General features: G+C 48.9%; 4 protein-coding genes across 7 annotated transcripts in view; 3 read left to right on the forward strand and 1 right to left on the reverse strand.

Moving 5' to 3' along the window:
- Positions 1-3708: 3708 nt before the first annotated feature.
- LOC144940512 (calcium-binding and coiled-coil domain-containing protein 1-like) lies at positions 3709-26136 on the forward strand. Of its 4 annotated transcripts, none has more exons than XM_078866788.1 (16): positions 3709-3792; positions 7823-7910; positions 11480-11838; positions 13780-13885; positions 14953-15143; positions 15564-15722; positions 17098-17246; positions 17834-17924; positions 18063-18218; positions 18760-19014; positions 20000-20125; positions 20845-20940; positions 21906-22116; positions 23228-23436; positions 24544-24665; positions 25058-26136. In XM_078866788.1, exons 3-16 carry the CDS (start codon positions 11641-11643, stop codon positions 25146-25148), a joined length of 2160 nt encoding a protein of 719 aa, XP_078722914.1. In that variant the 5' UTR covers positions 3709-3792; positions 7823-7910; positions 11480-11640; the 3' UTR covers positions 25149-26136. The 4 variants fall into 4 exon arrangements, with proteins under 4 accessions (XP_078722914.1, XP_078722917.1, XP_078722915.1 ...); XM_078866789.1 differs by having other exon boundaries at positions 3787-3922; XM_078866791.1 differs by lacking the exon at positions 7823-7910 and having other exon boundaries at positions 3727-3792.
- LOC144940558 (uncharacterized) lies at positions 5145-6122 on the reverse strand (the record flags this gene model as incomplete). The annotated part of the gene is made up of 1 exon (XM_078866792.1): positions 5145-6122. A coding segment is annotated over one exon (957 nt), but the record flags the coding sequence as incomplete, so codon positions are not given.
- Positions 26137-27876: 1740 nt separating the features above from the next.
- On the forward strand, positions 27877-34500 carry LOC144940574 (ATP synthase F(0) complex subunit C3, mitochondrial-like). The gene is made up of 5 exons (XM_078866793.1): positions 27877-27958; positions 30185-30272; positions 30935-31009; positions 33138-33331; positions 34257-34500. The coding sequence occupies exons 2-5, from the start codon at positions 30234-30236 to the stop codon at positions 34369-34371; spliced, it is 423 nt and encodes a 140-aa protein (XP_078722919.1). The 5' UTR covers positions 27877-27958; positions 30185-30233; the 3' UTR covers positions 34372-34500.
- A 24557-nt stretch (positions 34501-59057) lies between these two features.
- Positions 59058-71404, forward strand: part of CHN1 (chimerin 1) — an 85666-nt gene continuing 73319 nt past the window's right edge. The window contains exon 1 of the mRNA XM_078866803.1: positions 59058-59424. Coding sequence (XP_078722929.1) covers positions 59397-59424 — 28 coding nt within the window. The 5' untranslated portion in view covers positions 59058-59396. The remainder of the gene's footprint in view (positions 59425-71404) is intronic.

Genomic DNA, 71404 nt, shown 5'->3' on the forward strand with positions numbered 1-71404 from the left:
CTGTCTGTTGCACACGTCACACACTTGCCATTACGTCAATAACTCCTTTAAACGATTTGCAAACCCACGAATGTAACGTGTATACATTTTTATTACAACTTTACTTGTGACTATGTGAATTAACGCATATTTTATCAGGATTTTTTTTTACAAAAATCAACATTCACGATAGAACGACACCTTCGATACGATTAGCGTGGCTAATATCGCAATATAAGGGCAATCCTATTATAAATTAAACGATGCGGTGGAAAGTTCCTTTATTATGGGTTTAACTGGGTGCCTCGTCAAATCTGTAAGCTGGATCGGGTGAAGATCGAGGTGTCTGCTGAATCTATCAGCGAGCGACATGGACCGTGAAGAGAGTTATGGGGCGCGGGATGGCCCGGGAGGGCCGGGGAGGGCCTGGGATGGCCCATGATGGCCCGGGAGGGCCCATGATGGCCCGGGAGGGTCTGGGAGGGCCCATGATGGCCCGGGAGGGCCTGGGAGGGCCCATGATGGCCCGCCACCCACAGCTCATCGCGTGACGGCGCAGCGCCACGGGTCGCGCGGTCACGACTCAGGGCCCCAACGCGCCCCCTCCTGACGACGAGACGGGGGTCACCCAGACTCAGCACCGCGACCAGAGTAGACAAAGAGACCAAGGGTTACCCCCAGAGGTCGCAAACGGGTTTTGATTCCTTACCCGTACCCGGCCGCACCAGGGTCGCAAACGGGTACCCGTACCCGGCCGTACCCTACCCGTACCCGGCCGGGTACGGGTAGGGTACGGGTATAGGGTACCCGATTGCGACCTCTGGGATGAAGCCGTGTTGCAGGCGCGGGTGGGTTGATTCTAGGAACTTGAATTGTGAGAAGAGACAAGACGTTGGGAAATGAGCGACAAACAGTGACTCACCAGTGACTCACGGTCTACCCGTACCCGGCTGCACCAGGGTCGCAAACGGGTACCCGTACCCGGCCGGGTACGGATAGCCGGGTATCGGGTAGGGTACGGGTATCGGGTACCCGGTTGCAACCTCTGGTTACCCCCGGCCCGCTTTAACCTTCGAACAGACTGCTGGGGGCAAGCGCTGTTAGCGAGCACCTATTAAGGCCGGGACGGCACACGAGGGGGTGGGTGGCCAGCACCATGCCCAGCCGCCTTTGTCTCCCCAGTGGCGATGTTTTGAACACCACACCAGGTACTCATTTTGAGGCTGAGTCGACCGAGGCGGAGGCCCATGACTGGTTCATGTAATCGTCACTGGTGTGGGCCGTGAGCGGGAATCGAACTCGGGTCGCACACACACACACACGTGTGAACACACGTGCCAATGTTCGTGGAGAGCGCTATCGACATGCCTGCTAGATGTAAACCGCTCACAGATAACCCGCGTGCCGTACTACATGTACAGCCCTTTGTCATCCACTGCTGGATGAGGGCCTCCCACACATTTGAGTGTCGTGGGCGTTATTTGACCATGCCGCAGTCGTATCCATTTGTTGAAAAACACCAATTGACAGTTACGGGGAGGGAGGTGAGTGGTAAATGTCGTGAATCTGTCTTTGGCACGGATGACCCGAGGCAATGTACACAGGGCGTCGCTCTCACACGGCTGCTGAGCACAGGCCCAAAACGCCAAGCGGCCAGCATCAACCAGCACGATTCAACATTTGTTGGTTTTGCGCGATCGCGAGTTTGCTTCGCCATCACCGTGGATGTATGTTGAACTTCTTTCGTACCGTACTTAGCCAACGGTGCTAATCGGAGGTGCGAGGGAAGGACAACTAAACACCAACACTTTTAAGAAATTAGTTTTCAGTCCAGATGATTTAAAAGTGCATTGCTCCAGTGGCTTCCTAATATCGGAGAGCGTTCCAGACGGCCACAAACTTACGCGATGCAGTGACCCGTCTTTATTCGATGGCTGGCGCGAGGATGACCGTAGTTTATCCAGGATGTTTCTGTTGCGCGTCGTCGCTTTAAGATGTTCTCCGTTCACATTTTGTTTGTTGCGGTTGCACCCGACTCAAGAGCCGCATGGCTCACAGGGCTATACCTAATAAATGAAAACTTGAAGTTGGCGTGATGGTTTATGTTCCTTGACGAGATCGGGGAGGTATTGTGGCTCATTTGTGGCAAGCACTTTTGTGTGTGTAATGAGTGCCAACTCAATGCATGCCAGTGCAGCTCAGCGAGCACTCGACAGACACGGTCGGATGTGGCCTGTGCGAGCCACGGGCCAGGGGCTCCTTGGGGGTTGTGCTTTTCATCCCGTCCACTGGGGGACACGCTGAGCACGACCGAAACTCAACTCCACGCGTTGAAAAGGGAGGAGGAGCGGCAGTGTTGCGAGTGGAGCGACACGAACCAATCAAAGGCAAGGCGTTGTCACCACGACCCAGAACCCAACGAGCCCAGAGGGGTCGCCAACCAAAACAACAAGAGTAATAATTTTTTAATTTGGTAAAAAAAAATTATATTTTAAGAGCCGCAATGCCAGGTGAATATGGAACGGTGGCTCCTTCATAAATAAGGTCACGAAGTAGTCTTTAAAGAGTCGCATGCGGCTCAGGAGCCGGCTGGTTGCTGACCCCTGGACTAGCCAATGAGATACTAGTGCAGTATTTGACAACCCTATGGATTTATGCGTAGGGTTGATAAAAAAAAACCGCATTGAGGTGGAACATATTGTTAGACAACACATACAAGTGGATAGATCCACAAACCCTATAAAAGCAACCTAGGTCAAGGTCACTCCTGCCATCGAGACTATCCTGGTCTCGAGTTTCTCACCTGTCCAGTCACCAAAATTGGAAAAGCAAAACAGATTTTAGTTTTTTTTATTAAAGCAAATGAAGCGAATATAAATCGGTGCAAAAACAACTGTCGCATGATACATCGAAAATATTACAGAGCAGAGATCAACGTCATAGGATACACTTCTAAGTCGGCTCGGGCATATTATTGATCTTGACTAATCATAGGACAATTAAAATGCATATGCGCTCTGAAGGATGATCGCCCGAAACGTCGCCTACCATATATATATTTCCATTTAAGGGCGTGCTATTGACGAATGTGTTGCGTCCGTTCTGATTTTTTTTTACTAGTGCACCACTGCCAACGCAGTACAATCACCAAATATTCAGTAAAAGAACGATGTTTATATTAATACAGTACGTGGTCTCAGTTCACTGCGCGGCCACATCCAGCCAGTAGTGCCTCTCGCTCCACACGCCGCTCCGAGGCCTTGCCACAGATGACGAGAGACGCACGTGCTCGCACTGTACCAGCACGTGGTTAGATACAGTGCGAGTGGGGCGTGTGAGGAGGGGGGGGGGGGCATGTAAGGGGAGGGGTGCGGTACGTAATGGGGGGGGGCGTAATGGGGGGGGCGCGTAATGGGGGGCACTAATGTGGGGGGCACTAAGGGGGGCACGTAAGTGGGGGGCACATAAGGAGGGCACTAAGGGGGGGGGCACTAGGGGGGGCATTAAGTGGGGGGCACTAGGGGGGGCATTAAGTGGGGGGCACGTAAGTGGGGGGCACGTAAGGGGGGCACGTAAGTGGGGGGCACGTAAAGGGGGCACTACGGGGGGGCACGTAAGTGGAGGGCACGTAAGGGAGAGCACTAAGAGTGGGGGCACTAAGGGGGGGGGGGGGCACGTAAGGCGGGAGAGGGCACGTAAGGGGGGGGGGAGGGGGGGAGAGTACCGTGCGTGGTGACGTCACCGGCGAGCGTCGCGTGCGCGGCGACGTCACGGCACAGTGAGGCGACATGGCGATGGCGCAGTAGTGGCGAGGTTGGTGCTGCTGGTGTTGGTGGTGCTGCTGCTGCTGCTGGTGGCGGCTTTGACACGACACCGACATCGCGACCACCGCTCACTCACCACCGACACCGTCACTGCCAACAGCGCTCGAGTCCGGGGGTCGGTGAGCCCGGGGCTGGGGCGAGTTGGGTCGCGAAGAGCCCAGGGATTGACCTCGGCCGAGGCGCCCCCCGTGTTTACTAATAGGGTGGGCGGGGCCGCCGGGAGGGGATCGTTGAGGAGGAGGATGATGATGAGGGTGGAGAAGAGGATGATGGTGATGAGAGTGGGGAAGAGGAGGATCATGATGAGGGTGGAGAAGAGGATGATGATGATGAGAGTGGAGAAGAGGATGATGATGATGAGAGTGGAGAAGACGATGATGATGGTGATGAGAGTGGGGAAGAGGATGATGATGATGAGGGTGGAGAAGGGGAGGATGATGATGAGGGTGGAGAAGAGGATGATGATGAGGGTGGAGAAGAGGATGATGATGATGAAGGTGGAGAAGAGGGTGATGATGAGGGTGGAGAAGAGGATGATGATGATGGTGGAGAAGAGGATGATGATGAGGGTGGAGAAGAGGATGATGATGATGAGGGAGAAGAGGATGATGATGATGAGGGTGGAGAAGAAGATGATGATGATGAGGGTGGAGAAGAGGATGATGATGATGAGGGTGGAGAAGGGGATGATGATGAGGGTGGAGAAGAGGATGATGATGGTGATGAGAGTGGGGAAGAGGATGATGATGATGAGGGTGGAGAAGGGGAGGATGATGATGAGGGTGGAGAAGAGGATGATGATGAGGGTGGAGAAGAGGATGATGATGATGAAGGTGGAGAAGAGGGTGATGATGATGAGGGTGGAGAAGAGGATGATGATGATGGTGGAGAAGAGGATGATGATGAGGGTGGAGAAGAGGATGATGATGATGAGGGAGAAGAGGATGATGATGATGAGGGTGGAGAAGAAGATGATGATGATGAGGGTGGAGAAGAGGATGATGATGATGAGGGTGGAGAAGGGGATGATGATGAGGGTGGAGAAGAGGATGATGATGATGAGGGTGGAGAAGAGGAGGATGATGATGAGGGTGGAGAAGAGGATGATGATGAGGGTGGAGAAGAGGATGATGATGATGAGGGTGGAGAAGAGGATGATGATGATGAGAGTGGAGAAGAGGATGATGAGGGTGGAGAAGAGGAGGAGGATGATGATGAGGGTGGAGAAGAGGATGATGATGAGGGTGGAGAAGAGGATGATGATGATGAGGGTGGAGAAGAGGATGATGATGAGGGTGGAGAAGAGGATGATGATGAGGGTGGAGAAGAGGATGATGGTGATGAGAGTGGGGAAGAGGAGGATCATGATGAGGGTGGAGAAGAGGATGATGATGATGAGAGTGGAGAAGAGGATGATGATGATGAGAGTGGAGAAGACGATGATGATGGTGATGAGAGTGGGGAAGAGGATGATGATGATGAGGGTGGAGAAGGGGAGGATGATGATGAGGGTGGAGAAGAGGATGATGATGAGGGTGGAGAAGAGGATGATGATGATGAAGGTGGAGAAGAGGGTGATGATGATGAGGGTGGAGAAGAGGATGATGATGATGGTGGAGAAGAGGATGATGATGAGGGTGGAGAAGAGGATGATGATGATGAGGGAGAAGAGGATGATGATGATGAGGGTGGAGAAGAAGATGATGATGATGAGGGTGGAGAAGAGGATGATGATGATGAGGGTGGAGAAGGGGATGATGATGAGGGTGGAGAAGAGGATGATGATGGTGATGAGAGTGGGGAAGAGGATGATGATGATGAGGGTGGAGAAGGGGAGGATGATGATGAGGGTGGAGAAGAGGATGATGATGAGGGTGGAGAAGAGGATGATGATGATGAAGGTGGAGAAGAGGGTGATGATGATGAGGGTGGAGAAGAGGATGATGATGATGGTGGAGAAGAGGATGATGATGAGGGTGGAGAAGAGGATGATGATGATGAGGGAGAAGAGGATGATGATGATGAGGGTGGAGAAGAAGATGATGATGATGAGGGTGGAGAAGAGGATGATGATGATGAGGGTGGAGAAGGGGATGATGATGAGGGTGGAGAAGAGGATGATGATGATGAGGGTGGAGAAGAGGAGGATGATGATGAGGGTGGAGAAGAGGATGATGATGAGGGTGGAGAAGAGGATGATGATGATGAGGGTGGAGAAGAGGATGATGATGATGAGAGTGGAGAAGAGGATGATGAGGGTGGAGAAGAGGAGGAGGATGATGATGAGGGTGGAGAAGAGGATGATGATGAGGGTGGAGAAGAGGATGATGATGATGAGGGTGGAGAAGAGGATGATGATGAGGGTGGAGAAGAGGATGATGATGAGGGTGGAGAAGAGGATGATGATGATGAGGGAGAAGAGGATGATGATGATGAGGGTGGAGAAGAAGATGATGATGATGAGGGTGGAGAAGAGGATGATGATGATGAGGGTGGAGAAGGGGATGATGATGAGGGTGGAGAAGAGGATGATGATGATGAGGGTGGAGAAGAGGAGGATGATGATGAGGGTGGAGAAGAGGATGATGATGAGGGTGGAGAAGAGGATGATGATGATGAGGGTGGAGAAGAGGATGATGATGATGAGAGTGGAGAAGAGGATGATGAGGGTGGAGAAGAGGAGGAGGATGATGATGAGGGTGGAGAAGAGGATGATGATGAGGGTGGAGAAGAGGATGATGATGATGAGGGTGGAGAAGAGGATGATGATGAGGGTGGAGAAGAGGATGATGATGATGAGGGTGGAGAAGGGGAGGATGATGATGAGGGTGGAGAAGAGGATGATGATGAGGGTGGAGAAGGGGATGATGATGATGAGGGTGGAGAAGAGGATGATGATGATGAGGGTGGAGAAGAGGGTGATGATGATGAGGGTGGAGAAGAGGATGATGATGATGAGGGTGGAGAAGAGGATGATGATGATGAGGGTGGAGAAGAGGATGATGATGATGGTGGAGAAGAGGATGATGATGAGGGTGGAGAAGAGGATGATGATGATGAGGGTGGAGAAGAGGATGATGATGATGAGGGTGGAGAAGAGGATGATGATGATGAGGGTGGAGAAGAAGATGATGATGATGAGGGTGGAGAAGAGGATGATGATGAGGGTGGAGAAGGGGATGATGATGATGAGGGTGGAGAAGAGGATGATGATGATGAGGGTGGAGAAGAGGATGATGATGATGAGGGTGGAGAAGGGGATGATGATGATGAGGGTGGAGAAGAGGATGATGATGATGAGGGTGGAGAAGGGGATGATGATGATGAGGGTGGAGAAGAGGATGATGATGATGAGGGTGGAGAAGGGGGTGATGATGATGAGGGTGGAGAAGAGGATGATGATGAGGGTGGAGAAGGGGATGATGATGATGAGGGTGGAGAAGATGATGATGATGAGGGTGGAGAAGAGGATGATGATGATGAGGGTGGAGAAGAGGATGATGATGATGAGGGTGGAGAAGAGGATGATGATGATGAGGGTGGAGAAGGGGATGATGAGAGGAGAAGAGGATGATGACGAAAGAGGAGGAGGAGATTGGAGAAGCAGCACAGGCCCTTGTGTGTCCAATCCACTGCTGGAGGAGGCCCACCTCCCTCACCACGCCGTGCGGTTCGTGGGGATTGTTTGACCATACTTCACCACGCTGGTCAGTGCGGGTTGGTGAAAGTTCAGGGAGCTTTGCCGCGGTAGCATTGATATCACCCACGACGTTGCCTCACGGCAGCCTCTAACACCTGTTATGCATGATGAGACCGTCTTGAGAGAGAGGGAGGAGGAGGAGGGAGAGGTGAGGGCAGTGGCCAAGAGGATGGTGGGGCGATGGTGGGGCGATGGGAGAAGTTTAAGACTGGGAAATGAACGAGGAAAGGAAGGAGTTTGTGGATGTCGGGTGAACACGAATGAGAATCTTTATCCTGGAGAAATCCGATAAAGCCCTAATTGTTGTTTCTTCTCACAGATGTCCAGTTAAGGGGCGGTTCAGAAAAAATGACAGCAGCAACAGAATAATACAAAGACAACGATAGGAGTTGGACAGGATAGGAGAGGTAAGAACACGAGGAGGAGGAGATGATGTGACAGCAGAAATGTGACCGTTGCCGAAATAACCTGAGCACAATGACCCTTGATTGTTCTGTTGCGATGTAATTGTTTTGAGCGAAACTAGGGCCCATTTGTTACGGGAAATGCCCTTTAATAATTATTGGGCAAATTCACTCGCATTGCAATCAAGTCTAGAGTTGCTGGACTCTGCTGATGAGACATGGAATGTCGAAACCGGCCCAGAGTTATGGTTGTGTTGAACCGATCATTTGTACTCGTGTGGTCTGTGAGTTGTGTAAAGAAAACATATCGTGTTACTTTAATGCATGTTGTGTAAATAGCAAGGTTGGCTACGTACGGTGCGAAAGAAGTGCAACATACTTCTTAAAATCTTTAAAAAGTAATAGTTTTAAAGGGAGGTTTATTGAAAGCAGAAATGAATATGCAAAGAAAAAATAAATGTTTGGGGGGGTCGATTTATGGGGGGGAGGGGGGGGCACAAGACATCTGTACCACGCTGTACATACTTATAGGAAGGGGGCTTTATCTTGTGATTACACACAAGGTTGTTTTATTCAATTGGCCACATTTCCGATGAGATGACGACAAGAGAGAAGATGGAAGGATTACAAGGACTTGTTATTCTGTTTAAAACAACAACACGATTAGAGCCGCAAGCAGAACACGGAGACCGGGGAGGGGGAGAGAGACGTTAGTAACACGCCGGAAGAGAACCACTGATGTGTCCAACACTCGGTGATTTTAATGAAAACACCGATGCTCAAAGAATAGAACGCAAACAACTTATTTTTTGCCCCCCCCCATCAACTTTTTACAGGAACACTTTAAAGCTTAAAAAGCATTGCTTTTGAAAAATACAATTATATAAAAAATACAATTATATAAAAAATACAATTATATAAAAAATACAATTATATAAAAAATAGAATTATTTAAAAAATACAATAATATAAAAAATATATTTAATTTAAATATATAATTCATCCTGGAGGAATCCAAAGAGCTCTAAAGCTCTTTTTCGCAGATGACCAGTAGCAGACTGGAGAAGGAGGCGGCTTCCGCTACCTTCCAGCAGCGCTCACTCATTTTTCAGAGGACCGCCACACAGTTTGACACCATCGGAGTTTGACAGCACAATCATGACGGGGGGGGGAGGGATGTTTTCAAATTTTTTGTATTGTTGGGGGTTGGGGGTGGGTGCGGGCCGCTAGGCATGGGGCCGCACTAAAGCTCACAAGGGCTCCGCCAGTATCCCGCGGGCCTTATAGTGAAGAGCACTCCCCTACACCAAACTTTACGTCGACTGTTCAGAATGCGGACTTTCAACCGATCAATAGCATATACTATAGACACACACACACGTGTTTTGGTTCCAAAAAAACATCGACGTGAAAACATACGCTTTGGTTCTTTCGCTAAAGTCACGTAGGTAGAAATAAAATAAAATACATCACGACGTTTCGATCGCAATACAAGCGACCGTCATCAGGCGGAACCGATACAACAGGACAACTGCTTATTTAGGAGATGTTTTTTTCTTCCCCATCCTAGCTGGAAGTGAGGACGGGTGTGTGGCGAGCTTGGGGAAGGTGTTTATTCCGTGGCCACAGATGCAGGGAACATACTTGGGTGGCTAAACCAGGATACCGTGTCAACCCATACGGTTTACCCCGTATTCTTGTACAGTGGAATTGAGTTTTCAGGTCCATACGGCGTACAGCCGTTTCAATACGGGCAACATTTGTTTTACGTGACTTTACCGAAAAAACCTAGGAATATGAAACATTTGTTTTGTATGATTTGTTTGTGTCTCTCCCTTGTGATGGGACTTTGAAGGATGAACGTTGAGATTTATAAGGGCATGGGGTGACCAATAAGGTCTGAATTGGTCTGTAATAAGGTAGGCACTGATAAGGGGGGTTGACAGGGATGAACCAGGGTTTCGCAAACGCCAAGCCTCGCGACCCATTCAAATAACAAATGAACTCATTTCACGCCGCGCGCGCCCAATTAACGCTGCGCTAATAGAGGCGATTTCAATTAAGATTGACCTGTGTGTGTGCACGCGCGCGCGACGTGCTGTGCGTGACTCGGCGGTAATTGTTTATCGCGTCACGTGGGACGTGTTGAACAATCATCGGGCGCGTGCGGCGTGGGTCGCGATGATTGGAGCCTGGGGAAACCCTGGCCTACAAACGCAAAAGATGAGTTTCTCGCTCCACCTAACTCTGCTTTGTTTCGAGTGAAATCCGCCTGGCTTAGGACTGTGCGCTGTGGTCTGTGACGGCTTCAGGGCTCCTTCCTGGCTGCCTCGGTGCCCGCTTGCCCCCCACCCCCCACCCCTTATGCTCCGTGCCAGTGCCCAGGGCAGCTCCGTGCTGTGCTTTACGGCCGGCATTGTGGCTGGGAGCGTGCAGTGCCATTCCGTGAAACGCATGGTTACTTTGCTGTTATTGAGCCTGTAAGTTCAGCCGGACTTGCCCGTTACTTACATTAACGGCATTTGGCAACAAGCAAACTCGAACTATTGCACTTCAGCTCTTTATCATCCTCACATTAAGAAGCACGCTGTGCGCTTTAGACATTTTATTATTTCGTGTGCCCTACCTTGCTGGTAAACAATCTTCTTGCACGTCCGTTTCAGAATTGTAAATCGCGATGAGTTCCCCTGTGCTATTATACTCGGGTGGCTTTCATGCTGGCGAGGATTCTGTGTTTATGTGAGACTGTGAGAGAGAGAAGATAATTTCCTGGTTCCAGCTTTTTTTACAGGGAGCTAGTTGACGTGAGCAACAAAGGAAACTTTATTTGAGAAGAAAGCTTCTGCTGCAGCCAAGAAGCAATTACATTCTGGCCTCTGCCACAGCCCGATAAGCGACTGGGATTACTCAGCTCAGCGATCTTAGTGCCAGTAAACAAGTGTTCCTTAGGTGTGCGGCGAGACTCGCATCAACTGCCCCCATGGTCATCGCTTCATTGCGTAGTTTTTTCTGAGCAATGCAAATGAGGGCTTACTGATATTAATCATCTAGATTGGAAACTCATTTGAATAGAACTGCTTTTTGTGTTAGCACGGTTGGCTATGTATGGTGTGAAAGAGGTTAGACATGCAAACATGCACTCGAAACCAGGTAAAACCTGTTGGTGATTTACAATCCCTTGATAAAGTTAAGTATAGTTAAATTTTGATTTAAAGCTTTCGTGACTGCAGGGATTCATCTTCTTGGTTCTTTCGGTAAAGTCACGTAGTTCTTTCGGTAAAGTCACGTAGTTCTTTCGGTAAAGTCACGTAGTTCTTTCGGTAAAGTCACGTAGTGACTTTACCGAAAGAACCAAGAAGATTAAGTATAGTTCATAAGTACGATTATAAATATTAAGGAAAAAATGCAATTTAAAAATGACTTGGGAGAATTTTGTCAAAACAATGTTCATCACAGATTCAAGTGAATTTGAATATAAAATATGAAGGTTGAATTTAACCATCCGGCTGTTTGGGTGGATAACGTTTGGCAAGTGCTCGAGATTTGACCGCTCTTCGTGCGCGACTGCTCAGGTACTTCCAGCGCCGTCATCATCGTTCCTCCCCACGTGATCCCGGGTCGCGCCACCTCCCCGTGTCGTCGTCGTCGTCACCGCCGCCTGGGCCGCCATCGTCTTGCGAACTAACGCCGGCGCCCGAGAGATAGCGTGAGGGCGGCCAACACCATCTCCGCCATGGAGCAGCCGCAGGAGCCTCCCACAGGGAGTGGCAGTGGCGGCGGTGAGGAGGAGGACAGCGGCGCTCGCCACCTCTCCCTCGCCGTGTTCCGCAACGTTCCGCCTGCCTACATCCCCGAAGTGGCCATCGAGTGCCACTACTCGCTGGCGCCAGAGCTGCACCCACATGCCAAGGACTGGGTCGGCATCTTCAAGGTCTGAACGCCGTCGCCGGCCCTGGAGTTGTGGGGATAGGAGGTGGCGGGGGGGGGGGTAGGGGGGAACGTGTACAATCCACTGCTGGATGAAGACCTCCCCCACATCGTGGGAGTGGGGGTCATTGTGTTTCTTGGACCACAATTCACTGTGGTGGTCAGTGCAGGTTAAGGCAAGCAGCCCATGACAGCCTCTTTATGCTTGGTTGTTACTCAGCCCTGCTTGGCTTCTGAGATTTGACGAGGTCAGGCGCATTCTGGGTGATATCTTCACCATAAGTGATCAGGGGAAAAGACAGGCACTGGAGTGAAAAGCGTCTCAGCAAGTCCCGTTCGGTTTTGGAGCCCATGGCACATGGTAAAGGGTGGTGCGTGAGCGCATGCAACGCAACCACGTACAGGAGCAATGCGACGGACAATGAGGCTAGGACTACAGATTGGCTGCGGAACTATTTTTTGCAGCAGCAGGATCTGTACGACAGTGCAGTGCGCAGGTTTGCGGCAGCGCGGCTCCGTCACCGTCCCTGGGTGAAAGCGGCGTCTCTGCTGATTGATGCGAGGCTGTTAAGGGTAACGGCGTGTTACTGCGTGGCTGCTCGGCACAGAGCTACGGCACGCTCGGCTTGATGTAGGGGGGCCCTAAACGCGACACACAATGGATGCGCCAGCAGACAAGACGCTGGGTCTATACTAACAGCACTGTTAAGGATTCCTTTTTTTAAATATAAAGGAATATGAGTGTGTGTATTCATCTGATTATGGCAACGTGAAGAGCATTTGTGTTTAAAACTGGAGAAATTTGACGAGGCTTTAGCCGCGCCCAACATTTGTTTTAAACTCGCGATATTCCGATCGCTATCCATGGTGGAATTGCCGTGGGTGTGGTTAGGCTGTAACGAGCGAGTTAACGGCAGCCATAATGACTTGCGGCTTGAATTAAAATGATCCGACTGTGCCCAACGGTTGGATTTATTATTTGTTTTGCAGCACAATGAGACGCTTTAAAAAATAACGGATGTCCGTCGTTTAACTCTATCTAACTAGCTGCCTTTCTGCAATTTCGCTTCAAAAGGATTTTCAGGCTATTGTTGCCAAAATTATACGCACAAATTACGTACCCAATCGCAGTCGTGGAGCTGTTGACACAAACCTGGCTGAATTAACTTTAATGATACTTTGGTCTCCATTTATGCTTCTTGGGGACTTTGCTGTCAGACACTCTAGACAAGAAAGGAAATTGTCATTGTGTGTTCACGTGCGCGTGTTGTTGTGTGTTTACCTATGCGTGTATTGTTCGGTAATTTAGTGGTGTAGGGTAATTGTGGTTCCGTGGTTGCGATGTGTTGGGTTATGCAGTTGTGGTGTTTGTAGTGGTAATTGTAGTTCTGCTTTAACCTGCGTGTATGTGTGGTGCTCGGTAATTGAGTCGCAGTTTAGTGTGGTGTTGGGTAATTATGTTGCTTGTGTTCTCATGTGTGTGTGTGTGGTATTGGCTAATTGAGTGGTGGTTGCATGTGTAATGTAGGGTAATTGTGGTAATATGTCCATGTTTGTGGAGTAGGCTAATTGTTGTTGTGTGCTCACGTGTGCGATGGTGGCGCTGTTGGGGAGCGATAGTGTAGCGGTTAGCGCACTGCGCTACGAATCCAGCGACCTGAGTTCTGTTCCCGCTCACGGCTAACACAAGTGACGATTATTTCAACCATTCCTGGGCCTCCCTTAGGTCGATTCACCCTCACATGACTACCCTGTGTGCTGTGTAAACATCGTCACTGAGGAGACAAAGGCGGCGGGGCGTGGTGTTAGCCACCCACCCCCTCACGTGCCGCACCGGCCTTTGTAGGTGCTACTCGGTAACGGCACTTGCTCCTACAGTCTGTTAATGCTATACGGGGGATCTCTGTCTTTGGTGGTGCTGCTGCTGCTGTTGTGCGTGGTACAGGAGGGCTGGCGCCGCCCCAGGGACTACGTCACCTTTCTCTGGTCTCCGCTGCCGGAGGAGCGCGGCGAGCAGGGCAAGCCTGCGGAGTGCAGCGTGCAGTTCCAGGGTCAGCAGCCGTCGCTGCCGCTAAACCTCCCACACCGAAAATACTACGCCACGGTGGCTAGGAGATGTTAACTACCTCGCCTGGTATACAGGAGGTCGTGGGTTTGATCCACAACCCTGACGCCTGTTGTATATTTGGAGTTGGCATGTTCTCCCCGTGGCCGCATGGATTTTTCTCCGGATCCTCCAGTTTTTCCATCCACATTTAAAAAAATGCGTTTAGAGTATTTGGCGGCTATAAATTTCCACGTGATGAGCCACTTTCTTGCGCTATCATTTGTGGCCAGGTTGCTTCTGAAAAAGAGCTACATAGCTCAGTGGGCCTTACCTGGTAAAATAAAATAGTTTAGTTTTTAGTTTAGTTTTACTACAGCACAATACAGCACCTGTCATACAACCCCTCTAGTGCAGCACCATACATCATCATCAGCCATGATCAATCCACTGCTGGGGGTGAAAGCCTTCCCAAGCCACCGCTATCCCTCGTCGTCCAACAAAAGCTATCTGGCTCCTGCACTGGAGCGGCCTTCATCGCTCCGTGTACGCCATGGACATTGTCTTGAGCGTGTTCCCTTCCGTGGATGCGACTCCCATCAATAGTCTCGATCACCGGCAGTCACCGCGTGTAGCCGTGACGCACCCTGCCCAAGCCGACAGCACCCTTAACAGTACCCATAATACAGGATGTTGACACAGCACGTCGCATTTCACTAGCGCTCACGCGTAATTTGAGTAATGTACTGCATCAGTAGCCAAGCGGACTTCCTTTCGAGGAGAAAATTGAATTTACATTTGCCGCTTAAAAAATTTGTAAATCCTGTTCAGAACATGAACAGGTGATTTTTTTTTTTGCTGTAAATGTGACAAATGACAGTGCACATTTGCATGTTAGAGAACGGCCCACGGAAGTGGATATCACAGAGCTACCTCCGAGATCTCTCCTCCACACAGTACGGGGGGGGCAGCAGCACATCAAGACCACCGTGTTGGTTGCGACTCCTCATTGTGTCGGAACGCCGTGCCTCTCCCGCTCTCTCTCCCCTCGACCCTGTCCCCGCCGCGATGCAGCGTACTACCTCCCGCGCGAAGATGCACACAGCTACTGCTTCTGCTACGTGAGCCACGAGGGCCGCGTGTGCGGCGTGAGCACGCCCTTCCGCTTCCGCCGGCCCCGCCACAGCGGCCCCGACGAGCTGCTCGCCATGGAGGAGGACGCTCTGGACGTGCTCGTGGTCACCACGCGCTCCGAGCTGCTCCAGGTCAGCACCGATGACGCTCGCCGCTGATCCCGCGCAGCACCGTCGACTCGCGCACGTCGCAGCATTGGCGAGCGTTGCGAGGATTCCAATGCTAAACGTCATCTGTGTGATCCGCACGCAGATTTCCGGATTTATGTATAACTTTGAACTTCTCAGCTTGAGCAGTGGTTAATTCAAGCAAGTTTATTTGCATGCCGGGCCTAGGATAAGTATCATCATGAGTTCACTCCATCGTGCAGCGAGCGGATCATTCGATCTTCTGACAGTACTTAAGGGTTCACCGCAGTTGTCTTCTCTCACGCAACAGCAGAAGGGGGCATTTCTTTATAACCTGTTAAAATGTTCATTGCTCGCAAAGCCCAAAGTTCCTTTTTCACAGCTACGGAATGTGCCAATGGGAATGGTGACGTGCGCGAGCAGAAGCGGCTACTGGAGCTGCAGGAGGAGGGCGCGGAGCTGCGGCAGTTGCAGCTGGCGCTGGAGGAGGAGCGGGGAGAGCTGCAGGAGAAGTTGGTGACGCTGGAGGCGACGCTGCGTGACGAGAAGGATGAGAGGGATGCGCTGGGTCAGCAGCTGGCGGTCAGTGTCCCGGCACGGCCGTGAGATGGCTGTTCTGCAAAACGGGTCCCCCAACCTGTAATTTAATATTTTCCCCCTCGTACGCTTGGTGGATTTTCTTCAGGTATTTCGGTTCCCTTTGGCACACAGAGTCCTACTTCAGAAGGAGTTGACCAAAATAAACACGTCTTGAGTCTCAGTGGCTCCTTCCATATAAATGACAGTATTCTTAGTATTGCTCCCACGGGCCCTTTAACTGTGGCACTGACGGCCTTTGCGCTCCATGACCCTTAATGCACCAGCAGTCCATTATTCCTGTGATTGTATCTGGGAGACAGTGTTACGTCTCTTAGTTGCTCTCAAGACGTCGGTTTCCTTTGGATTGATAGAACCGTTTAACTTGCAATCAGTTTGATTGATGGGCTCACCGCCTATATACATCCTTTAAACTTCTCACGGGCACTTACTGCCAGACCGTAATGTGTGAACAAAGCTGCAGACATTACAAGAGGTGCATTGGTTAACCGGGCGATGGTAGCGCACACCTGTTAATCCAGCACTGTTGGGGTTGGTGAATCGCACAAATGTTGCAAATCGCCCTCCCCAGGGGCATCGAGGTGCCATACCCTGGCATGCCAGGAGAACGCGGTACAACTAAGTGCGGCCTAATGTAATCTGTCCCTTCTGTATGGGATAGAGTGTTGCCTCCTCACGTGTGTGGGTTTTCTCCGGGTGCTCCGGTTTCCTCGCACATGTATAAACACTCATTACTTGGCTGAAAACTTATCTATATGGAGTATCGCAGAGCTTGGGCAATTGTTGGCACCGGATCACTGCCTAGCTGCCTACCAACTTGTCTGTGGTTCCTCAGTGATTAAGATTTGTTTGAATGGCACCGTATGAAACTAAACATTTTCATTGAGCAGCTATGCCTGGCTAGTGGTAGTGGCATGGGGGACGTGCAAGGGATGTGGTCCTGGGCTGTTAAATCTCGTGCGCACCATGCGTGACGCGTGCATTGGAAAGTTCTCGCGCACGCACACACGCGGTCAGTGCACATGCACCCAGGGCCCTGACGCTCCACTGTCCACTCTGCTTTCCACTCCTTACACGCGCACACATATATACAAAACTCTCATACAGAGATGCCCACTATTCCTCGACGCTAGACTCTCCAGTGGGCACCTAGTGGCAAGTCTCACCTATTCCCAATGCTGAAATTTGACACCCTGCTGTAGCAGGGGTTTGTGCATTGATGTAACCATGCTGAGCAGTCTTGGCGTGTGCACTGCTCTGGCCGTGCGTACTGATCTCACACTGATCTTACCGTGCTGAGTAGTGTTGGCGTGTGCACTGCTCTGGCCGTCCGTACTGACCACGTTGTGTGCCCGGGCAGGCCCTGCGTGTGCGCGAGGCGGAGCTGGGAGCGGAGTGTGAGCAAGGTCGCCACAGCCAGGAGGAGGCCCTTGCACGCTTGCACCTCCTGGAAAGTGACATCGCCGCCCTGAGCAGCAAGCTCCTCGCCAAAGAGACCCACATCGACCGGTACCGCTCACCCACCATGGCGCCGTCTTCGTGACGACGATTAACCCACAAGCCCACGTGGCAGCGGCACCGTAACCCCGTGCAGGGAGTGTCATCACCGTCACGGCTGTGGTGATTCCGTCGTATTTACTTGGCGACATTTTCTGGTGGTGCGATCGGCGTCATGCCACGAGACGGAGAATCCATGCGGAACTCTCAAAGAACCAGCGCAAACCTTTCAGCGAAGCGCTTGCAGAAGCGGATAACCACAAAGCTACCTCTAAAATTCCTTCAGGAGACCTCTGATCCAATAGTAGGGGGTAGCACATTGCCTCCTGCCCTCCTAGAGAGAGTAATCATCATTGCATGATGGTGAAACTGGTGTTTATTTTTAATTTAGTCAAATTTAAGTGCAGAACAAATTTGAGTGTGATGGGTTTTTTTTGTGAACGCTCATTGGTGACCAGGCTCAGGCTAGCAACTCTTTGTATGTATGTATGTTGAACTTATTTCGCACCCTACATAGCCAACTGATTTTTTGTCTTTGAAAAAAATTTCAACAGGCGTCGCAATGGCTTTAGTATGTGGCTTCCTCTCTTTTGCTTCAGCTTTAAAGATCAACTGAGAAAGCTGGGCGTGGAAAACGAGCATCTGCGCAGCCAGATGAAGAAAGTGCTTGAGGAAAAGGAGCTGTACAAGGTAACACGTGGCATCTCCTCAACCCACGCGTCTTTGCGATCCATCTTGTCCACGGCGTGCGTACCGTTCTATCGAGACGACCGTGACTGCGTCGAGGATGTTGATCATCTGAACGGCGACCACGTCTCTAACCCCCAGGAGCACCTGCGCGGCCGTGAGGTGGAGGAGAAGGAGCTGCTGGAGGAGCTGGGCGCGCTGCGGGAGCGCCTGTCCGTCCGTGAGGCCGAGTCTGCCAGCTGCCGCCAGGAGGTGGCCTCCTGTCGCGAGCAGCTGGCGCAGGCGGCACGCGACCAGGTGAGCCTCCCACACATGCAGCGCCCGCACGGCCCAGCACAGACAGGGGAGGTGTAGGTTAATCCTCGTTAGCAATCATCATCGCCACCGCCGTACCACAGCGGCGGTGACCTCTACAATAGGCCCACAGTCCAGTTGGTCGCCCTTTTTAAATTTCAGGGAGCAGAATGCCTTGTTCGTGAACGCTGTTGATGAAGATGTACTCCGCAGATGTGTTTAAAACACAATCATGTTTAATCATCCGGATGAGTGGTATCATGGTTAGAGCACAGGACTCGTTTCTTGGCCTGAAGTAGACTGCAGATTTATCCCTCCAGGTCACTAAAATCAGGAACCAATTTGTGGGAAGGAAAGAGTCTGAAATTTGGAATTTCAACCACTGGCTCATGCCCACTCAGAGAGACGAGCAGACTTCGGATTTTGGCTGTGAGATGTAGGTGCACACAGTTACGGTTTAGCTGCCTGCTAAGTGGTCAGACAGCTAGAGAGGGCTCACATGCGGTGGCGGCGGTGGTGGTGGCGGTGATTGTGTGTGTCCCAGGAGGAGCTGGCGCGCGTCCGTGAGGAGCTGCGGGTGGCACTAGACCAGCTGGGCTCGGGCGAGCAGCGCCTGGTGCTGCTAAGCGAGGAGCTGGCTCGCGCCGCCTCGGCACGGGACAGCGCCATCGCCGAGCTCTACCGCCAGCGCCTGGACGGCGACAGCGTGCGCGGGCAGCTGGTGGCGGCGGAGCGCGCGGCGCACGAGAGCCGCGAGGCGTGGGAGGTGGAGCGCGACACCCTCGTGCACCAGGCGCAGGCGAGGCCCTCTTCCGCGGTCGGTCGCGTTGTTGAGCCGGGCAAAGGAGCACTGCGGGGGCGCAAATGGGGCCCAGTGTTCCTGTGACACCGAGGAACCGAAAATGATATGAAAAAAGATTTTTGTTTCTTCATCTCTTGCCCAAATTTTATCCGGATTGTGCTATTATTTTATAACGCGGATGAATATTCCATTCCGTTCACTCGCGGAACACCGCGGAACACAGAGCTACCTCTGAGATCACTTAAAGTGACCTCTAGTCGACACTGTAAGGGGGCAGCATATTCCCCTCACTGCCACACGCACGAGTCCATTGTGCTCAACAGTCAAAACTCATATTTAATTTTGAATTCTCAGAGCTGGAATTTTGCCAAATTAAGGGAAAAACCCAGTTTAATGTGATGGTTTTATGAGCAATTATAGTTGGATATCAACTCGGCACAGCTGATAGTACGGTTTAACCGATAGGTGGCTGCCTGGATTAAAACTCAGGATATTTGGTGCTGGCTATGAGCTCTGACCTCAGAATTCCCCCGGCCACCTTGACTGACCGCACGGACGAAGAGTTGGGCAAACACTGGTCTGTGTTGCAGCAGTCGATTGAACTCATAGTTTTGACACACTTCTATATCAACTGCTTGTATGATCTCTAATGAAATTAGACTTGCCATATGAGTGTGGTTAATGCAAAAGCTCCTCACTTGGCTAATCACCTTCCCTGGACTTTGCCAGTTATTGTGAGTTAAAGATACGAGTGGGCGATTGACTTGCCGGCTTCATGGGATATCTGTGTGTAATCTATTTTTTCTATAATATTTGTTTTGTTTTAAATCCAACTAATGCACTCCTGTATTCTCTGTAAGCCAAGATCCATGTTGTTGTCTCGTCTTTAAGCCTGTGTGATTATAATATACGGGGGTTGCGAATGTCGGATGAGGAGTGTACCGCTTCATAACTGCCCCTCTGTGCCACGTCTCGCTCTCAGGAGGTGAAAGATCGGGTGGCGGGAATGTCTGAGAACATCCACAAGCTGCTCCAGAGCCTGCAGGAGGAGCGCCTGCTCAACAGTGGGCTGCAGCGCAAGCTCAAGGAGACTGAGGAGTGCGGCAAGGTGAGCTGCTTCCCATGGCGGTGCAAGGTCCAGCAGCGGCACGAGGGAGACTCATGAGATGTGGCCTCTTTTGGGCTATAGCATCTCCACTCATTGGGCTTAAGTGCTGTACTTAGAGCACACATTGTAAACAAAGTGCAAAACCACTTTTACAGTCTTGCAGATAAATACATAATATTTGCCTGCAGCTCAGTGGCACAGCATGATTGGCATGGACTCTCGTGCAAGGAAAGATCTGGGGCCGCTCTGTTCAGTTTCCTCCCCTCTCCCTAGCTCGGTGCCGCAGGCCCACATGTCTCAGTGCAGTTGCACGGCCTACGCACTCAATAGCGACGCCACTGCTGCAAGCGTTTCTTTGCTTTTAGTTTAGCTTGGAGAAATGAGTAACGACACGCCGGCGTACAAACCCGTCATGTTAGATAAACGCTGAGTGCATAAAGGTGCACACTAAGAGAACAGCACCTAGCAGGAATAAATCAGAAGGGCAATGGCAGGGCACGGCATAGGATAACTAGGCTAAGCATGCGGGCTTTCCCTCGAGAGTGGAGAAATGCGCCACGCAGGGCAGTGAACCGGCAAGCATCATTTAATGGGTCGCCAGCTCTGGTCAGGGGCTCATGGCGCCACGGGAGTCCCGAGGAGCCTCGGCGACGTTCCTGTGTTCGTGAAGCGAAGAGCGACGCTGGTGTGACGCCCAGGGCGTGTGCGGTGCGGCGCAGGTGCAGCTGTCGGAGAAGCTGCGGGAGCTGCGCGAGATGAAGGCTGCGCTCGCCGTGCTGCGCAATGAGAAGCAGACGCTGGAGGTGGACAGACAGGTGCCGCCAGAGCGGGACGCGGGCGAGGTGGTGCACGTTTTGTCACGACGCTATCTGAGCTTTGGGCCCATGGAGGCGTTGATGTGCCCGGTGGGGGCGCAGCTTGTGTCGGTGGTTGGCACGTTTGGCCTGCAGGGCAGGGCATCGGTCAGATCTGCGGTTTGTTACTTCCAGCGAGATGTAGCCATAGTTTATTGTGAAAACAACAGTGTTTAATATTTAATAGGTCGACTCATAGATGATTTATTGTTAAACAGTTTTTGCATTTTATATATGGCTCTTCATGGTTTCAACTTAGCGTGTCATTATTCAAATTCTTGTTCTGTCCTACTGGTGAATGCATTGGTATATTATTTTCATTGGAACTAGCAGACCCGTTAGGGTTTTATTTGATCAACTAGTTAAATGACACTACTCTATATATTTACACATTTGACATGGTCGCTGTAAAACTTCGAGAATTTAAATCCACTATTCTCACAGAGACACGCAGATGTTCATACCCTGAGTGTTTCGGTTTGGAGAGGCTGAGCAGACACAGGAGTCTTCTGTTTCCACGCCACGGCCCGCAACCCGATCTCTTGGAACTGGTCTGAAGACTTAACAGGAGCCCCATGTTCTGAGGTGACCGGGTGGCTCAGAGGTCACAGATCTGGGCTGTCACCATTGAAAATCCATGGGTTCGAATCCAAGCAGTCGCCTGTGATTAACTCAGGTTCCTAGTGTCGCGAGTCGATAGTGTCAGCCCACTCGCCTGTGACTGCGAGAAAACCCCATTAAACGTGGTTCTCAAAATTAATTTTGCCTAGGTTACAGCTCTGAGAATTAAGAAGATATTGGGATAACATTGGGAGGAAAGTCATAATAATCAAAAAAGAGAGGAGCGTCCATCTAGCCTTGCAACGAGACGTGGCGACCGTGTTCTGTGCCGCTGCACCTCCCACCCTCGTCCGCGTGGCCGACAGAGGCTGCAGGAGCACGTGAAGGAGCTGGAGCGGGGCGGGGAAACAAAGGCGGTGACGGCACCAGTCGTGCCCCCCCGTGCCGCGCCACCCTGCCCGCCCCCCGGTGCCCCTGGACCCCACGGACCCCACGGACCCCCCGGACCCCCTGGTGCCCCTGCAGCCCAGCCAAGCGTGGGTGCCTACCTCCCGGGGCCCCTGCGTCCGTACAGCGGTGAGCATCCCTCTAAGATGCTCAACCACCACGTATCACGGCATTTACAACAAGTTAGGAAAAACCATGCTTGTGGCCTGGGTTTGCTAATGCTTTTCAATGTGTTTGTCTTCAGATTTTAAAGTTACTATCAGGCAAATCATTATTGTGCCTTCAAAAATCACCTTCTGAGACTGACGTTATGATATAGGTCAATTTCCTATCATGTTCATCATGTAATCGGTGGTATCAAGAACTTAAATCCGAATTCGTGCATGTAAAGCTGTCTTCCCTTTATCTGAACCGTCATTGTAATGTCATCATAAAAATAGTGTTTCAAAGTACCGCATGACACATTGATATTTTATATAATATCTATTTCGATACTTCAAAAGACATGTTTCAGTTGAATGACAATGAATTACGTATTACATATGCTATGTCAGATGAACTTTAACATCATTGGGTCTGAAGAGGTGCACTGAGCAGTGCTGATGTTTATTGCACAGAGTGCTTTCTGTACGGGGAAATGTAATTATAATTTATCCATTCCACTGCAGGATGAAGGCCTCGCCCACGCTGTATTGGTCATTGATTTTTTGACCAAACATCACCACATTGGACAGTGTCGGTTCGTGAATGGGGGGGGGTGGGCAGGACCGGTTCAGATATCACTCGTGGCTGCTGTTAGTTGTGGCCTGGAATTGAACTTGTGTTGCCGGGTTCATAGCATTCCACTCCTTACAGGGAAGAGTTTCTCATTTAATGATGCTGTGCAGCACAATGTACACAACAATGATGGAGACTTGCTGACGGACCGGCCTGTTGTGCGTATATATGAAGATATTGAATTCCAATGCATACATCTGTTTCCTTGCCCTCCTGTGGTTTAGGTAAGTGTACATTATTTAGCCTATCTTATAGTTCACAGAAACATTACAATAATTAACGTGTCAGATTTATTCTGTATTTCACATTTAAGGTTACTACAAAACATCGCTTTATTCTCTGCAGATATGTTGTCAACAGGTTCCATCAGGGGCACATTATCGGTCACGTTTTTCCTATTATTGTGTTGTTTTCTCGGCGGTTTGTTAAATTATCCCAAGTTACGCGTGTGTGTTTCATGCAGAGAGCTGCACAGAGAAACCGGCTGCTGTGAAGGAGAAACCGCCTCTGGAATTGGGCGGGGCAGAGCGCAAGACCCTGCAGGAACTGGCACGAGTGCCGGACGTTACTGCCGCTCGCCCAGCCCCAAGGGGCGCCCACGTCGTGTGCAGCCAGCCTGGGCCCTGCTCGCCCCGCCTTGACTCCATGTTTGACTGGCCTGACTCGCTGACGGTATGGCTCGTCCTGCATCTCGGGCTGGGGTCGCGTGGTGGGGTCAGGCGGTGGGGTCAGGCGGTGGGATCAGGCGGTGGGGTCACATGGTGGGGTCATTGTGGGGTCGCGTCATTGGGTCACACGGTGGGGTCGTGGTGGGGTTGCTTGGTGGGGTCGTGGGGTCGGGTTGCACGGTGGGTCGTTTGGTGGGGTCGTGGTGAAGTCGTGGGGTCGCACGATGGGGTCATGTGGTGTCGTCGTACGATGGGGTCGCGTGGTGGGGTCACGTCGTGGGGTCAAGTCCTGGGGTCACATCGTGGGATCACGTTGTGGGGTAGCATGGTGTGGGCAGGCAGTGGGGTCCTAGTGGGGTCTCGAGTGGTTGGGTGACATGGCAACGTCGCATGCCTCCGTGGTAATGTCATCAACTGCGTAGACTTTTTCGTAGCAAATTTAACTGATGAGTAAACATCTGATGCTATTTCAATCAAACTTAGTTTTTTCAATTCTTATAAAAATGCACATTATTATGAGATACAGCTGTAATTACCACAGCAGCAAGCACAATGGGGTCTGTAGATGTGCAAACCAGTGTTTGGGTATAATGGCGTGTGGGGGGGGGTACGATAGGGGGTGTGAAGGTATTATAGGGAATATGCTGACCTTTTAGTCTGCTGTTAGTGAGCTAAGAACTCAATTTTCCCATTGAGGATAACATTTCTCCTTCAAGCATCAACTTTATATTTGTTTAATCAGGCGAGAATTCAAGAGGCAAGGACAGTCTCATTTCCAAGAATGACCTGCATAACCTGGATCATTAAGAAAGCATTAATAAAGCACGTACAGTGAATATCCATTGCCCATAATGAGAGTCTGTTATTGGTAGCATGGGACCATTTATGAAATATTTTAGAGCTGAAACACCACAGTGATATTATCCTGCACTACACGTTAAGAAGTATTTGTTAGCAAAGCACGGTTGCTGTAATTTAAACATAGCCACCTTTACATTATAAATATAGAGCAATAGACTAAAACGTAATGCCCAGTATGTAGCATTTAATAGTCTGTGCACGTTTGTCCATGGTTGCTATGCTCGTGGTTTGATTAAAATCTGCTTAATAGGGCTTCGGGGATGAAGACGATGCCATGAAGTTGTCGTGCTCTCCGCCACTTTCCCCGCTGTCACGACACCTGCAATACCTGGACTTTGAGAGCTTGGCCGCAGAGCCCCCACTCAGCTCCAGGTCAGAGTCCACAGCGCACTGCCTCACTGACACTTGAAAGATCACTTCTCTCGTGTAAAGAGGAACATAGGTATGCCCACGTTGCATAATGAAGCACATTTGCTGCTTTAAACTAATTATGACTTGGTAATGGTGAAATTTACGATATTTTGAATCCAACATATGACTTGTATGTTGAACCTTCGATTTATATACGATCTGTCGCTCACGTGGTTTGCACCATCGGCCATGATCTATTCTCTGCTGGATGAAGGTCTCCCCAACCTCTCGCTATATGACGTTAGCATGAAAAACTGAACATGTTAGCCCATCTGATGTCCGTTTCTCTTGAACGTCATTTTGATTTCGGTGTGTATGTGGCTTTTCTTCCGTATGTGGTCGACGCGTCTCAGGGCTGAGCACAAGGAGTGTCCACAGTGTGGCATGGTGTTTCCTCCGGCATACGACCACAGCCTGTTTGAGAAGCACGTGAGCAAGCATTAGGCGGTGATGAACGGAGAGCACGTACTGCACCTTGACTCGCACAGACCTTGGCTGACGGCAGCCGCCTGAGTTCACTCCTCACGCTGGCTACAAACTGAGGCTGAAGCTGTTTTTAATCGTTCCTTCATGTCACCATTGCTAAATGGGCAACGATATTTTAATCACACTTGTAACCGTTTTTTTGTTTTACTGTTTGGGGGGGAAAAATATTACCTATAAAAGTGATATTTAACAAAGAAATTGCGTGTTATTTTATTTGACAAAAGCAATACTGTAGTACCTTTATGCACAACTAGCTGTAGACTTTTCAGCGACAGTTTTTCTCGAATCTGATCTTGAGGAGATGCCTTGTTTGGTTGTGTTAGTCATGTACTCTCTAGTGGCGTGGTCGTCCCGAACATGACGATACATTTCATTCGAGGTAACGCTTGATTTGTCCCCAACACCACCACCTTGGTCGTCCACTGGTAATCAACAGTGGTAGGGGCTGCTTGTTTTCGGAAGGAGTAAACTCATAACGCTTAAGAGAAACGTTCTGTATTTTAAGTGAAGCTGCTCTTAAATTGGCGTGGTGCATTTTTTGTGCATGGCTATGCTAATAATGTCACATTTGCTTACTGCCCACTTACATAACTATATTGAATGCTGTAGTTAAGTCTCTTTGAGTTGTTGTGGCATTATAACCTATAAGTACTGTAATCCAGCTAACTTTCAAAGAGGCCAATTTTCACTTCTCTTCAATTGTTTAAGTTGATATGTTTTAGATTTAAATGTAACAATACACGTAGACATATGTGCATTTCTTCCGGTGTGAACCACTGCTCTTGGCCGTGTTGCTTCCGAGCAATCCATTTAAAATGTCGTTGGCTGCAACGTGCTCATTAGGTGGGTAATTTGAGCTGCTGTGCAATTTATCGCTGATAGTTTATGTAGCATACTGTGTGTACGGTTGTACTGTATTCATACTGAAATAAATCAATTCCAGTAATCAATGTCTGGTAATGTTATTCTACCCGCAACGGAGAAGGTTATAAGTCAGAACCGAGTTAGGGGTTGATCCATCCCAACTTGCCACCGGAGTCAATACGTTCCGTACCATTTGGTGGGAAGTTCACTGGCTCGGCCTCTCCAAGGGCGATGAACACCACACAATGTGACTTTGAGCATGTGGTCAATATTATTGTCTATTGCACGTTTACCTAATAAAGCTTTATTGAGTCACATAACACATTTCTAGGAGGGTCCTGCCAAGTTTTTTTGCAGTGGGAGGCGATGATTGCTATGTATTTTTCAACCGAGTAACTTTGGAACATTTTTGGATCATGCATGTATGTATGTTGAGCTTCTTTCGCACCGTACGTAGCCAACCGTGTTAATCGGAGTTGCGGGACCAATCACACCAGTACACAATGACCTACTCTTACGAATGACGTGATGGGTCTTTAACGTCGACTGTGAAGAAGACTGTGTATACTTGTTGAGTTCTTTGGTTATTACACCCGCAGTAATAACCAGGGGTGCCCGCTTGGTTCGAACCTTGAACCGTTTGCAACAAGCGGCAACCCTGCTACCGCCCCCAAATACTAAGCTACCAAACACCGAGAAAATCTAAATTGTGTAATTGTATGACAAAGTCGCCAAGTTAAGCAGGTTTGAGTCTGGAATGTGCTTAGATACACGATTGCCCGTTAACGCTCGTGTTGCCATAAGCAGTTGTGGGGCTTTGTGATGGGCAAATGCATTATGCATTTTTTTTCTTCTTCTTGGTTCGTTCGGTAATGTCACCCTTCTACGTGACTTTACCGAAAGAACCAAGAAGATGAATCCCTGCAGTCACGAAAGCTTTAAATCGAAATTTAGCATTATGCATTATAGTACTGTACTTCTATGTTTCCTGCATTCAGCAACCTGCACTGAGCACAATGCTAAAGTATGTTCAAATAAACCCCCGTGAACCGCAATGCGTTGGACGGGGGGGGGGGGCTCATTCAGCAGTAAATTGACACAAATGTTGTGCATGTTCATTGTGTATTCACAAGGCAGAGTGATTGACAGGCGTATAAACCCCGCCCTCTGTCATTAATCCAATTGGGGGGTTCAGGGGGTGGGGCCCATGAGAGGGGCGGGGCTATGGGGTGAAAATCTCCAACGTCACGTGATGACCCCGTTCCCAAGGCAACAGCCGAGCCATGCAGACATGGCGGCGCGGCAACGAGGTCAAGAGCTCGCAGCCAATCACGAGCTCCGCTCATATCCCCCCGAGCCGGACCAATCGGAGCGCGCGTTCACAGTGACTCCACCCAATCAGCCGGGTTCTTCCTCACTCCCCATTTGCAAGCTCGACGAATCAGAAACGAGTTTGTTGGTGTAATTGTGACTAAACTTTCGTGACTGCAGGAAATCATATGACATTTTTAAATCATGTTTTTTGGTTCTTTCAATAAAGTCACGTATATCTTTTTATTTAATTTTTACTCACTTTATTTTTTTATTATTTCCCATCTACGTGACTTTACCGAAAGAACGTATGAGCAACGAAACAAAGTCGGGAACGCTACCGCCCGCCCTCCAATCCGCGCTGTCCAATCAAAAGAAGCCGTTTGCGGCTCGCGCCGACCAATCAGAGCGCGGGTTCTTCCCCCCTCGCGGCCCACCCAATCAGAGGACGCGAGCCCTCGCGAAGGTCACGCGCGGGGACGCGAGGTTGCGCGGGCGCGCACTGCGCATGCGCGATGCGTCCCCCCCCCCACCACCCACCCCTTGCCCCCCACCCCCCACCGCACTGCTGCTGCACGCGCCGGGAACGAGAGGTGTGGATCTGCGTCTCTCCCTTGGAGCTCTCTCTCTGTCTCTTTCTCTCTCTCTTTCTCACTCTCAATCGTCTTGTTCCTTCGTTCATTCCTTCCTCGTGTTGTGTCTCTCCATTCCGTGCCTCCAAGTGTCTTTCTCTCTCTCTCGTGTGTGTGGTTCGTACGGCCGTCGAAAAGTCGTCCTTGTGTGTGTGGTTCACGTGTTAAGAGTGTCATTGTGTCTCTCTGTAGTTCATCATTCTCTCTCATAGTCTCTTTGTGTATCTGTAGTTCATCATTCTCTCTGACAGTCTCCTTGTGTCTCTTTGTGGTTCGTGTCTGTCTCACAGTCTCCTTGTGGTGTCTCCCCGTGGTTCGTGTGGCTGTCTAAGAGTGAGTGTCCTTGCGTGTTCGTGTGATTCGCCGGTCTCCCTTGCATTTCTCATGAGTCTTATCTGTTTAACTTGTCGACATGTGTCTGTCTCCAGCGTCCTTTGCCTCTCAGTTATCTGTGCTTTCGTGTCTCATCTTTATTATTTTGTCTCTTTGCATGGCTGTCTAGGTCTCATTCGTCTCATCAGGCCCTGTCTCATGCCTGTCTCCACACATCACTCTTTTCTCTGCGTGTCTGCCTCACGTCTCATTGTTTATCCGTCTCATCTGCCTCTGATTTATTTCTCTGTCAACCTGTTTATCCTCGTCTCATTTGCCTCCTCCGTGTCTGTCTCACTGCGTGTTTGTCTCGTGTGTGTCACAGCATTGCATCGTGCTCTTGACTCTCAAGCCTCTCTGGGTGTGTCTCTCATCCTGTGTCCTTGTCGTCCACGTGTCTCCATGTGTCTCCTGTATAAGATGTTATTCCTCGTGTGTCCCTACCACCCGTGTCCCTCCGTCACCGCTTGTCTTCCCGTCACCTCTGAGTCTCCTCTGTGCCGCCCTGTCGCCATGTCTACCCGTGGCTGCTCTGCTTCGGCGGTGTCGCTTGCGTCTCGGGCTTTTGAGGATGGGGAACATGGGGCAGGGATGGGGTCCTCCCCTTATCCTCTTATCCCGGGGTTATCCCCTTATCCCGGGGTTATCCCCTTAGACCGGGGGTCTCCGAGGCTGGGAGCAGGGGGGGGGGCACGGGACAGTGGCGGCCTCCGCCTTTACCCGCCACGACCTTTGCTCTGCAACCCGCGGCTACTCTTTAAAGGGGGACACCTTGGTGGCGTTATTTATTAAGGGGGGCATCGTCTCGTATTCACATTGCATTGGCGGCATCTTAAAATACTGAAGGATGCTTTTTTGTGGGTTTTTTAAAACATTTAAAACCGAAATAAAAAAACTAAAAAAATTCTTCAGACAGAACCTCGACTTGGCGAGGCCGAGCCACTGTAAGTGTCATCCACCACCCGACCCGGCTCGCTGTCGGCGGCGGCGGCCTCAATCGAGAACTTGCTCAGCTAATTGTGAATTTCAAGAGCGGCTCCCCTGGAAATTCGTCGCATGGCCGCCGTCTTTGACGCGGGCGAGAAAGTCTCGGGACGACGTCACGTGGGGAGGAGGGGGCGGGGCGAGGGGAACTCTGCAGCGCCGACCACGTGACTGTGACAGCTTGAAGCCAGGGAGCACGTGGGGAGGGGGTGGGGGCCGGCGAGGGGTCAGGGTGACCTCCATAGGAGGTCAAGGTGATCCCGTGGGGGTGGATGTTAGGGGATTTCTCTAATCGTTAAGGTGACCCCCCCCATAGAATCCTTCCAATGTCGCAACCTCTATTCGGACCTGTGAAAGGGGATCTCTGTCTGGATGATATCGCGGGAGGGAGGACGCCAGGCCTAAGGGTAACTCGCCCGCACGGTTGTAGGTGACCTTTCAGGGTATTAGGTGACCTTTCAGGGTTTTTTGTGTTAGTTTTGTGTGTGTTTGGTTTGTTGTCCTTCCCCGCGCCTCCGATGAGCACGGTTGGCTATGTACGGTGCGAAAGAAGTTCAACATACGTTACGCATCTTGTGAGCTACCGCGCCAGGGGTAACCTTCGAGGGCTGTCCTCTGCAGGGTGACTTTCAGACGTTGGAGGTTACTCGGTGGGTTTCATGGTGTGCGCGTTGGTGGAAAGCACTCTGGTGTACTGTATATGTGCCTGACGCGCTGAGATCTGCCACAGATGGGCAGCAGTGGTGGGGGGGGGGATTTACAAATGTTTGGCGCTTTAAAATAGATCAGATATGCTGATAATGATGATTTGTGTCTGTCTACCTTACCCAGAGCCACAGTCTAATCCACCAGCCTACCTGCTATCCCTGAACCTGCAAACATGTACGCCTGCGCAAAGCTCGTCTCCTGCCCAGCACTGGTGAGTTTCTGGGTGGTGGATGCGGTGGATGAGGTAGTTGCGGTCGTGTGATGGTGTTAGTCGCGCGAGAGCTCAGCATGGCTGAAAGCAGAGACTCGTGTAAGCCAGGCAACGCCATCGATGTCACATTTAAAGGGCTGTCCCAGCTGGTTGGATGGACGTCGCTTGTGGGATGGTTACTACTTCAAGCTTTATTCACAGTGTGTGGTTTAAACTAAGCACGGGCAGGTTAAGAGTTGACCTTGACTGCATGAAACACAGCAATGTATTTATATAACTCGGCGAGAGCACATGCACCGGTGACCGAATACTTGTTAAACGCTCTTGAAAGTTACGAATGGAAATTGAAATGCAAGCATTTGTTAAATTAATATCAACGCTCATTTAGACTGTGGCTTTCATGCCTATGCCACTCCGTGGCTCATTGCTAGGAAAATTACTCCACAATCATTCTGTTTGGCATTTTTTGTGCTTTGCATTTAGATATTGCACTTGTTTTGTGTTAGACCGTATGTTTATTTTTACTTTTTAAAATTAAATATAACTTAAAGGATGTTGGTTGTTTTGAAAAGCCTGAAGTAGTTGTTCGGTGTCGACGTGTGTTGCATGGTGCTTGCGGTCGGCGAGGTGCTGATGGCGCTTGTCCATGTTGTGACTTGCAGGTCCGCGGTGGCTCCCAGGCTCTCCTGAGGCCCGTGACTGCATGCCTCATCAGCAGGCCAGAGGCACGGTCCGAGGTGGGTGCCGTGCATCTCTCTCAAAGAGAGACCGGTTGCGCGACAGATGAGCTTTGTGTGTCTTTTGTTGCTCATCGTTTCCATTAGCGCACCCCTGTGCGATGAAGAGTGAGGCAGAGGCTGAGAGTGGGTGGTGGGTTTAGGTTGATGAGAGGAAAGTGTTTGGGTGTACGTGCCTAGTCGTCACATAGCAGCCAGTCTCCATTGTTTAAGCTAACTGTCTTGCAATACTCGTTGGTTCTTTCGGTAAAGTCACGTAGGTATAAAATAAAATAAATCACGACGTTTCGATTGCAACACAAGCAAAAAAAATTATTGCTGTGGGTTTCCCACCTGATGATGATTGCTTGTGTTGCAATTGAAACCTCGTGATTTATTTTCTACCTACGTGACTTTACCGAAAGAACCAAAGAGTATATGGATCCCTGCAGTCAGGAAAACTTCAAATCTAGATTTTCTATTGCTAGCTCTCCACGGCATCTCAATCTCTGCCAGTCACCAGGGTCCATTGTCATTCCCCTGGTCTCTGGCACCCACCAGGTGTCCTAGCAGAGGACAAATGGTGGACAAGGTCAACCAAAGAGAAAGGGACACGTTAGATTTTAATGACATCTTACAGGACCGTACGTAAAAGAAACAACGAATGCTTATCTTTTGTTCGCAGCAAGTCCCCTCTGATCCACAATCTTGACACAATCTCTCTAAATAGATTCTACAGCTCTACCACTAAAAACGTTAAATCTTAGATTATCTGGGTATATGGCTCGATTCCCACCTGAACATTGGTTATTTTTTTATAACAACAAAACAACTCTCTTATAAATAAAAACACGTTCTACTTTGCATCAGCTTGTCACCTCCACCTTCATGCCTGCAATTGATTATGGAGATGTGATTTAGAAATCTACCCCACAGCACAGCTCTGAATAGCCTTGAGCTTTTATGCTAATTGAGGGTCGCACTGTATATCAGTGCGACCTCTACTCTTAATCTGGTTATCTTGCATCATTCCAACAGAGAAACCTAACATTTATTATGTTTCCAAGGCAATCCATATAGATGTGCCCCCATAAGATGAACTGTCTTGCTTATTCCAGATTGCAACCTTTGCAATTTAAGATGAAAAGGTACCAAAAGTTTGTAAAGATTTTGGGCAAATGCTCATTCATTCACAGCACTGGATTTCCATGGTACAACCTGGCACCCTTAATGCAGTGAACATATCTAACCTATAAATGTGCTCTTCTAAAATAAACTGGAAACCCTATTTAGAACGTTTTGAGTGTCATTTCGTTTCTTATAGCATTTCTAACTCTGTTAATTTGAAATGCTCTCTCTTGATGATGAAGTTAATATTTGTTAGTGTTTTATATGAGGTGATATGCTGTACATTAAAATAGATGTCCTCACTTTGTTGCATTTATTTATGAATGCCTCACTTGATATGAATTCGTTTTATCCAATTGGTCCACCATTCTTCTCCTCTCCCATTATTTTTACCCAAGTCTCCGTTATAAAAGAGACATAGGTTCTTACTTGGCGAATAAAAAATGAGGAGGATGATGATGATGATGATAATAATTACATGACTAATAGTCACCGAGCAGTCCGGGAGAGAGAACCTCGTGGAGATGGTGAACCGAAGGGATGAGAGACATGTGACCCGAACGCTGCAGTTTGGACTTTCATTTCGAAGCTCAGAATCATGTTAAGAGTGGTGAAGTGAGAGCGGACATGATAATTGTTTTTTTACCCTTCTATCTGGCAACAAAACTGACACCTTTTTTATAAGGAGTCATGTTTGCATAGACCACAATACCTGCAGCCATAATGCAAACAAAAAACATAACTCTGATAATATATGCGTCATCTGGTCCAACCCATGTGAGACTAGGCTCTAAGGAAAGCTGTCTCGGGTGTGGACCAATCAACTTCAAGGACAGTGCATACATTATCAGTTTTGTTTTTTGTTTGCAGTTTTGTTGCCAGATAAAAGGGTTAAAAACCAATTATCATATTTTTTACTGGCAAATGAAGTTCCAATGAGAGCGGACATGTCAGAGATCGAGCAGTAATGTTCTAGACGGACTGTTGTGATGCTGCGTACATCCTCCCGCTTCTCCCCCAGGCCTTGTTCCCGGCGGTGCAGCACCAGGGAACGTTGGTGCACGCGGCGCAGCGCTCGTTCCAGACGAGCGCCGTCTCCCGTGACATTGACACGGCCGCCAAGTTCATCGGCGCTGGTGCAGCCACAGTGGGTGTCGCCGGCTCGGGTGCTGGTATCGGCACCGTCTTCGGGAGTCTCATCATCGGCTACGCCAGGTGCCTCTCCCGGCCTGCATACGTGACGATCCAGCCTTCGTGGATGAACTCTTAACACTCTCAGCCTCTCACATGACCACTCTTAGCCTCTCACATGACCACTCTTAACCTCTAACATCACCACTCTCAGCCTCGAGCGTCGAGACTGGACTTCCCATTCTTGACCATTCCCTAGCACGGTGGGCTGTGCTTTTGCCTATAATCCCCTGCTCTGGAGCCGTGAGACTCCCAACCAACTGGGCTACAAGGTGGCCTGTAGATGGAAGTACAGCAAGTAGTGGGGTCTAGATATGGTCTGCAAGTTTTGGGTGTTAGCCTCTCATCGGCCTGGGTAATGTTCGAATGTTATTCTACTTCACAGATGAAACATCCCAATGGATGGACCGTCTTCAAAAGGAGCATTTACATAGTCAGGGTTTCTTAGAAGAAAGTAGCAATTCTATAATTTGATTGGTATCTCTGCTTTAAACATGCATTATTAATGGTTCCTCTACCGTATTCAATTTATTTTGATATGCTAAGCATGTACTTCCCTTTCTGTCAATCCGCTGCTGGATGAGGCTGTTCACCACACCGTCAAGGTCCGTGGGTGTTATTTGACCATACTTCACACTGGTCAATCGTGGGTAGGTGGAGGCAGGGAGCAGAGAAGTGGGAGCTTCGGAAGTAGAGTACACCAATGGATTTCGATGCACTGCCCACAATGCAGCCCCATGGTAGCCCATAACAACCTAACATGCGTGGCCGTCGCCCACTCTCCGGGCACCCTCCAGGCTCAGTTTTATATTCCGAGATCTGATGATGTGTGGCGCATGCTGCGAGTGATCAAGTGACGGGCGAAATCCTGAACGGTGCCGCAGTGATCTGCGGTTCGCTTGTCGTGCGTGCCGGCTTATTGTTAACGACGCGGCCGTTGTTTTCGCAGGAACCCGTCTCTGAAGCAGCAGCTCTTCTCATACGCCATTCTGGGCTTCGCCCTCTCCGAAGCCATGGGTCTCTTTTGTCTCATGGTGGCCTTCCTCATCCTGTTTGCCATGTGAAGTGGGTCAGACCACCACGCCCCTCCATGGCTCTCTGCTGCTGCTGCTCTCACACCGGTGCACACCTTGTCTCTAGCTCGTGTGTGTAAGACCACATGAGCCTCCACAAATAAATACGTTTAAATTTAATGGCGGTGTGTGTGCTCTTCTTTTTTTTTAAATGCCTGCTAGGTGGCAGTCGAGCATTGCATGTGTGATGTTACTACTCTCTGTGTTAGATGAGATGTTCAATATATGTTATGTTGGAATCAGGAGTTGGGGATGGCTATAAGACGGTATCACGTTGAATGGTGTTGAGTTTGGGTTGTGTTGTGGTATGGGTTGGAGTTGTTGAAATGTGTCTAGTGGGATGGTTTATGAAGTTGTGTTTGGATGAGTGAGGGTTGGAGTGTGGAGTGGGTTTAAGCTTGTTGTGTGGGATGGGTTGTGCAGGGGATTACAATTGTCGGAGTGGGCTAGGATTGTGGTTGAGGTGGGTTAAGGTTGTGGTTGGTAATGGTTAAGAGTTTGCATTGGAGGGTAGATTAAGGTTGTGGTTGAGGTGGGTTGTGATTGAGGTAATTAGGTTTATTGTTGGAGTGAAAGAGGTTTGAGGTGTATTAGGGTTATGGTTAAGGTGGGTTAGGGTTGTGTTTGGGGTGAAGTAGTGTTGTGGTTTAGTTTATATAATTTACCTATCCAGGAAAGCCACTGAGTCAGAACTTTTTCAGGATGGTTCTACATTGGGTTATTGTTTTCAGACATTAAGTGCTGATAGAAGTGGGAGGAGGCACCTCTCTATCCCCATACAGATGGAAACAGATAATTCCACTTGCCGTACTGCCTTCAACTGGCGGGCCAGTGTATGGCACCTCGACGCGCACAGGAAGGGAGTTTCACAACATACGTGCGATCCACCATCCCTCGCCTCCACAGTTCTGGATTAGAGGTGTGCGCCCCCGCCGCCCGGATAGAAATTGGTTGGGGTTGTGTGATGTGGATTATGGCTGTGGTATGAATTGTGGTTGGGGTGAATTTCCTAATGGGTGTCCTTTTTGACAGTTTATCTTGACAACGTAACGCCACGACCGCAGGTGCTCTTGGAGGTAATGCAAGAATCGCGTCTGCCGTTACGCGATGTCGCATCACGGGCACCATCGATGAGTACGGTTAGCTACGTACGGTGCGAAAGAAGCTCAACATAGGTACATACAAGCACTGACTTTTAATCCCCGTGGCTGTCGAGTAGTACTTCACTGCACGAGGGGGGGGGGTGTGACTGGCCAGCCTGGCATGGTTAAGCCCAGTCACCCATTGTACACGTCTGAGTGAAACTGCTGTGTCTGGGGACGTCGGCAGGGGGGGCAACTGAGCATCTTGGTTCTGCTAGGGGTGGGGAACGTCAAAGGCCCGCGAAATAATTTGGTCTGGACCTGCCAAGGCAACCTTAGGCGGGACTCGAAATTCAATAAATCTAGGAGCAAACCTGGAAAAGCTGTTGCGAGTAGCAACATCATCGATACCAGCTAACATCACACACCTCACCAAAGAGAAGCAGTTCCAGCCATCACATTAGGGGTGAGTTAATTCAATGTTTGACCAAATATAGCAGGCAAATTTTTAAGTTGATAATGTTGTATGGCCCGCGAATGATGTTATAAATCTCCAAATGGCCCTTGGCAGAAAAAAGGTTCCCCACCCCTACAAGGAGCAGCCCACCCAGACTTCCTGCAGACAGCCTACTGCCTGGTCCACACATGACTTGGAGCGTGTACGTATTATATATATGTTGAACTTCTTTCGCACCGTACGTACGCAACCGTGTTAATCGTAGGTGACGTTGGGGATGGACAACAAACACAAAAAGCAACGGGAGTTGTTGCTCATGACTAGTGTCCCGTGTCTACATTTGGCCACAGTTCTCCAGCCTTGGTGACGAAAGTGCAGTTCACTTGGCTCTATTAACCTTTACTTAAGCAATCAATATGCCCGTAATGCAGATTGATTTCTCTAATGTGCGGTTAAGTGCCGTTGCCAACTCGCGTGTAAGAGTTACGATTGCGAGTTGCTGGCCACGTCATAAATATGTGTGGTTTTTAATAACCACCTATATTTCTTTGAAGGTCCGAGTATTAATGCGATGCAAGTCATTTTTATTCACAGTTCTTGCGAGACACCACCCAAAAACCAGTCGCAGCCTGAATGGCAATTGCTGGCAACCCCAAAGTGCCTAGTGGTGGCAGCATTGTTTTTCTAACGATGACATCGCCCATCAAAATCAACATGTCATGATGTTTATAATAAAACAACTTTGTGCTAGGGCTTGCAAGGATGCGTGGTGGGCCGTAGAGGGCAGTGCAGTAAAATATATTGCGTCGTATGTTTGCATCTACATCTATGGTCCCCGCTTTCACAAACCAGTATCGATCAACGTCGTGGGTGACTGAAGTATGATAGAGCAATCCCCATGATGTACGTGGTATGGAGAGGCCCTCATCCAGCAGTCGATTGATATAAGTGGCTGTGCATGTTTACACGCGAGACCAATCTGCTTTCATCCGACAAAATAGCAAAAAAAATAAAACTGGCCTGAATTCTCGGACAAGATCCTTCTGAAGGCGGAGAGTTGATACGTGGGTAAGGCTTTTTGAAATGAAGATTTCAAATTTGGCTGGAAATGTAAATTTTCTTGAAACTGGAGCCATGGCTCGCTCTGTTAGGCATTGGTGGGAAGACGTCGCTGTTGTTAAATCCTTCATATTAAGTTCACTTGCTTGCTTGCTTGCGCGCTTACGACCGTGCAAATCTTTCGGTCGTTTTTTAACCCACTTCCCGTGATCCAATAGAGCTGACATTTTGCACACAGACTCGTTGTGCGTGACAATTTATTTTCGTGAAATTTTTTTTCCAAAATTTTCCACTTTTTAGGAACATTTTTTTTTCATATTTTATTTAAAATACCAATGTGATAAAAATGAAACTCTTACTCAAGAAAAACAGAAATGAATAATAAAATAAAACCGATGCCACGCATATAAAGGATTTATAGTGAAAAACTTTGTTTTTACGGGTAAATTTTTTTTTCACTCGACATTTCTGAAAAAGAGCTTCACTGCTCATTGGATTCCTCCAGTCTAGAAGATTCTGATTCGGAAATGCATACGATGGTGCAATCGCCAATTTAGCTGTTCAGTATCATCTCATTATATATATACATCACTAGAAAAGGACATTTACTTTAAAATAACTTGTGAATCTCTTGCAATTGTGCGTGAATGTTAACGTTATAAGAAACCTCTGAAATCTCATTAATTTTTCACCGAAAAATAAACTTGACGGTTTCTTCAAAGCCATGAAGCATGCGGAATACATTTATGTAGACGGCTGCACTAAAAAAAAAAATAATCCTGATCTGTAGACCGTATCGAGAATGGTACTTCTTTATTTATTTATTTACATCACAATTCCAGGCTTTAAATGCCACGTTTTAGCTCTTGCTTACAATGTCATTTTGTTCGTCATGAAGAGAAACGGACAGATAAGCTGTGAACATGAACAGTGAGGAAGAGGGGGGGGGGTATATAACATTTTCAGGATCAATTAGCTCGGCGCATGCGGCATAATCGAACATTAAAATTCATCTTGAGATTCCATCCTGGCAAGTGTCAACATTTGCTACAACCCCCTCCCCCCCCCCCATACCATTGCTACTTTTCACAACTGGCCCGAGGCCCCCAGAGAAGTGTTCATCATCATCTCCCCCCCCCCCCCCCCCCCCCGTGACATTACACGGGCAAGCGGGAGCTCCTCGTGTGGAAAGGATGGCCCAGAAAACCAACGTCCTTCCTTGGTCGTGGCTCTCGCGAGCCCGGTGACCGACCGCAGTACGGAACGTGTTTCGCGCAAATCCGGGCGGCAGTGTGGGGTCCGCTGACTGCTGCTCGTGGCGGGTGGGCGGGCAGGTGGTTTTGCAGGTGATGTCAGGATCAGAATCCTTATTTAGACTGGAGGAAGAATCCAATGAGCTGTGACACTTTTTTCTTTTACAGATGCCCAGCATGGGCGGGAGAGCAAGTTACAACAGCAAACAATACCAAAACAAACCCTGATAGGAGTGAAATGTTGAGAAAGAGGCAAGCAAGTGACTCAATAATACATTCATTATTCATATACCTGCGATCAAACTAAACAATAAATATGTATTACTACGTAGCGATTTTTCTGAAGCGACCTGGCCACAAATGATAGCTCAACGAAGTGACTTTTGTGGAAATTTACAGCAGACAAATTCTGCAAACGCGTGTTGTTGATACTAAATGTGGACGGAAAACCCGGAGCACCCGGAGAAAAATCCACGCGACCACAGGGAGAGAAAGAGACACGCAAACTCCAACGATAGAGCAGGCATCAGGGTCGGGATTGAACCCACGACCTCCCGTATACCAGGCGAGATAGTTAACGTCTCACCACCGTGGCACCCCAAGCTTGGGCAAGGCAAAAAAACAACAACAACAACAAAACAGTCCCAGATCACACGAGCGGTTCCCATCTCGCGTTTGACAAGATGCTCGTGCACCCCGCGGGGTCGCCGTGAAGAGCGCCACGCAGCGTTGTGAGCTGCGGCTGAGCGATGTCAGTTGGGGTGAGTCCCAGATGACAGCGCTTCTTTGCGTTTTCCGTGACGGTGTCTTATTTTTCCGCCATCCTGCGTGATAAATAGCTTAAGGGGAATGTTCTTAGATAATTATCTATGCTTTAATGTGTCGTCCATTAGCCAGGCGAGGGCTTGTTTGTAAGCTATCTCTCGAGAAAAAGACTGGGGTTGCCCATGGTTGAGCAGTGGCTGTTTTTGGGTTAGATTTCACATTTTAAAATGTGGCGTGGTTGCTCAGAATTGTGAAGCCACCTCTGCCACCAACAGCCAGGCCACACCACTGAGAATGAGAAGACTCGTCTTACTGTTGTAAACGAATGTTCAGAAATTGTGAACATTTGAAAGCCATGAATATTATATTAAAACCTATAACGATTAGGAAGTTCGAGCTGCCATTGTCGCGCTCTCAAGTTAGAGTGCATTATTCATATCGGTAATTAAGGGGGTGGACAAAACTCCTTAAAAACTTAAATAATAAGTAGTACAGGTTTCCCTCGCTGTGTGCGATAGATCAGTTCCAAAGAGAGAGCACACAAAGAGAAATCGCGTAGCAGCCCAAAATGCACTGCACGAGACAGCTTCCTGCCGAGTAGTACACAATGTTGTCCCACGTCCAACCGCATATTGCAAATTTAGGGTAGAAACATGTTAGCCGTATAATCTGGAATTCGCGCAAACCGAATCTCCGTAATGCGAGGGGCAATGTTGCAACAGAAAAACAGTTTCTGCAACAGCTCGGCTGGCACTCGCATCGCGTGGACGTGTCCTCCTTTGAAGAGTCCCAATGAGAGTGGCGCTTCGGGTGGCTTGGGGTTAATCCCTGGTCCGTACCACTGAGATCCTGGCTTCAATTAGAGGTGTCAGCCCACTCATCATTAGGCCGGGTTCTCAAGTGTCTGCACAACAAAAATATTAAATTTCGATTTAAAGCTTTCGTGACTGCAGGGATTCATCTTCTTGGTTCTTTCGGTAAAGTCACGTAGAAGGGAAGTAATAAAATAATAAAAATAAAACATAATAAAATAATTCTCACGACGTGTCGGCCACAACGCAAGCAGCCGTCATCAGGTGAAGACCAGGTCTGTCCCCTCGCTGTGTGACTTTACCGAAAGAACCAAGAAGAACAAAAAAAATGTAATTCGTTTTTTTTTGTTCTCCACTTAATCCGGATTATTATAGCTCGAAAGATTGAACAAATTGTCTGTAAGAGACGCCGAGAGGCGAACACTATTAAGTTAATAAATTACGACTCGCGAGCGGAAATAGTTTTAAATACGTTTGAATAAGGTGCCCAGTTCCCATTGACGATCTGTTTACACAATGTGACTGGAGGGCGGTGAAAAACTCAAATCCGATTGGCGGAGAGAAAAAGAACGTTCTCGAAGTGTACAAGTAGCTGGTAAGGGGAGTTGAGAGTGGCTGCAATCCCCTTACCGGTAATTCATGCAAGTTGGTTACGCGCTGCGGGCTGCACGTGTGGAACAGTAATGAAGAACGAGTTCCAAGGCTTACCCAACTGGAACTCCTTTACGCACCTGTGCGATGAACACTCTGCAGGGCACATTAAAGGGTGTTCCCCATGTGTGGACAAAGAGGCCTGGATGGATGGCAAAGTACAGCATTGGGGTTAGTAGGCGCTGCTGCGTTGAGCTTGCTGATATTGATTCCACTATGTAACACGATTTTTGTTCCTGGGTAGTAAGTGTTATTTTCTTATTGCTTATGCCTCAAAAGTACAGAAAACTGATATTATTCCCCAACAAACTTTGCTTTTGTGACCAGGACAGTGATATTTTGAAATGTACCTATTTTCAATGAGAAAACGTTTGAATTTGTGTGTTTCGTTCATATAAAGTCCTGGTCACAAAAGCAAAGTTTGTGGGTAATAATAGACATTTTCTATACTTTTGAGGCATAATAAGCAATTAGAAAATAACACTTCGTACTCAGGAACAAAAATCGAGTTACATGGTGGTATCCGGCGGAAAGGGGCGCCGGAGATTCAAAAACGTCGAATAATCACGACATCATTATTTAAAATATCTTATTTTGCACAATATTATTTTAAAGCTGTTGTTTGTGTGTATGTTTGTTTCGTGTTTTAAGTGTCTTTACTATGTGAAATTGTCGTAAATAAATATACCGATAGACAAAAATCAATATCCGACTGTAAAAAGTCAATGTATTTGCTCGACCGTACTGACCACTCCATCTCGAAGACCCTGCATGGGATCATGTACGCAATGACTATGCTCTTGTATCAACAACGACTTGATGTGTTTGACGATGGCCGGACTGGGTTACAGCCTTTGGAGCAGTTTCGTCGGATCGGCCCGGAACCACCGGATAATATTGGAAGCAGTCGGATAATCATTGATCAATGATTGCCTCCACGCCATATGGGGGGTATGGAACCCTTGTTAATTGGGACCTTTTTGCCGGTATCGAAATTATTAAATGAGAAGAGTTAGGCTTAAACCCTTTCTGGAAATAACACAGGACGTGTTAAGGTATTCAAACACAAAATAGACACCTTTTGAAAGGCATCAAGTCACATACCAAACAAAACCTAGAACTTGAAATTAAAAGTCAAGAGTGTCTCCTGACACTAATTATCATTAAGGTGGCACATTTCTATTGACAGCCCTGTTCCTGTAGTTGATTTTCAAATGTTCCTGTGGAAAGTGCCAGTCTCTCTGTAAGATTACCAATGGCAAACACGCACTAATTGTATCCACCCAAAGAGAACGATGGGCTGACTGAGTCAACTCCCGAATGGAGTTTTAACTGTCCCCCCCCACCCCCCCATCATAAGAACGTGAAATTCCTCGCAGTGAGCCTGAGCCATTCCACGCTCATTTAAGCAGGCAGACCCCTCGACACGCCGTGTAATGTGCGATTGATTGAAAGTCAAAGTGGTGTTTTCTGCTGAATCGGTTAAAATTGGTACAGTGAGCGCGCCGTTCCAATTTGACTCTCAGTGGCTTGGAGGCAGGCGGAGGGAGGTCACTGAGGCAGGCATGGATGGATGGACGGGGAGATGCATTGTCCGGAGGCTCAACCTGACCGCCACCCACGCTCATCGACGCAATCGGATGTAGAATGAGGGGCTCCGAGTCGGATCCCTTCAGCGGGAGAAGCGTGCGTCTGTGATGTCGTTACACCGTGCGCACTTGGGCACACAATTACATTAGGAGACCGGGCCCGGAGTGCGTGTGAACACAAACAGAAAACGCAATTACGCCTCCTGCAACGCGAAGCCGACACTCCTCTCCCTCCCTTCCCTTTCCTCCCTCTTGTCTCTCTCGTCTCTCTCTCTCTGACACCGCAGCCGCTCGCGGCCCGGTCAGGAGACCGGCAGCGTTTGTGACATTTTGTCATGAAAGGTCAAGAGTGGACAAAAGTTTCTGGCCGGAAGCTGTCGGGAATCTCAGCTCTAAATCTTGACTTAAAGCTTTCGTGACTGCAGGAATTCATATTCTTTGGGGTCTTTCGGTAAAGTCACGTAGGTAGGTTCAAAGAAAATAACAAAAAATCTGCGACGTTTCGATCGCAACACAAGCGTTCGTCAGCTCGTTAGTCAACGCTTTGTGTTGCGATCGAAACGTCGTAGTTTTTTGTTATTTTCTTTGAACCTATCTACGTGACTTTACCGAAAGACCCAAAGAATAATCTCAGCTCTTTTTGTGTGTGCGCGTGTGTGCGTGTGACCCGTACCGTGTGCAGAAATAGCAGCGACAATTTCCGAACCGGCGAGCGCTTATGAGTGCCACTGCAGCGTTACGGAAATTGGCACTGACAGACGTCCACACGGAATGGACGGTCTCATTCCCTTGCGTGTTTATGGGTGTCAACTGTGAAACCCCAGTCACCGCACCCGTGACATTTTTAACACTTTAATTCCAACTCAGGTTGAAAGCGATTTTGTTGTTTTTGCTGCTGCATTGACTCTGTCCGTCCGTCTATTAATGACTTAACCCGATTTAAAAACCGGACAAATTGATCAAAGGGGTTGCCAAAAAGACTTGGAGAAACAAAAACCAGCGCTAAAAGAACACCCATCCACCACCCCTCGTTCCTCAGTCGGCATTCCGGCCCTGACAGCCGAAGCATTCACATACCTTTCTAGATTTGAAGCTTTCGTGACTGCAAGGATTCATTTTCTTAGGTTTTTTCGGTAAAGTCACGTAGGTAAAAAATAAAATAAAAAATAAAAATAGAAGACGGAAGCTTGTGTTGCCTCCGAAACGTCGTGATTTTTTATTTTATTTTTTACCTACGTGACTTTACCGAAAAAACCAATCCAGACCTTATTGGTCACCCCGTGCCCCTTATACACCTCAACGTTGATTCTACAAAGTCCCATCACAAGGGAGAAACACACAACAAATAGAGACAAAAAAAACTAAAACATTGTTCCCGTAGTAAGCATTTACACTATGAGACCTCCTTTACCAGTGGCAAAATACAGTAATAGGTTTTTACCCTTTCAACTGGTACAAAAAACTGGTGTGGACCAATCAACTTCAAGGACAGTGCATATCAATTTCATTATCAGAGTTGTTTCTTTTTGTTTGCATTTTGACTGCTTGTGTTGTGGTTATTGCAAACATGATGCCTTGTATAAAAGTGTCAGTTTTTTGTACCAGTTGAAAGGGTAAAACCCTATTACTATTCTGCCCGTATTCAAACGGCTGTATATGCCGTATGGACCTAAAAGCTCACGTTCCCTGTACAAGAATACGGGGTGTAAGCCGTGCGGGTTCACACGGTATATACATTCATCTCGCAATGCTCGCTCAGTACCTTGGCACGAGCGCCACCGTCGCCAATGTAACACCCCCGAGGAGAGAAAGAGATGGAGACGCGCGCGTCGGAACGCGCTACGGAATTCACGATTTCCCTTCCGTGTTTTGTGCATGCCACCGTGGTGGTGTGTGTGGTGTGTGTGGTGTGGTGTGTGGTGGTTTGTGTGGTGGTGTGTGTGTGGTGTGTGTGGTGTGTGCTGTGTGGTGGGGTGTGTGGTGTGTGTGGTGTGGTGTGTGGTGGTGTGTGTGGTGCGGTGTGTGTGGTGTGTGGTGTGAGGTGGTGTGCGTGGTGTGTGGTGTGAGGTGGTGTGCGTGGTGTGTGGTGTGAGGTGGTGTGCGTGGTGTGCGTGGTGTGTGGTGTGAGGTGGTGTGCGTGTTGTGTGGTGTGGTGTGTGGTGGTGTGTGGTGGTGTGCGTGGTGTGTGGTGTGAGGTGGTGTGCGTGGTGTGTGGTGTGTTGTGTGGTGTGTGTGGTGTGGTGTGTGGTGTGAGGTGGTGTGCGTGGTGTGCGTGGTGTGTGGTGTGAGGTGGTGTGCGTGTTGTGTGGTGTGGTGTGTGGTGGTGTGTGGTGGTGTGCGTGGTGTGTGGTGTGTGGTGTGTGGTGTGAGGTGGTGTGCGTGGTGTGTGGTGTGAGGTGGTGTGCGTGGTGTGTGGTGTGAGGTAGTGTGCGTGTTGTGTGGTGTGGTGTGTGGTGGTGTGTGGTGGTGTGCGTGGTGTGTGGTGTGTGGTGTGAGGTGGTGTGCGTGGTGTGTGGTGCGGTGTGTGTGGTGTGTGGTGTGTGGTGGTGTGGTGTGTGGTGTGTTGTGTGCGGTGTGTGTGGTGCGGTGTGTGTGGTGTGGTGTGTGTGGTGCGGTGTGTGTGGTGTGAGGTGGTGTGCGTGGTGTGTGGTGTGTTGTGTGTGGTGTGGTGTGTGGTGCGGTGTGTGGTGGTGTGTGTGGTGTGGTGTGTGGTGTTGTGTGTGTGGTGTGTGGTGTGGGTGGTGTGTGGTGTGAGGTGGTGTGTGTGAGGTGGTGTGTGTGGTGTGTGGTGTGGTGTGGTGTGTGGTGGGGTGTGTAGTGTGGTTTGTGGTGGTGTGTGGTGTGCGTGGTGTGTGGTGTGAGGTGGTGTGTGTGAGGTGGTGTGTGTGGTGTGTGGTGTGGTGTGTGGTGGAGTGTGTAGTGTGGTTTGTGGTGGGGTGTGGTGGGGGTGGTGTGTGGTGTGGTGGTGTGTGTGGTGTGGTGTGTGGTTTGTGGTGTGGTGGGGGTGGTGTGTGGTGTGGTGGTGTGTGTGGTGTGGTGTGTGGTGTGGTGTGTGGTGTGTTGGTGGTGTGTGTGGTGTGGTGTGTTGGTGGTGTGTGTGGTGTGGTGTGTGGTGTGGTGTGTGGTGTGTTGGTGGTGTGTGTGGTGTGGTGTGTGGTGTGTTGGTGGTGTGTGTGGTGTGGTGTGTGGTGTGTTGTCCATTGCGTTGTAACGCCCCAACGTGGGCATGAAGTGATGAGGTGTTTGCGGTGCGTGGCGGCTGTTTTCCTTTGCTGCGGTCTTTTGTTTTTCTTGCAGCCGCGAGCCATCTGGACGTCTCCATGAGCCTCGTGTCGCTCCTCAAAGTGACAATTAACGCGCTTTGTCTTCCACGGCGGAGATGAATGAGTGATAATTTTGTTTTTCCAGTGAGTGTGTGTGGTCCATTGAGTGCACCGCTATTGGAATATGAATTATTTGAATGTGACAGGCGACTTGTTGTTTCCTGTGATGTTATTCGCGACGTGGCTAGGCCATTCGTGATGGCGTCGCGGTCCAAATTTAGAAGAAGAAAAAAAAAGTTGGGAGAATATTACCCGCAAGTTAGTTAATTGCGTTAAAACCACGTGGTAACTTCAGAATGGGGATATTTATTTGTGTTTACCTCCTACTGGCAGACGACACTGTACTCGTCTGCGAAACATAGCGCCTTCGTGAAAACATTGTGCGGCAACAAAAAATGGTGCAAACGTCAAATATTCTGACGAATGAGTTGATTTCTTTACAAACACGCAAGAGCTCTCATTGAGACCGGAAGTCTCTTTCACTCGAATTGTTCAAGCAAACAACACAAATACGGTGTCACACACAGACACAGCAAGTACTGTTTTATAAATGAAGAAATCAGGTGCGAAAAGGAGACGGAGTTCTGTAATGTGTGTTCATTCAAGAGATTGCATTCTGCCCGGACGTGATTGCTCAATTGCATCGCGGTTTATTTTTAACTCCGCATTCCGCCTGCAAGTGGCGCGGTAATGTGATTCTGTCTTAGTCGCAACGTGGCACGAGGTCACATTATATTACCGCACTCGATTTAAAACACCCCGAAGCCGTCTCCTAACGAGAGCGTGCGTCGGGGAGAGATTTTTTTTTTTACCCCGGCATAGCTGGGGACCAGTTCTCATTTCATGCTATCGGTCCGATTGCCTGGCTCCTGTGAGGTTGCTATGGGGACAGCTGATGTGCCTTGGCTTAAGCTGAGAGGCACAGTGTGTGTGTGTGAGTCTCATTGCCTCACCGATGCTGAGCTGCTGCTGCTGCTGGGCGGTTGTTTTTGGAGCACTCACTGCCACGCGAAGATTCTCTGGCTTTGTGCACTGTGGGACGGTAATACTGGTAGGAACCTCCTGGTTACACCAGCCCACAGGGGATTATTGTGTCCGTCCGTCCGTCGTGCATCCAAAAATGGGAGGGGTGGGGCTAGGTGGAGAGGGGCTGGGTGGGGAGGGGAGGGTGGGGAGGGAAGGAGGGGCTGGGTGGGGAGGGGAGGGTGGGGAGGGTGGGGCTGGGTAGGGTGGGGAGGGGCTGGGTGGGGAGGGGCTGGGTGGCGGGTGGGAGGGGTGGGGCTGGGTGGGGAGGGAAGGGTGGGGAGGGGCTGGGTGGGGAGGGTGGGGAGGGGCTGGGTGGGGAGGGTGGGGCTGGGTGGGGGGTGTGAGGGGTGGGGCTGGGTGGGGAGGGGCTCGTCACCCCATGGTGTCCTTATAAAACTCAACGTTTAACCTACTCACGCCGGCTTGTGCCCGCCCTCACAGTCGGGCATATTTGCGGAATACACCACGCCGCCGTTGACCCTGGCCATTGACCGAGCAACCCAACGTTACTACTAGCGTACACATTCTTGCCAACGATACAAACACGGAATCGCTCTCGGATTTAACGAGCGAAAGTTGTCTCAATTAGAATTAAGGCGGTGCTTGTTTCCGAGGGTAAGCCCCCCTTGTTCCTGTCGTGGAATGTCCACGTTACTGTGACAAGCGGCCGTCTCGCCGTAACCATAGTGATGGTCCACAGCTTGGCTCTTATGATGTCCACCCCAGTGGAATGATGGCCCGAGTCATCGCCTTAATGGGATTTGAACTGTGCCCAAATGTCACTGCGCTTACATCTGTAGGAGATTCGTAATGAAACGCCACGGGGCAGAGGAGGACGTTGCAAGTCGAACAAGGAGTAGGCCCGCAGAACATGCTCGGCATTGCTCCACTGTCTCTGTGTGGATGAACCTGGTCAGTCCCGGGGAGGTGGTGATGGGAGGGAGCTGTTACTATTCTTAGGTTTTTTCGGTAAAGTCACGTAGGTAAACATTTTAAATTAATACAGCTATCGTGCTGTGACGGTTCCACCTGAAGACGGAAGCTTGTGTTGCCTCCGAAACGTCGTGATTTTTATTTTATTTTATTTTTATTTTATTTTTATTTTATTTTTATTTTTATTTTATTGTATTTTTATTTTATTTTATTTTTATTTTTATTTTATTTTTATTTTATTTTTTTTATTTTTATTTTATTTTTATTTTATTTTTATTTTACTTTGATTATTAAATTTTTTACCTACGTGACTTTACCGAAAAAAACCTAAGAATATGAATCCTTGCAGTCACGAAAGCTTCAAATCTGGAGCTGTTACTGATTCTGCGACTGCTTCAATGGCTTCTCCTTTAACTGATGCGACTGCTCCATCTATTCATCCAGCTGCTTGCAGTGCTGATGCTGCTTAAACTGCCACTCCTGCTGCTACTGTTGTTGCTGTTGATGCAGCTTCACCCTAGGGACACCGCTGGTACCAGCACTCTGCAGCATCACAAGTCACCGACAAGAGAGCGTTGCTACGATTGAGCTTCCGCGAAGCAGAAAATGTGACCGTCTCAGAATGAGAGGGAATCGAGTCTCATTACCACAAGCCTAATTAGCCGTCGCAATGAACGTGCTTTAGGAGAAGCCTTTCCCAGCCCGTGATGGAGAGCAATTGCTTTTTTCTTTCCCCAGCTTGTTAAGCAAGGAATGGGCACAGCGGTGTCAGGGGTGTGCCGTGGCGAGAGCGAGTCGGGTTTTATTTTTTATAAGGACGCGAGTCCAATTAGCGTCTTTGGGTGAGTGTCGTGCCGCGTTTGTGCCAAAACGCGGTTCAGCAAGATCCAGGCGTGGAGGTCCGTTGTCACATTGACTCACGCAGCAGCCCCCATCACGGACAGCCTCCCCACCACCACCTCCACCTCCCCCCCGCCCCTATTATTTCAAGCGCGCTAAGTTATTAATGTCCGCTTGGGAGGGCTTTCGCCGTGCATTATATAAAGAGGTGACGGCTCGCTTTCAGTGTGGCTTCGGGGTCACGGGGGCCTGAGCTTTGCGGTTGATGATTGATGCGCGTCTCAGATGCGTCGTTAGCGCTGTGTCGGGGAACATTCTAATGAATACACCGGGGTCTCAACATGTAAATGGTAATGCTGTGGTTTTCACACCGTTGACACCAGCAACAATTGTAAACATTAGACAAAAGGGAATTCTTTTAAGGAAATATTTATATAAAATAACATTTCTCGTTTATTTCTTTGCCGAAACAGCCCCACCAAGGCTCCTGCATTGAAATGTGAATCCATCTCTCGATTAACGAGTACGTGCGGTCATAAACCAGAGAGAAAACCAACCACCACATACGATGAGGGTAACACTCCCAAGACCTGCCCACGTGGGTTCGAGAACCCACTTCCCGTACCGGCATCACCTGGTCACCTCAAAGCCCAGCGGATTTTTGGAGTTTCGCAAATCTCCACGTGATGTGCGCGTACGTATGTTGAACTTCTTTCGCTCCGTACGGGATCAAGCGACCCTTGCCGCCAAGGTGCTGGGTAGCAGGTGGTCGCTACCTCCCTCACTGGACCGTAATTCCCATCGCTGCGAGATGACGCAGCTGCAAGTTGACGTGACCAAAACAAGCAGACGCCGACCTCCACACGCGGCACCAGCAAGAGGTGCAGAGGCTTCGCGCGGAGCTCATGAGAAAGGGGCATTTGTCACCACAGACATCCCTGCGCCATGCTTGCTTCATGGCGGCTACGGCCGTTGAATGTTACTATTTGCTAAACACATTTTATATTTTACCAGGTAAGGCCCACTGAGCTATGTAGTTCTTTTCCAGAAGCGCCCTGGCCACAAATGATAGCCCAATGAAGTGGCTTGTCGTGTGGAAATGTATAACGGCCACGTACCCTAAATGCATGTTTCTAAATGTGCAGGGAAAACCCAGAGGGAGAACATGCAAACTCCATATATACAGCAGGCGTCAGAGTCGGGATCGAACCCACGATCTCCTGCATATCAGGCGAGGTAGTTAACATCTCGCCACTGCAGTGCCCATATTAAGAGGACAGTGTGGGATGGCACCCAGAGGAGGCGCCTTGTATCATTCGCTTTAAGCGCATATGAAGTCTTAATTTGACTTATTTAATGTTCATATTTTGTATTCTAATGAAAGCTTATTATTGGTACGTGTAGAATTATTTTTCGTATTTTTTTGTTTCCATCTTTCATTGAATGATCTGAGGTGAGTGACATCAATTTTGCCTTGAAGTTAAACGAAGGCCTTTAAAAATGTATACTCTTAATAGCAATTCCCATTGGTCACGTCACAATTTTTGCAACTTGTCGTCGTTGTGAAAACTACAAGCGCATTTTAGGTCATGAGTTGAGATAGAATTCGAAATCCTGCCTAATACAGCCCAAAATATATTGTTTAGCTTATGCACACGCATCCTCAGCATCAATGCTCATCCTCCGTGACCCGGAGCCATTCTCAAATCACACGGAGGCTGGGTAAACCACTTTATTTCACACGTGTCCACTGGATGTCCTTATTCTAGTTGCCTCAGGCCCAATGCTTAGGAAGGCCCTGAGGGGGAGTATGAGGGCCGGTGGGCCGGTCCGTGTGGAGGAAATTGCAAATGTGATCAGAGTAAAAAATTAAAATATTTTTCATTCAAATATTTGACTACCTCTAATGTGTACGCTTCATTACTTATTTACTCTCTCAGTTTGCATTACGTCTCATATTCGGCAGCCCCAAAGATTCTTCCCCACCGGCCCATGTTTTTCTTTGGACCCAGATCAAATACGCGAATGAGATCGGATGGCAAAATCACGCTGTGTTACGTCGTCACACACGCAAATCTAGCTACGAGTTCACAGTTTGTCGTACAACGCATTAAACAAAAATTATTGCCCATAACGCGAATTTAAGCCGGTGTATTTACAAATGCCGGGGCCGATTTTTTGTCCCTGTCAGCCGGGCCATGCCCACTCAATGCCCCCTGCATCCTCGATGCCTCACAGCTCCCATGGATGATTCAGCAAACAAGATGAATATTCTTTATTTTTGTTTAAATATTAAAGAACTGTTCCATGCGGTGACATCATTTGTAGGGGCGTTCAACTGTGTCGACTGCGACTTCTCTTCCACTGATTTTTTTAAATTTTAATCACAGTTCCTATGATCACCGTTACATTGTTTTTATAGCTGTATTTTGGTGATTTCGAAAACGTTTTAGTTTAGCCATATTTGTTTGTTGTAGTGCAGAGTTAGACTGGTAACTTTAATCTAAATTGTCTCATTAAAATGCAAATCAAATTATAACATTTTTGACATGCGTTTTTCTGGATTTTGTTGTTGTTATTCTGTCTCTCACTGTTCAAATAAACCTACCATTAAAATTATAAACTAATCATTTCTTTGTCAGTGGGCAAACGTACAAAATCAGCAGGGGATCAAATACTTTGTCCCCTCACTGTATGTAATATACGTTGAACTTATTTAGCATCGTACGTAGCTAACCGTGCATACCAGGCGATTGAGACAATGTGGCTAGCGTGTGAATTTCTTGTGAAGAGCACTCCCCATGCCACCCTCCAGTGATTAATCTCTCCTGACCATGTCAGCAGATTTTCTGCCTGTGGGGTTGATTCTTGTCCGTCGATTTTTACGGCCGCGCCTGCACATGCCTGCATGGAAACAGAGCATTATTGAATGGATGCTGCGTGAGATCAATTAATCTCTACTCCTTTTACGCGGAAACCCCCAGAGGAGGTTTAAAAGAGGCTACAGAAACAGCGAGGACGTTGGTAAATTGTACCGCGGTCTGAAAGATAAAAGGCACCGTGACTATTTGTTTTAGTGGTTTTTGACTATTGCACATAAACATGCGTCGAGATTATTTAGATTATTTTCCTGCTATAAATGTCCACACCATGAGCCACTTTGTTGAGCTGTCATTTGTGGCCAGGTCGCTTCTGAAAAAGAACATAATAACTCAGTAGGCTTTACCTGGTAAAAACAACATATAGTTTAGTTTTATTTGTATCTATTTTTGAAAGTTAGATATTTACTTTTACAATACTTTGCACTCCGTTCGTGTTTTTGTATTGTTGTTGTTAACCTGCCCCTACTGGGCATCTGTGAAAAAAAGCTTTGTAACCCATCGGATTCCCCCAGTATAATTACATATTCTGATTCCGAGCTAACTTTACTTTCATTTACAAGGTAAAACCCAATTTGCCCCTAGCTCCTTTGTCGAGGCGACCTAGCCAGCTATGGCTTGCAGGGTTTGGTGGTACGTGGTGTTTATGTTGTTTATTGTGAAAATTCGGTCACAGTTCCTATGATCACTGTTACATTGCTTTTATGGCTTTATTTTAGTGATTTCGAAAAGTTTTTTGGTTTGGCCATGTTTGTTTGTTGTAGTACGGAGTTATACTGATGGTCTTAATCTAAGTTGTCTTTTGGTTGTTGTTGTTGTTTGACTTGCATCCCACTGGGATTTTTGTAGACAGCATTGTTGTACGGTGCTTTTTTCTCGAATTTTTGCTGTTTTTCCCCCTGGATTTTCAGTTCGCACATAGTCACACAGTCACTTTAAGATGTTTTCTTGTTCATGTTTTTTTTGTTGCGTTTGCACCCGATTCAAGAGCCGAATGGCTCACAGGGCTATACCGAATAAATAAACTTGAAACTTGAAATGATAGCTCATCGAAGTGGCTGATGTCATGAGTGAGAATGTATAGCAGTAGCCAAATAATCTCAACGCATGTTTCTAAAAGTGGAGGGCAAAACCGGAGGATCCGGAAAAGAATCCACGTGTCCATGGGGAGAGAACACGCGAACTCCAAATATACAACAGGCATCGTCAAGTTGGGGATCGAACCCAAGACCTCCTGTATACCGGGTGAGGGAGATAACATCCCCACCGCGTCGACACGTGGTACAGTATGCAAATACCATCTTGATTTGAAGCTTTCGTGACTGCAGGAATCCATATTCTTTGGTTCTTTCGGTAAAGTCACGTAGGTGATGACGGACGCTTGTGTTGCACCCGAAACGTCGTGATTTATTTTATTTTATACCTACGTGACTTTACCAAAAGAACCAAAGAGAATGCAAATACATTTCAGCATTTATGTTTAAATGCGACCAATTCACCTATCTCATTAGAGGTCCGAAACCTAAGCAGCGGTCAGCCTGGTTATCGTTTGGATAGATGACCACCTGGGCTTGCCAGGGGATGGCAGTGTTGGGTGGTGTCTTATTCATGAGTTTGGTGATGCTGCTGCTGCACTACGAATGCCAGTTTAACAAGCGGCAGGCTTTCGCGACCAATATTATCCATAATAGAGGTTTTTTGGGTGAGATTGCGTACATATAAATGTGTCGTTAAACTCACCACCACCCGATACAGCCAGTTAGTAAGGTTTGTCACGTAAATGACACACCGGTGTGATGTACTAGTAACAAACCTCTATTATGTAAAAACGTTTCTTTTGCCCTTGTGGGGTTTCTCCAAGTATTCCCTTTTCAGAATCAGAATCTTTATTTAGACTGGAAGAATCTAATGAACTATGAAGCTCTTTTTTAACAGATGTCCAGTAGAGATTTCCTCCTACATGCCAACCACCCATTAATGGAACTGCTTAAACAAAGGGAATCTTGAAACCGTTCAGGGTAATAGCACCGATTGTTGGTCATTGTGATTTCTGGGTGACTAGTGGTTTGACAGCAGCTACAAATTAATTTCAACGAAAACTTGTAAATACATTTCCAGGCCTCTCTCAAAGCTATTTCTGGCCCTCGACACATTCGGTGACTTAAACCTTTTCGATCCGTGTCAAACAAAAAAAAAACCCCGTGATCTTCACAATCCACAATCCAAGCGTCATAAATAAAACTCCAGTAAAAAGGCCATTTTGTGCTCAGCCCGAATCTCCCAACGCTCCATAAAGTGCAGCTCATTAATAACGACACACAGAGCCGTAATATTAAGCAAGTGGCGTTAATGTAAAAGATTGGTTCCATAATTCACCCGCACACCCGCGTGTCGGTGGTGGCAGAAGGAAGCGTTGGGGTCAGCACGCGGCGCAGCCAAAGCGAAGCACTCCTAGTAAGTTTTTGTTTTACTGTTCGTGCTGCGAGTTGTTCATCTACATGGAGATCACCTCCTGGTTCGCACGCACGCACACGCACGAGTCGGGGGCAGTCTCTGCTCGTGGCGCGTCGTCGATGGCTTTCACGTCACCGTGCAGCGGCGACTGCACGGTTGACATCTCCTGGCACCAACGCAACGCGTCGTGACGAGCGAGTCACGGCGCTCGGGTGTCATTCTTCAACGGGACCGAGTGGTGGTTGGTGCAGCCTGCGATCGGTGAGACTGGAAAAGTCCCTCCCGCACATGCTGGTACTCGACCAGCCGCGTGGGTACTGTGCTGGTGAACACTGAATATATTCAAAATGGCATGGCCCTATCACCATCGACTGGATTTGTTTCAGTTTTAACCATAATTCGGATCCGTTTAAAATTGATTAAAGCTATTTTGTGGACTTGATCCTTGGGTTTGAAGCTATAGGTTCCACAAATTGTGGAATTATTGAAATATTTCAATATATATTCCTTTAACTGCAGCATCTGACGGCTTAATTACCCGGACAAAATGTTCACTCAATGTCCTTTCACAAACCCTGACTGTTTAACACGTATATAGACCGTTATGAAGGGCGTTAATGCGGTATTTTTATTTAGTGGACCTAATAATGAATGTATCCCATTATACAACATGACACTTTTATAAGGGTTTAAACATTTTAATGGACAGTGTAACTTAACATCAAGAGCTGTGATTCATACTCCCGTCATTCTGATCAAAGAGCCATACAAATTGACGGGTGACTAAAACCCCCATAATGCATCATGCCTTCATTCTTTACTACCCTGCAGCTACTGACCTATTCGCCTTTTTGTCTGCAACGCGCGTGCCTCCACCCCCTCCTCCACTCATTGCCCCGCGTGTACAAATGAGGATGGATTCTCCCGAAACAAACTATGCATGAGAATCATCATCATCACATCATCATCGTTTACATCGTCCTGCCACTGTGCAAAGATTCGGCTTTCGTTCTGAACGCTCCTGAGGTGTTTCACAAGCCTCTCGATGGACGAGGCATGAGGGGCTGTGGCCCTCTTTGCAGAGCGCCGGGTGGACAGGTCCCTTGCTGCACTTAAAATGAAAGAGGGTTTGAAACGCTAGAAATGCGCGTGGCGCCACGATGACATTTCCTATAAAGTCCGCATACATCATTTGAATTGCCCCAAATAAATTAGGTGTGTAACTGTGTTGACAGCTTAGACGTTGGATGGGGCATCAGCCGCTGTCTCGCAGTGTCTCGGGGTTTCTGTTCGGTTGGGGCGTGGCCGGTTCGCGTGGATTGTGAGAGTCACGCAGTATATTTATATAAAGCCAATAGTTAAGACAATATTTGGTGATGCTGTGTTGGCAGTGGTGCACAAGAACAAATAACAAAAAAAAACTCAACACACTCGGCAGTAACACTACCTTAAAAGGAAAAAATAAAACGGGTTTATTGCCAGAAAGGGTAAAACCTTGTCTTATTTATTCATATTTTAATACTGGTTAAAAAGTCCCATTTTATATGTTTCCTCTGTCTGAAAATGAAAAATATGTTCTGCTTCTAAGGCAGTGCTGTTGTATTTTTGATCGTGACTGATGATGATAATGATTGATCGTGACTGATGATGATAATGATGAAGAGGCTATGGGGAACAGAAGCCTCTGTTTCAAGCGAGACCAGAATGGAATTCTAAAAACACCACACAGCAAACCAACCAAATTTTAAAATGAAAACAACATAAAAAACGCCAAAAGACAAACTGATTCCACATGTTCATTGCACTGTATTTCATTGTAAAGAGTGCAATAGAGGATAAACAGCACACATACCAGGCAAAATACATCCAAACAAAAATTGAATTATATTTACATTTAAATGAGGTATAAGATAAAGAATTAGATTTTCCTAAATATTTGTCATCTTTAAAAAAAAGCAAGTCATTCTTATTGCCCGAGTGGTGAATCTGGCAGCCCATTCAAAACTCGAACTCTGAAGGAAATGTCCTGAGATGTAAAGCAGATGTACATATTCCATATTTATTTGAGGAACTTGTCACGGCTTAAGTCCAAAGGGATTTGGGGTGGGGGGGGTGCTCGTCTGTAACGGGTCTTTCTCACACTGAAGTGCACAGCCAATGATTTTGAAGGCGTTATCAGCAGAGGTGTGGACTCGAGTCATGTGACTTGGACTCGAGTCAGACTCGAGTCATGAATTTGATGACTTGCGACTCGACTTGGACTTGCATAACAATGACTTTGTCCCACCTATGAGATGTGGACTCGAGTCATGTGACTTGGACTCGAGTCAGACTCGAGTCATGAATTTGATGACTTGCGACTCGACTTGGACTTGCATAACAATGACTTTGTCCCACCTATGAGATGTGGACTCGAGTCATGTGACTTGGACTCGAGTCAGACTCGAGTCATGAATTTGATGACTTGCGACTCGACTTGGACTTGCATAACAATGACTTTGTCCCACCTATGAGATGTGGACTCGAGTCATGTGACTTGGACTCGAGTCAGACTCGAGTCATGAATTTGATGACTTGCGACTCGACTTGGACTTGCATAACAATGACTTTGTCCCACCTATGAGATGTGGACTCGAGTCATGTGACTTGGACTCGAGTCAGACTCGAGTCATGAATTTGATGACTTGCGACTCGACTTGGACTTGCATAACAATGACTTTGTCCCACCTCTGGTTATCAGACACAACTGCATCAGATGCCAGTCCCTTATCGGTGGAATTCTACAACCGAGTGGTGATCAGCACAGTCGCTAATTCAGACTACAATGTGCCCCAGGATAACATTATTTTTTGATTGTCATGATAGCAGGTTTGGTCACAGCACCAACTTGGAGGATTCAATGAGATGTCAACGTTCATTGGACGCGAGGTTTTAATTTGTGATTTTGTGGACAGGTGTGACTTGTTTTGGGTTATTGATGCAGCCGCGTTGGGTTTGTCGGAGTGGGGGAGGAGGCCATGCCAGTTTTAAAGGAGGTTCATCAAAGAGGTTCGCTCCGAGTGGAATCTCATCTGGGAGTGAGTGGCACCAACATAATTACGGCAGAAAAAAATTGGGCTACTTATTAAGATTAGACAGGGCAGGCCACATCCATCATCAAATCCAGCAACTAAATAAATCAGTGGGCTCAATTTTTAATAGTGAATTGAAGTGTGCGTGCAGTGTATATAGCAGTGCTGTATTGCAATATGTAATGTATAGCATAATTATGATTATAATCAGCCATGGTTTATCCCCTGCTGAATGAAGGCCCTCCCAAGACCCTCATAGTTCAAAAATCCATGTGGCCTGCCGCACGCGAGCTAATGTAACCATCGCTTCCTTTGGCGGCCACGATGTTGACGTCTGTGATAAAAAAAAATTAACCCGTAAAAACAAAGTTTTTCACTATAAATCCTTTATATGCGTGGCGGCTAGAATCCTCTCGTCCTCTGGCTTGAGATGGCTGCCACCTATGGGTCAGATGATTGCCTGCCACCATTAAGCAATTGGTAATCAAATAAAAATTATTTTTTCCTAAAAAGTGTAAAGTTTTGGAAAAAAATTTTCACGAAAATAAATTGTCACGCACAACGAGTCTGTGTGCAAAATGTCAGCTCGATTGGATCACGGGAAGTGGGTTACAAAACGACCGAAAGATTTGCACGGTCGTAAGCACGCAAGCAAGCAAGCAAGTGAACTTAATATAAAGGATTTTAAAAAAGCTTTACAGCTCATCGGATTTCTCCAGGATGAATAGAGATTCTGACTCCGATGTCTTATAGGCTTCACCGCTGGCCACCATCCCTTATAGTATATGTGTGTGCTGTGTCTCGTTTGTATAGCGTGTGTGATGTAATGCAGAGTGTACTCTGTCCAGTGTGTATTTTGTGGGTGTAAACTCTGTACTGTGTGCCGAATGTGTACTGTGTATATATGTTAAGAGTGTACTGCAATATGCTGTAGTAATGCAAATCCCTATCCTTACTGCATGTATGTGAAGTGTGTGTACTGTGTATTAATGGTCTACAGTATTGTGTGTGCTGTATCCAATCTATGCACTGCATACTGCTGTGTACTGCAAGTACTATAGATTAGTGTACTGCAATGTGTAATAGGCTGCTATGTATAGTGAAGTGCAATGGGTTTACCGTGTGGGCTATATGCGTGTACTGTATGTACTATATGCTGCAATGTGCTGTATTGTGTGTACTGCCTGTGTACTGCGTGTGCCGTGTGTGTACTAGAGTCTCTGTTTACTGTGTGCACTGTGAGTACTAACGTGTGTACTGCAGTGCCTGTGTTTTTGTACAGCAGTGCATGTGTACTGTGTGTACTGCGTGTACTGTGTGTGTACTGCAGTGCGTGTACTGTGTGTGTTCTGCGTGTATACTGCAGTGCGTGTGTGTACTGCAGTGCGTGCGTACTGTATGTATGCTGCAGTGCGTGTACTGTGTGTGTACTGTGTGCGTGTGCTGTGTGTGCTGTGTGTGTACTGTGTGTACTGTGTGTGTGCTGTGTGTGTACTGTGTGTGTGCACTGTGTGTGTGTACTGTGTGTGTACTGTGTGTACTGTGTGTGTGTACTGTGTGCGTGTACTGTGTGTACTGTGTGTGTGTACTGTGTGCGTGTACTGTGTGTACTGTGTGTGTACTGTGTGTGTGTACTGTGTGTACTGTGTGTGTACTGTGTGCGTGTACTGTGTGTGTACTGTGTGTATTGTGTGTACTGTGTGTGCTTTGTGTGTGTACTGTGTGTACTGTGTGTGTGTATTGTGTGTACTGTGTGTGTACTGTGTATGTACTGTGTGTGTACTGTGTGTGTGTACTGTGTGTGTGTAGTGTGTGTAGTGTGTGTACTGTGTGTGTGTACTGTGTGTGTGTACTGTGTGTACTATGTGTACTGTGTGTGTGTACTGTGTGTGTACTGTGTACTGTGTGTGTATGTACTGTGTGTACTGTGTGTGTATATTGTGTGTACTGTGTGTACTGTGTGTGTACTGTGTGTGTGTGTACTGTGTGTGTGTACTGTGTGTACTGTGTGTAGTGTGTGTAGTGTGTGTACTGTGTGTGTGTACTGTGTGTACTATGTGTACTGTGTGTGTGTACTGTGTGTACTATGTGTACTGCGTGTGTGTATACTGTGTGTGTACTGTGTACTGTGTGTGTATGTACTGTGTGTACTGTGTGTGTACTGTGTGCGCTGTTGCTGGCTGGGACCGCGTGCCGCTAGGGGGGGGTGGAGGAGGAGGAGGAGGCGTCGTGCCGGGCCGCGTTGACGCGGAGGAGGCGGTGGTGGTGGTGGCGGAGCCCCGGGGCGAGCATCCATAGCAGCGGCGAGGCGACGCGCGGGCACGGGGAGGACGACGCGGGCTGGGGGAGACGGAGACACGGGGACGGGGACACGGGGAAGGACGACACGAGGTGGTGGGGAGACGCCGAGACGGAGACGCGGAGGACAACAGCAGCCGCAACAGCAGCAGCACGGGGAGACGCGGGGGGTGGGGGGGGGAGTTAAAGGGGGTGGTGGGGAGGGTGGCGAGAAGCAGACACAGCGACGGCGTAGCACACACGGGGAGAGACACGGGGAAAGACACACGGGGAGACACGGGGGGACACAGGGAGACACGGAGAGACACAAAGACGCGCGGAGACACGCGGGGGCCACGCGTCGTCTCTGTGCCGGGAGGCGGCATGCGGCCCGCGTAGACACGCCGGGCCCCGGGGGAGAGGGGAGACACGGGGAGAGGCTCAGCAGCAGCAGCAGGAGGAGGAGGCGGCCACGGGAGAGGAGGAGAGACGCGGGAGAGGGGGGAAGAGACACACGGACGGTGGAGGAGAAGGGACACGCCGACATGGCCGGGGTCATCAGAGCCTCGTCGGGTGAGCGTCGGAGCCTCATCACCCCCCCCACTCCCCACCTGCATCCCGACTCCATCACCACCATCAGCAGCAGCACCATCATCAGCAGCAGCACCATCCTCATCATCATCAGCAGCACCATCCTCATCATCATCAGCAGCACCATCCTCATCATCAGCAGCAGCACCATCCTCATCAGCAGCACCATCATCACCATCATCACCATCATCATCAGCACCACCATCATCATCAGCAGCAGCACCATCATCATCAGCAGCAGCACCATCATCAACAGCATCATCATCAGCAGCACCATCATCATCATCAGCACCACCATCCTCATCATCATCAGCAGCACCATCCTCATCATCATCACCATCATCATCAGCACCATCATCATCAGCAGCAGCACCATCATCATCAGCAGCACCATCAGCAGCACCACCATCAGCAGCTTCCATGGCCTCTCACGCTGTATCTCAACAACTTCGTCGTCGCGTCTCCGTCTCGCCCGAGCCCCGATCCCTCCACGCCGCTCCGACTCGCCGGTCCGTCTCGTCGGATTCCGCCTCAAATCCACAACCAGATCTCGGGATCCCCGATCGCGTCCCATCACCGTCTGGCTGGCCTCCTCGTTTATCCCATCTCGTTCTTCTCTCCCCATCTCTCTCCCCATCTCTCTCCCCAATCTCTCTCCCCAATCTCTCTCCATCTCTCTCCCATCTCTCCCCATCTTTTATCATCTCTCCCCATCTCTTCCCATCTCTCTCCCCATCTCTCCCCATCTCTCCCCAATCTCTCCCCAATCTCTCCCCAATCTCTCCCCAATCTCTCCCCAATCTCTCCCCAATCTCTCCCCAATCTCTCCCCATCTTTTCTCATCTCTCCCCATCTTTTCTCATCTCTCCCCATCTCTCTCTCTCTCCATTTCTCTACCCAATCTCTCCTCATCTCTCTCCCCATCTCTCTCCCCAATCTCTCTCCCATCTCTTCCCATCTCTCTCCCCATCTCTCTCCCCATCGCTCCCCATCTCTCTCCCCAATCTCTCTCCCATCTCTCCCCATCTTTTCTCATCTCTCCCCAACTCTCTCCCCATCTCTCTCCCCATCTCTCTCCCCATCTCTCTCCCCATCTCTCTCCCCATCTCTCTCCCCAACTCTCCCCATCTCTCCCCAATCTCTCTCCCATCTCTCTCCCAATCTCTCTCCCATCTCTCCCCATCTTTTCTCATCTCTCCCCATCTCTTCCCATATCTCTCCCCATCTCTTCCCATCTCTCTCCCCATCTCTCCCCAATCTCTCCCCATCTTTTCTCATCTCTCCCCATCTTTTCTCATCTCTCCCCATCTCTCTCCCCATCTCTCTCCCCATCTCTCTCCCCATCTCTCTCCCCATCTCTCTCCCCAACTCTCTCCCCATCTCTCTCCCCATCTCTCTCCCCATCTCTCTCCCCATCTCTCTCCCCATCTCTCTTCCCATCTCTCTCCCCAATCTCTCTCCCCAATCTCTCTCCCATCTCTCTCCCATCTCTCTCCCAATCTCTCTCCCATCTCTCCCCATCTTTTCTCATCTCTCCCCATCTCTCGCCTTCTCTCCAAACCTCTCCCCTTCTCTCCCATCTCTCCCATCTCACCCCTTCTCTCCAAACCTCTCCCACCACCCAAGGTTATTTCTCACGTCCGTTCACCTACTCAGTGTCTCCCAGATTACCCCCCACCTCCCATCTCTCTCTCGTCCATCATCACCACCACCACAACCTTCTCTCATCATCCCCCTCTCTCGCTGAATGTTTCCGCGTTACCCTGGCAAGGGGCATTCCTCGTGCCTCTAAGGGTTGTTCTCCGCGCCTCCGTACGAACTCGTGGCCTCGACATGTAACGCGCTTTACTTGTGCCTTTTGTGTGTCTGTACGTATCGGGAATTTTGCTGCATTTATAGCTGCCAAGGTTGCATCACGATGCCTCTGTATGTGTACCGCACTGGTTGATCCATAGACGAGTGTTTCGTGACGACGAGTGTCCACCGGCGTTGTCATGTGTGCCGGCTTCGATCTGTGTGGCCAGTGGCCAAACGCTGAATTGTTGGGATCGATGTTGAACTTCTTTCGCACCGTACGTCGCCACACCGTGCTCATCGGAGGCGCGGTGTCCGCATGGGATTCTTGCGTCGGACACGCGCATCGCCACTTCTCTTTTAACCGAGTCTCTACGTTGTGTGTGTGATTGTGTTCTCGTGCATGTTAGTGGCACTTAAGAGTATGCACGTTAGTGTACGTATGTACGTTAGTGTACGTATGTGTACTCGTGCATGTGCATTCGCTGGTACGTGTGAGTATCGGTGCGTTTATATAGGTCGACTCAGCCTCAAATGAGTACCTGTTGCGGCGCGTAAAAACATCACCACAAGGGAGACAAAGGCGGCCGGGCGTGGGGCTGGCAACCCACCCCCCTCGTGTGCCGTGCCGGCCTTCATCGGTGCTGCTCGCTAACGGCACTTGCCCCAAACAGTCTGTTAAGGCTACACGGGTGATCTTTGTCTTTGTTTATGTGGACCACCACATATCTATACGTGCACCTGTGCGTGTTGTGTACGCGCGCGTGTACACAATATGTGGCGTGTGCCCATCTGCTCACGTCAGGTACGAGTCGCTTTAGCACAGCCAAAAGAGTCCCAGCGGTGCGAGGTGATGGATGGAGAAGGCATTTTCCCCCCGCCCGCCCGCCCACCCTGTGTGTGTATGCAGCAGGCACCTGTGTGTGCAGCAGCAGCAGCATCGGCAAGCTGTCACGTCGGCGTGATGTGCTGGTCCCCTGAGCAAAGAGCGGGCAGGTCTCTTGGTTGGTCTTGAATGGGGCAGCCCCCCCCCCCTGCTGCTGCTGCTGCTGTGTACAGTGTGGCATTAATGAAGCGTGACCCCCTTCGAGGGGACAATGTCACGAGGTGACCTTTGCTCAATTAGAGACAGACGAACGCAGGCGATTCCACATCCGCACACTGTGCACGTGCCCCCCCCCCTCACCCCCCTCACCGATCGTTGACTGTCCCCCGTCAGCCGCATGCATCTCAATATTTGCCTTATTTGAAATCAGGTGACATTTTGGGGAAGGGGTTGGGTGGGGGGGTCTACGTTAGGACATGTCCCGACGACAACTATGTTGCAGCAGTTTAAACGTACGCCGTGGTGTGGACGGCGAATGGGCTGCGCAAGCTGGCGCTCCCATACACAACGACTCAGGCTATGAAGTCACCTTTACATGGAACCCAAATAACAGTCGCACACATATCCATCGTTACTTTGTAATATCAGAAGAATATTTTATTGGCAGGCGTTTCGGTCAACGACCCCTTTTTCGGCCGATGTACATGCGCCACAGAGTGTGGACAACTCTGGTGATTGGGCGGTGTGTAAGCGCCAGAGGTGGGACAAAGTCATTGTTATGCAAGTCCAAGTCGAGTCGCAAGTCATCAAATTCATGACTCGAGTCTGACTCGAGTCCAAGTCACATGACTCGAGTCCACACCTCTGGTAAGCGCACTACCCTGTGTCTAGGACATGGTGATCAGGATGTTTTTTGTCTCCATGCGAGAGCCCCATCAGGTCATACCTTGATCAACGAGGCACCGCCAAAGAGAGAGAAGGGAGCCCATAATGCTGCAACCAAAGGTGCAGTATTATGGCACGGAGAGCTGCAGTATCAGTATTCTAACTCGAAAGCCGGTAGCACCAAAGGCCATTTGGCTGAGCTCTCGGACAATGTTCAGTGCCACAAGCAAGGCCAGATTTGGAGGAAATCACCGTAATACTCCAAGATGTTTCGACACACACACACGCCTTGTCTGGGAACAGTGATCAACCGCGTGGTTTCTGAAGTTCCCATGTCACGCATCATCATTGTACTTCAAATGGGGGGAGACGCTTCTGAAAGAACTATTTACAGCTTCCGCTGTAAGATGTGCAAATCTAATGGTAGACGATGGCTCTAAGATTGGGGGTGTACCTGCTGTGTCACGTCGCTTAAGGCGTGCGTATCCTCGGTGTGCTTTGGGAAGTTTACATGCTGTAGGATTCTTACAGCTAACTCATAGCGTTGGATAGAAATTGTTTCTCTGTGAAATATATCGTCATTTTTCCACCGGAATTCAGTGTTGCGATTGTTTATAGAACAACGGACGCCGGAGGCTAATACTCAAGTGTTAATATTTCTTCTCTTTGTGGTGTTGTACTTTCCAGGGTGCCCCCCGGGTTATTTAAAAGTCGCGCTTATGTTTTGCTGGCGCTGCGTGTTGAATAATAATTAGCAGATGGTCACGGGACGTGCCATTTGCAAGAGATAAGCACAATTCTATCAAACGCATTGTTAGATGAGGCTTCCTCGGCACAGAACGCTGGGGAAATATAATTTTATACGGTCAAAATTAAAACGCCGCAGCGAGCTAAAGGGGGTGTTTCATGATTTAAATCGATGCACGACAATTCCATTGCGTTGCGTTAAGTTTAACGAACGCGAATGCGGGCACAGGACTTTTGGTTGTGGAGACACGCAGAGTAGGAATCAATTCTCGGAGGTTCTGAGTGGCCGTTTCTACTTGGCCACAGCGAGAATCCTCACGCTAATGCCCCCTCGCACGTAAATCTCCTCCCGCATTTGCCAATTCTCGTGCCCGGCGTCTCCAGGTGGCTTCGGACGACTCGCTTGAGGGCACGCTTTGTGTGCACGCCACACTGTGCTGGCAGCATCACAATGACAACAGTCAGCGCGTGCTTGGCCCTGATGAGACAACAGAGTAGCTAATGAGTGTGCAGGACGTTGAACTGCACCAAGGGCCCACGGGGCGGAAGGGATCCAGACGTCAACAAGGGGGAGGGGCCCATTTCAAACCTTTGCAGCAGGGCCGGTGCCAAACGCGCTTACGGCCACTTCTATGCAACAACCGCCTGGCAAATCGAGAGCACGTGATGAAAGTTGCACCGTGTCGAGCACGCGTGCTTTTGACGCAGCGTCACAGCATTCCATACATTGAGGGGGTAGACGGCAGAGGTACGTTGTTAGCACACTCGCGTTCTTGTTTGTGTGGTGCCACCGGTGTAGAGGGGAGCACTAGGAGGAACGCTGCGTCGCCCTCCAGAAATGCTGCGTACATATGCCGCTACTGTAACGCACGGGCATTGCAGAGTCAAAACGAGAGTGGGACGATAAGTCACAAGATAGAAACAATGACCCGCTTTCTCTAGTTGGGGGTTTGTTTATAAAGGCACTGTCGACAGCTGCTATGCCGGGTTGAGTGTTCTTGGCTGCCTGGACGTGTGAACGCCTCGGAGCGTCCTCCGGCTGCGGGCGACTTCGGCGTGATTTACAATGAGAAAAGTTCACTGAATGGCTCCGTTAAATGTTTCAAAGCGTGGGGTTTGCAATTAATCGATTCATCCATTAAGATATAGTTTTTTTTTTTTTACGCCGACGATACATTAATGGTGCATGTAATTAAACTGTTTCAGTGTTTTTTTATTCAAATTTTTATGGGTAACCTTTTTTTGGACCAATGATTCTGTGTGAAGTTGACAACAAATGAGAAAATACAAACCACAGAGATAGTACGGGTTGGACAACAATGGATGTAACGGGCCATTCACACAGGACAAAAATTACGTACGGGCACGCCATATTCCTGTACATATCTCTGTACATATCTATTTATGAAAATATGTCAATTTAGAAAATCCTTAGGTTGATCAAAGATTGACTTTTTTTTGTATGTGCCTCGGCATTGCTGTTAAAGGCTTTGTTGTACTACGGCTCAAGTGGATGGGTTTCATGTGCCAAAGAGAGCCGAGTGTAAACACTCAAAGCAGCAGAAACTTCAAGGGCAATGAACCCAGCGATAATGAGCAAGTGAGAGAAAGTAGGCAAAGTAGCTTCTCGAAAAGGTTGAAAGCTCGCAACCCACATGTCTGTTGAAAAAATCACTTGTTAAGTCGAGCCGGCAATATAGTGTACACTAGCGGAAGTACCCGGCTTTGCCCGGGTGAAAAATATATTTCTTAAAAACCTTACATATATATACACAGATACCAAGGTATTGTCAAAGCCCGGTGGGCTGTTTGTACATTTCTCCACCAACAAATATATAAGAGGCTTTCACAAGTCCAAAAAGTTGTAGAAAGTGGGGGGTAAATAGTTGATGTCAAAAGGTTTCCGAAAATTGTGGTCTCCCCCCCCCCCCCTCAAAAAATATCTTTACCCCTCGTAGGTATATATACTAACAACACCTTACATACAACAGAGGAAGTGGTATCTATTGACTCTGTAGTAGTGTCTACTGACTGTACCGTAGTATCTACTGAGCCAGTAGTAGCTACTGACTGTGTAGTAGTATTTAGTGACTGTAATAACTACTGACCATAGTAGTATTTACTGGGCCTACAGTAGTATCTACCGACTATATACTCGTAACGACTAACTGTATAGTATCTGCTGACTCTATAGTTGTATCCACTGACTGTAGTAGTAACTACAAAATCTATAGCAGTATCTACTCACTCTATAATAGTATCTACTGACTCTAGTAGCTACTCACCGTAGCAGTATGTACTGACTGTATAGTAGTATATACTGACTGTAGCAGTATTGACTGACTGTAGTGGTATATACTGACTGTTTTAGTATTTACTATAGCGGTATCTACCAACTCGATAGCAGTATCTACTATCACTACAGCAGTGTATACCGACTGAGGTCGTACCTGCTATCACTACAGCAGTGCATACTGCTGTGTTGGTACCTGCTATGATTACAGCAGTGCATACTGCTGTGTTGGTACCTGCTATGATTACAGCAGTGCATACTGCTGTGGTGGTATCTGCTATGATGAGAGGAGTACATATTGTGGTGGTGGTACCTGGTATGATAACAGCAGTGCATATTGACTGTACTCATCATTCACCCTCACCATTCACCACTCACAACTCACCCTTACCACTCATCCTCACCACTCACCACTCCCACTCACTATTCACCATTCACCCTCACAACTCACCACTCACCAACCTCTCTCACCAATCTCCCTCACCACTCACCCTCACCACTCACCCTCACCACTCACCAATCACCACTCACCCTCACCACTCACTCTCACCACTAACCCTCACCACTAACCCTCACCACTCACTCTCACCATTCACCCTCACCATTCAGCCTCACCACTCACCCTCACCACTCACCCTCACCACTCAACTTCACCCTCACTACTCACCATTAATCCTCACCAATCACCACTGACCAATCACCACTCACCACTCTCCACTAACCCTCACCACTCAACCTCACCACTCACCCTCAAAACTAACCACTCTCTCACCACTCACCCTCACCACTCAGCACTCACCCTCACCACTCACCCTCACCACTCACCCCTCACCGCTCACCACTCACCCATCACCACTCACAACCGCCACTCACCCTCACCACTCACCCTGACCACTCACCACTCATCCTCACCAATCACACCCTCACCAATCACCACTCACCCGCACTGCTCACCCTCACCGCTCACCCTCACCACTCAGCCCTCACTAATCACCACTCATAACCGCCACTCACCCTCACCACTCACCACTCACCCTCAACACTCACCCTCACCACTCACCGTCACCACTCACCCTCACTACTCACCACTCATCCTCACCAATCACACCCTCAACAATCACCACTCACCCTCACCACTCACCCTCACCACTCACTCTCACCACTCACCACTCACCCTCACAACAACCACTCACCCTCACCGCTCAGCACTCACCCTCACTACTCACCCTCACCACTCACCACTAATCCTCACCAATCACACCCTCACCAATCACCACTCACCCTCACCACTTGCCACTCACCCTCATCACTCACCCTCACCACTCACCCTCACAACAACCACTCACCCTCACTACTCATCCTCACCAATCGCACCCTCACCAATCACCACTCACCCTCACTGCTCACCCTCACCGCTCACCACTCAACCTCACCCTCACCACTCACGCTCACCCTCACCACTCACCTCTCACTAATCACCACTCACAACTGCCACTCACCCTCCCCACTCACCCTGACCACTCACCCTCACCAATCACCACTCACCCTCACCACTCACCCTCACCATTCACCCTCACCACTCACCCTCACCATTCACCCTCACCACTCTCCCTCACCACTCTCCCTCACCACTCACCCTCACCACTCACCAGTCACGCTCACCCTCACTACTCACCACTCACCCTCAACACTCACCGCTCACCACTCACCCTCAACACTCACCCTCACCGCTCACCACTCACCCTGACCACTCACCACTCATCCTCACCAATCACATCCTCACCAATCACCACTCACCCTCACTGCTCACCCTCACCACTCACCCTCACCACTCACGCTCACCCTCACCACTCAACCCTCACTAATCACCACTCACAACCGCCACTCACCCTCACCACTAACCCTCACCACTCACCCTCACCACGCACCCTCACAACAACCACTCACCCTCACAACAACCACTCACCCTCACTACTCACCCTCACCACTCATCCTCACCAATCACACCCTCACCAATCACCACTCACCCTCACTGCTCACCACTCAACCTCACCACTCACGCTCACCCTCACCACTCACCCCTCACTAATCACCACTAACAACCGCCACTCACCCTCCCCACTCACCCTCACCACTCACCCTCACCACTCACCCTCACCACTTACCACTCACCCTCACCACTCACTACTCACCCTCACCACTCTCCCTCACCACTCTCCCTCACCACTCTCCCTCACCACTCTCCCTCACCACTCACCCTCACCAATCACCACTCACCCTCACCACTTACCACTCACCCTCACCACTCACTACTCTCCCTCACCACTCTCCCTCACCACTCTCCCTCACCACTCTCCCTCACCAGTCACGCTCACCACTCACCCTCACTACTCACCCTAACCACTCACCACTCACCCTCAACACTCACCCTCACCGCTCACCACTCACCCTCACCACTCACCCTGACCACTCACCAATCACACCCTCACCAATCACCACTCACCCTCACTGCTCACCCTCACCGCTCACCCTCACCACTCACCCTAACCACTCACGCTCACCCTCACCACTCACCCCTCACTAATCACCACTCACAACCGCCACTCACCCTCACCACTCACCACTCATCCTCACCAATCACACCCTCAACAATCACCACTCACCCTCACCACTCACGCTCAACACTCACCCTCACCACTCATGCTCACCACTAACCCTCACCACTCACCCTCACCACTCACTAATCACCTCTCACAACCGTCACTCACCCTCACCACTCACTCTTACCACTCACCCTCACCACTCACCCTCACAACAACCACTCACCCTCACAACAACCACTCACCCTCACAACAACCACTCACCACTCATCCTCACCAATCACACCCTCACCAATCACCACTCACCCTCACTGCTCACCACTCAACCTCACCCTCACCACTCACGCTCACCCTCACCACTCACCCCTCACTAATCACCACTAACAACCGCCACTCACCCTCCCCACTCACCCTCACCAATCACCACTCACCACTCACCCTCACCACTCACCCTCACCACTCAACCTCACCCTCACCACTCACCCTCACCACTTACCACTCACCCTCACCACTCACACTCACTCTCACCACTCACACTCACTCTCACCACTCACACTCACCATTCACACTCACCCTCACCAATCACCACTCTCCCTCACCACTCACACTCACCACTCTCCCTCACCACTCTCCCTCACCACTCTCCCTCACCACTCTCCCTCACCACTCTCCCTCACCACTCTCCCTCACCACTCTCCCTCTCCCTCACCACTCTCCCTCACCACTCTCCCTCACCACTCTCCCTCTCCCTCACCACTCTCCCTCACCACTCTCCCTCACCACTCTCCCTCTCCCTCACCACTCTCCCTCACCACTCTCCCTCACCACTCTCCCTCACCACTCTCCCTCACCACTCTCCCTCACCACTCTCTCCCTCACCACATGTTAAGGGCGATCCTAAAGGAATCTACAACCATCGATGATTCCTTTGCGCGATTCAAAGAATCGATTCCTGGCGCATAGGAGGTTTCCATTTTTAATTACAGAGTTTTATTTTCATTGTTATGTTATGTTTTAAAGTTTTCAGGAGTTTTTAATTATATTTTAGCCCCGGTCAACGCCGGATATTTCCCATTCGTAGCAGTTTATATCAACTCTATAACCAACTTATATTAAACGGAAATAAGGCGATTCTAAATGAATCTACAACCTTCGATTCCTTTTCGCGATTCAGAGAATCGATTCTTGGCTCGGTCGGGTTTAGAGTTTTAATTACACAGTTGTATTTTCATTGGGATGTTATGTTTTAAAGTTTTCAGAAAATTTTAAATGTATTTTTCCCCCGGGCAACGCTGGGTATATCGAGTTTATACCACAAAGTCGTCGCCTGACAGAGTTGCGTGTCGAGGCCTAGTACCGTGCAGAGCCTCCGGCCTCGCCTAGATTGCCCATCCGGCTGAGGCTGGGTACTGGGGCCGTTAAACCCCCCCCCCCCCCGCGCTACAATAATACTGTCTAATCGCTATAATTGTATTATCTACCGACCCTATAATAGTAATTGCACACATTGGGGTGGGGGGGGAGTGAAGAGGATGTGAAACTTTGATGAATTTACCTCAGAGTCGCGTGTTAATGCGTGCGCATATTTTTAACGGGAATTAAAAATGGCGTCCACCCCGCAGCGAAGTTGTTGCTTCCCGTTGCCAGGGGCAACCGCCGTAGTCCGCGCCGGTCGGCGATAATAAATAAATAAATAAAGACTTAAATAAATAAATAAAGAGAAATCGCACTAACTCGATAATCGGGCCGATTTAAAGTTTAGAGACGAAAAATCGGAAATGCCTAAGTTTACCGCGGGGCCGGGGGCGTGCCCACCTGCAAAATTTAATCTCGGCGAACCCCACGGTCCGAGAGCTACATCCCCCGCAAGGGAGCTTACGCAGACGGACAGACAGACAGACAGATAGACAGACAGACAAAAAATGAATTATATAGGTTAGATGTTATATTTATTGAGGTGGCACGTGCGTTGGTCGATCCACAATGTTGTGGGGTTTTTAAATCCTTTATATTAAGTTCACTTGCTTGCTTGCTTGCTTACGACCGTGCAAATCTTTCGGTCGTTTTTTAACCCACTTCCCGTGATCCAATCGAGCTGAAATTTTGCACACAGACTCGTTGTGCGTGACCGTGTATTTTAGTGAAAATTTTTTTTCCAAAATGTTACACCTTTTTAGGAAATTTGTTTTTATATTTAACTAGCAGAAGTACCCGGCGTTGCCCGGGTTTTAAAAATATTTCAAAACTACTCTTAATAATGTAACTGCAGTGCGTACTGACTGTGGTGGTACCTGCTTTCACTGCAGCAGTGCATACTGTGGTGGTACCTGCTATGTACCACCACAGTATGCTGACTCTATAGCAGTATTTATGGACTGTATAGCACAAAGTACTCACCTGTCAGAGTGGCGTGGTGAGGCCTAGTCCCGTGCAGAGCCTCCGGCCTCGCCTAGATTACCCAGCCGGCTGAGGCTGGGTACTGGGGCCGTTACCCCCCCCCCCCCCCGCGCTACAATAATACTGTCTAATCGCTATAATTGTATTATCTTCCGACCCTATAATAGTAATTGCACACATTGGGGTGGGGGGGGGAGTGAAGAGGACGTTAAACTTTGATGAATTTACCTCAGAGTCGCGTGTTAATGCGTGCGCATATTTTTAACGGGAATTAAAAATGGCGTCCACCCCGCAGCGAATGCGTCGCTACCCGTTGCCAGGGGCAACTGCCGTGGAAAACCAAACGGACCAATCGTGTCTCGCAAATCCCTCACATTTCGTCCAATGAAACCGCGTATGGTCCGGCGACACACAGACACA

Source organism: Lampetra fluviatilis, chromosome 2 (assembly GCF_964198595.1).
Source record: "Lampetra fluviatilis chromosome 2, kcLamFluv1.1, whole genome shotgun sequence".
Lineage (NCBI taxonomy): Eukaryota > Metazoa > Chordata > Hyperoartia > Petromyzontiformes > Petromyzontidae > Lampetra > Lampetra fluviatilis.

Coding starts and splice junctions, on each gene's coding strand:
- LOC144940512 (XM_078866788.1), top strand. CDS start 11,641: ATGGAGCAGCCGCAGGAGCCTCCCACAGGGAGTGGCAGTGGCGGCGGT. Junction 18,219..18,759: donor CGCAGGCGGCACGCGACCAG/GTGAGCCTCCCA, acceptor TGTGTGTCCCAG/GAGGAGCTGGCGCGCGTCCG. Junction 20,126..20,844: donor AGACTGAGGAGTGCGGCAAG/GTGAGCTGCTTC, acceptor GGTGCGGCGCAG/GTGCAGCTGTCGGAGAAGCT.
- LOC144940574 (XM_078866793.1), top strand. CDS start 30,234: ATGTACGCCTGCGCAAAGCTCGTCTCCTGCCCAGCACTG. Junction 30,273..30,934: donor TCGTCTCCTGCCCAGCACTG/GTGAGTTTCTGG, acceptor TGTGACTTGCAG/GTCCGCGGTGGCTCCCAGGC. Junction 31,010..33,137: donor GGCCAGAGGCACGGTCCGAG/GTGGGTGCCGTG, acceptor CTTCTCCCCCAG/GCCTTGTTCCCGGCGGTGCA.